The following is a 72,089-nucleotide window of genomic DNA, read 5'->3' on the forward strand; positions in this document are numbered from 1 at the left end:
GAAATAAAGTGAGGCGGAAACCGCCACTTACTGCAAAGCTATTCGTTCTTGTAACGCAAACATGTTATACTTACTTGTGAATGAGTATTACATTCCTCCTATGAATACTAGTTATCTGATAATTCGAGCAGTTGAAATTCGAGAATCGGCCAAAGGTAATTGCGAGTCGTGCCTTGGTGAATAGCTCTAAAATCCTCATAATGAAAAGTAGGTTAACTTAATTAAATTTCCACAAACGAGTCTCAACTCACTCTACAACAATACGGGGTAGGCCTATACCCCCAAGCCGGTAGATCATCTAAAATCTTATGACATCCGCAACCTCATTCTTCGGTGATAAATAGAGGTCTACCATATTTGAGGGGACTGTAAAGTGTATTCAAATTCATTATGAAAGTAAAATGGAAATTCGGAAAAAGCATTAAACACGGAAACACTGACGGTTACGACATCAGAGTAAAATTGCATGAGTGGGCCTCTCAATTTTCACAAAATATTAAGTTTTTAGTTTCATGATTCTTTTGTTTTTAATTGCATATTCAGGTCTTGCTATTTATCTATTTCAACTGCGATCATGTGACAATCTTGTTTATCACATTGTCTCAATTTATCTGACCAGATTGTATTTTCCTGATTTGTATTTTGTTGATAAATGAATGAAATGAGATGAAAATATAAACAATATGAATGTACATTACAAACGAAAAGAAAACAGTGGACACTGAATGACGAGCTGTTTAATAGTAGCTTCTAATGTAAAGAACACACAAAAATAGCTGAGCTTAGTGAAACTTAGTGAAAATTATGAAAAACAAATTGTTTATTCATTCATTATTATTTCTTTAATCATATTTTTCTTTAAAACATTGTGGAAAGTGTACTATTTCATACATAAGCACATACAAATCCAGCAACCCCCAACCGCCCTTATAGAAAAGTAGATATGTTAGACTATTTTGGGAAGAGAAGTATGGATTCATGACATTTGCTCCGGCGACAATTGTTCCAATGAAAAACCTGCACGTTAAGCCAAACATAAAACCTATAACTTCTCAAACTAAATACAACCTAAAATTTATCATTAAATTATTCTGAACCGAAAACTCTATTACAATCCTAACTATAACCCTATGACCTCTGAGATGCTAAGACGGGAGCAATTGTGGCAGGAGAAAATGACGTGTCACCAAAGTATGACCACTTTGGAGTGATAACTCACTCTCTTCCTCTCCTGGAAAAAAATCACATTAGTTTCATATCCATCTCATCGCTTCCGATATTTTCCAAATCAATACAAATAGATCAGGATGAAACTGCCCCTTTCATTATGAAAGGCGCGTAAAGAAGTCGCCTTTTATCTGTAGTCGGCATAGCATCTCAACTCGCAGATATCTAGGACAATTGGGGACGATATATTGACCCAGTTACATTTGTATGAAACCGTCACCTTGATGCAGTCTGACGATTATTTTTATTTGAGAGATTCAAAGCTTTGCATGCATTTACTGCAATAGTTACAATATAAATGGTAAATGGCTTTCACACCCAAACGCTACGGAATGCTAAATCAGAGCTCTGACTTTGAGAAGGGTTAATACACTGTGATTTCGAATGGATTGCTATGTATAGCCCCTTCGTATATATAATAAAGTTGTATACAGGTCATGGACATCAAGCTGACAAATTGATCAGATTCTTAAGAACTTCTCATCATTTCGTAAGATGTATCAGTAAAAGGCATAGTCAATTACGAGAGGCGTTCGACGTGTTATGAAAGTGTTCTGATAGTCCTTGAAAGGAATTCGATAAGAAGTGCAGCAATAATGTTTCAGTGTCTTTATTGCTGACTATTTCCAATGATTTGATTTAAGGGATGACCAGTGCTAGAATAGGGATGTAATTTGATAATGGATCTCAGAAATTGTTTATCAGCATTATTTTCATATCGACCGATCGATACTTTTAAATTCTAGAAATCCTTTCCCATGACCCAGAGGAAGTGGCGGTGCAACGAACGAGGGACTGCTCCTCACTGCGTACATAAAAGTGAGCCAAGAGGAATTGTGGCTCAGTGGTTGAGCACCCCTCCTCATGAACTGGAGGTCGTGGGTTCGATCATCCGGCTTAGTCATACCATAGACTTAAAAAGCTAAAAAAGCTGGAATCAGGTGCTCGACTTTTGAGAACGGAGAAGGGGACGCAGGACCCACTACCCTTGGTAATAAACAGTCATTAAATTCCGGGGCTCGATTCCCGGTATATCAATAATCCATGCCTACCGCTTTCTTTTAAACGTAATTTATATTTCATTCATGAAAATTCTATGGGCATCAACGGTATCAACGTTTGAACGTGTGTGAAGAGTGCATTTAACAAAAAGAGATACAGATCTGCATGTATGTTTCTCAGTAAAGCCAGTCAGACATGTCAGATGGAGCGAAGGACGTTTTCTGCTTTCGGGTATATGTAGAGGGGGGAGGGGTGTACATTAAAATGACAAATCATTTTCATGTATAACGCGTTTAGGTAAATGGTAGTACACAAGCTTACCTGAGGAGGGTGCAGGGGGCAGAGTGCCCGCTGACAAGGTCTTGATGACCTTTACGGGAGGGGGGGGGGGGTCTTGTGTGAATGTTTTTGGCGGTTTTGGTCCTGAAATGATGGTTATCTTCGGCCCTTTTCTTTCTATTTTAGTTAAGATTTTCGCCCCTCATGACGGGATTATCCAGGTACGCCACTGGATATAACGAAGGATATAATAAGCGAGCCAATATTGTTTTCGGTTATGCCGCAGTTACATCGAAAAAAAAACCGACCCCCAGACATATCAGACCTATTACGTTTATTACCACTGACATACTGTCGGTCGGTTTGGAATCGGTTTCGCTGTTGTCACTTTGTATGAGGGTGACAAACCGTTCGAAAAATGTTCCAAACGTAAACAATATGAAAGCATTCAATGCAATCGCAGGCTATAAGACAATAACCTCAAAGGGGAGACAAAATTGATATCATGCTTCTTGTTTCAGGCGTAATGGTGAACTCATTTCTGCAGCGAGTGCAGTCCATTATCATTATAATGAACATATCAGTAAATTAAGAGGGACATTGATGCTTGATTGGAAATTACATTGGCACTGAACTAGCTTGAGCATGATCCTTACACACCATGCCTTTCGATTTTAAGGACGACCATGAACGTATAAAGTGAATTGACATTTAAGGGTTAGAGTAATTCGGTCAAGTTACAAAGTGAGTGTGCTGTCTCTGACGATCATTACATTGTTTATCGATTGTCGAAATGACACTTTTGGTCAAAGCATTATGTTTTTCAGATGTAAAGAGAAGAACACAAAAAATAACAAACACGAATCGGAAATTAAACTACAATTTATATTTTCTACTAATTCAACGCGTTGTCTCTCCCCCTCTAGCCCTTTTTCTCCTTCGATTTTCTCTCTCCTTTTCTCTCTCCTTTTCTCTCTCTCTCTCTCTCTCTCCCTCTCTCTCTCTAACTTACTCTACTTAAGAGGGAAAGTGCGCTATTTAAATCTTAGGTATTATTATTATTATTTTGTTACAATGTATATATGTTCCTCCTAAAAATATGGTGGGTCGAATTTTTCCTCCATGATGACTGTACAAAAATGCACGAACATCATGATTCATGAACAGGCACGCACTTAATTGCTGGCTCTTGTGCAATTTGACTGTATGGAAACAGACGAGGCAATGAACTACTTGAATTCCAGAATATATGAATAAAAATCAGACAATAATCTGCAAATCGAATCGGTTCAAGCATACCAAAAAAAATCACATCAAATTCTAGGATGGTTCTTTAGATGGGTCTCATCGGGCGGGAAAACCTGAAAATCAAATGCAAGCAGACGAACCCGGTGCCCCGTCCTACAGAGTTATGATTGATCCAATCAAACGCAACTGACTGTATGGAAATCAACCAATGTTATTTTTTTTTCACCAAATTCTTTTCACGATGTTATTTTGTAAACAAAGAGAAACACACTGAATATTCAAGAAAACAATGAATGTAGGAATATACATGATATCTCAAGAACATGTTGAACAAAAATGCATTTTAGATGTTGACGTTGCTAGCTTTCCATAGTTGTGTTTGATCGGATCAATCGCAAATCTTTGTAAGACGGGGCCCAGCCATACACTTCGTCCCCATGTACATGTTCGGTCACACTGTCAATGAATTCGACGCCAAGCCAACCGATGGTTTGTCATAGGTAATAGCGTAAGAGATTGCGTCGGTTCTGGAATCGGTTTCGCGGATGTGGCCTAGCATGAATGGCGCATAAGATGCGTTTTCCAAGAAAATTCTTCCCTTTTCCATGAATGAAATCATAGCCTTTAATTATATATACATGTATAGATTAACTCGCTTGTTAGAAACTGATTTTCAACGTTTAATCATTAACCTCGGTATCAAATTTGTTTCCTTCACAATGAAGAATAGACATAAAAAAGAGAGCAAAAGTAATTCATGATGTTTTAGTTTAACGAAGCAAAAATCATGAGAAGTGATACTCATCCATATTTATACAAAATTTGTATTGAACATTGTGATAGAAATAACTGCTTTCATGATGTATTTCATCGCGTGGGAACTTTGGACTTGTTTTCGTCACAAGTCATTTCTGTTCAGTTTTATGATATTCATTGTCGTAGATTGCTTTATTGACGTCTCGATACCGTCGATGATATTATTACAAGTCAAGTACCTGTCCAAGAAATTCAATGCATTTATTACAGAAAGAAGCTCACTGGCGTATAGATGGGGGTTGGGGCATTGGACCCCCAAAAGTTTCAAGAAAAGACAGAAAAAGAAAAGAAAAGAGAGAAAAGGGAAGGAAAGGAAAGGAAAGGAAAGGAAAGGAAAGGAAAGGAAAGGAAAGGAAAACGAGATTATCAATCGAATATTACGTCGAAACCATAAGGACCAACTTGATTGAGCCATATAGTATTAAACAATGCTAATTGCACATGTTCAGGGAGGAATTAATCGTTGTTTCACTTGACAACAGGGAGAAAATTTGAATATTTCATATTTCACATAATAAAATACAAAAGAAATAGTGAGTGAGTGATGTCATCAGTCTCCTCATTTGCATACTGACAAGAATGTGAATATAACTGTTTTGTGAAATTAAGCGAAACTTTAACATTTTTGTTGGGGTGGACTTGTCCTTTAGGGACACATTCATGACATTATTAAACAGCTGAAAGAACTAGGAACTGCTTTTGAAAAATCAATTGTCATTAGAGTTGTTTTTTCCTAGAAATCATTATTTATTGGGGGATAGGGGTTGCATGTGGGGATATATAGTTTGTTATTTTTTGTTTCAGCCGGAAATTTAAGGGGGAAGACATCAACGGCTATTATATAATGAGTAAAGGCAGTAAGTAAAATGGGCGTATATCATTGTAAGCATATTTTTAGTCAAATTGAAGGGGTTGGAAAATACTATAAGAGATAAGAAAAACCTTTCCCTTTTGATAATTTCCACTTAGGTATGGGGAAGGGGAAACGGGAGAGGTGGGTGAGGGGGTCGGAAGCTTCCCTGAAAAAGATGACCGGAAATTGATTGCTAAAGTATAGGTTTCGTTTCTTCCTTCTACCATTGTTGTTTGTTAAAAGAAATTCAAACAAGTTTTTTTCAGGGATTAAGGGAAGTTTAATTTTATAAATATAAAGGTTAGGCCTTCAATACGACTTACATCGGAGATTATCACCCTGGTTAAAGCGCAACAGGCAGCTCGAATGGATTAAATGTTTATACATTGATATTGATAACATGGGATATTAACAGTACAATCCATCGCTCGTCCATCCCAAAAGGTTGCACATTAACAATGTAGGGCTAAGGCTTAATTATAAATGGTAAGATGATTATGATCAGTATTTTTTTAAACATAGACATTTTCATCATTTCATTAGGTCATTGGGACGGAGGGAATAACAGGATGATATTGTTATAATTCAAAGGCAGTATGACTTAAATCATGATCATTATGTTCTAATTGAATTGTTTACTATACGTTTATCTCATTATAACAATGATGATGCATGCGACTGTACTGAGATAGAAAGAGAGTGGGGAGATATAGGTGGAGAGAGAGAAGGTAGATAAATAGGTAGAGAGACAAAACATAAAAACAAAGAAAAATACAGAACAAGAGAGAGGGGGTCTTTAAAAACTCAACCCCAAAACCAAAAGGCAAAGTTTAAAATCCGCGCTTTCGGATTATTTGAAAGTCAATTATGAGTTCGATTTGTTGAATTATGTGTAAATGTTTTTTTTTCATTATTTACTATTTTTCTGCAACAGAGCTTCGGATTCACTTTTGTGAGGATCTTAAAGAGATTAATTAACTTTGTCGAAAGTTTGTCGAAATTTGCTTGTGATTGAATTAAAGTTATATCTCGTGTCCTTTTACGGTGTAATCAACAATACTTGAAATTAAAAAATTGAAGTAGGCCTTATAATAAGATTCACCATACATGGTACCTGAAAGCTCCTAATCTTTATAGGTTTTTAACGGTATGGTGATACTTATTTTATGGAACCGATTATATCTGGATGAAAAGCTGACCACTTGGCGTTTTATGGCCCTGGCGGAACCAGGGGGGCACAACCGGCCCGTGCCCCCACCACCTCCCCTTTGACAGCCATAATCACATTTTTTAATGTAGATATGCCGTTTTAACCACCCCCCCCCCCATTTGAAAGAGAATTTTCCTTTTTTTATTTTTTGCTTGTCAAATTTTTCATCGGGAAATGTTGTCCCCCCCCCCCTTGGAAAATCCTGGATCCCCCTGGCCCTGGCTATTTCCAGATTTTCGTATGACCCAAAGGATTATAATTAAGGTTAATTTGTTTTTCCAAAGAGGGCTCTTCTCTAAAGGGCGTTATTAGAAGAAGAAATGATTATTCAACGTACCAGAAAAAGGGCTTTTTACTTTTTTATAGAATTATAAAAACTGCGGACGACAGCATTTTTCTTAGAAATTCTTCTCATGCGAAGCAAATTAAAGGTTTGCGCTTCCTGCCGTCGTGGTGAAAATAATAAAGAAAATTTCATCAATCTGCTTTAATACTGAAAAACAAATTATAAAAATGCGTCATAATCATTGTCTGCCATCGTTGTCATCAGGCAATCATGACTTGGAAATTCATATTAAATTATTAGTGTTCTCTTTATCTAAACTGTAATAAATTTCTTTAGGTATAGGCCTATATTACCGAACCCGGAGTTTGCTTTGAACTTATACAGTTATATAAGTACACATTTGCCAATATGGGTATTTGACCTTTAAAATGATGATTTCATTGAGCATGTTGAGGACGATCGGTGTTGAAAAAAAGATCTTCATGGTGATCTTAGCATGAAAATTGCCGATGGGTATTCCTGACCATTATTAAGCTGAATTAGCCGGTCATTAATTGTCCTTTTTTCCTCCGTATGACGTTTTATACGTTTTTTAGGTAGTAGAATAGGATTGTATTTGCGTTTCATCACCCATGGATCTAGTAAGTCCATGCATCACCCATCCCGCGGCGATGGCGACCGCTTACTCAGGCATGGATTTCGCCATGTCCGAAGCAGTTCGCTGCAACCGAGCCTCGAGCATGTTGATATGCATGCAGTTTTTGCTGGGCAGCAGAAACTGAGTGATCTGCCTTGAACATGTTGAATAAAGAGATTCGCATGATAAATCAAATGCAATTAAACACATGATTTCCAGTGAAAATTTGAGACAGTTTCTGAAATCGGACTCATTTCTAAAGGCCGCAGTGGCTTTCGCTCAGATATGCCGGCTTTGGGTTTGCGACCTAACCTCTGCGGCGAATTTAATAGGCCGAAAACACTTTCATGCGCATGCGCAGGAAAATAAATGGCAGTTCTGTGCAAGCGCGTAACAATATTTCTGCCACATTACCGTGTCGCAAAATTAGCATCGCAAATCTAGAGCTGCCAACTAAGCATTGACACACCGGCGTGTAAAATTTAGAGCGATTTGATCGTGCTAATGATGATGCCCATTGTGAGTAATTAATAGATGACAATGGCAAAATTACCTTTAGAACTTGGGAGAAAAAAAAAGCGAAATAAACTGACACTTGCGATTACCAAAGAGCTGTCGGTGGTTAAAGCAGAAAATTCAAATTCAAAATTCAAAACTCGAATGAAAATCATAAATGTGGATACACTTGTGAGATGAAATATTTGATGCAATTTTGCCCTTAAGAAGAGCTTGTTATCAATCTTCATCCATTAATGAGTTGAGAGTACTTGACGTTCCGAGGTTAATAAACATAGATTACTGCATCACAATGCATGCAACAAAGAGATTATATGTATAGAGTAACAATAAAGTCCTTACAATCCATTTCAAACAAATAATGCCAAAATATATGCAAGTGACCGGAATTCCCAGATGATTATGTTCTAATTGAATGCACTGTTATGCAATGGTACCACAGAAACATTAATGAATGGGACAATTCAGACAAAAATCTCTTAAAGATAAGATACCACTTCTGAAAATGTCATATTCCATGTCATTTATGTTTTATTCATCTGAACATGATTTTAATTACACTCACAAACAAAAGAACAATTTATCTATTTTCCCCCTATTTTTCTAAAAGCTCCAAGGCGGTCACTTCCATCCTTTAACGGATTTTTAGTAAAGGACTTGCGGTGAATAAACTCTAAAAATCTAATTATGATATTTAGAAGTGCTAGGACATGATTAGCTTGCAGGGAACCAATGGCGTTTGTAAATATAATTATGCAGTTACAATGAAGGCTTATGATAGCAAATGGCAAGCACATTTCAATTCAGTTCGGAGCATGAACATTTAGTCAATCGATGGGGGGGGGGAGACATACGAACGTGACTAATCCGCAACATGCAACAAGTCAGAAAGATGGATATTTCCCGCCTCCCTCTTCGGAACGTCCAAAAATAACAACAACAACAAAATGATAATAATTGTGCAGGAGCCACAGAAAGGGACAGGGGCTGGGGTCCCCTCATCCCCTGTCCCTTTCAGTAAACATGTACAAAATTGTGGGGAAAATACCATCTTTTGTGATTGGCAGCATAACATAGACACCGTGGTCAATAAAGTATAATGTAACAGCGGAAAAGTGACCTAAAAGGGTGTAACATTTCAAAGATCAGAAAAATATTTTCAAATATTGATTAATCATCAGACAAAACATAGTCGATAAAACGGATCAAACAAATATTTGAAAAGAAAAGTGAGACAATGGTTTCTTTTATGAATACAATAGGATATACATGTATATATAGGAAACATTCATATTAATAGTAGTACTTGTATGTGTATCCTACCGATGTTTAACATGCAGAGCAATTATGTCTAAAATAAGAATTGACAAATCTCGTTTCGCAAGGATGCGTTAAACGTTCGGCTAACTGAATTGACACTGTCAATTGTACCATTGAATGAAACTCGTCGACAGATAGTATGATAAAAAACTTCTTGTCTTCTGCTGAAATACTAAACATATCGAGGCGGCGGAAAAGATTATTAACAGTCAATATACCAGTTAATAAACCACATTCCTGAAGTAGTCATGGATGTCTGATGATTCTTTATACAAGGGCGGCACCAGTATAGTTTGAGGGGGAGGGGGCGGGAGGTGGAAAGATGACCTAAATATGATGCCATATATTTTTACTCACTTGAATCATATTGGAATTATAGAGTTAAATACCCGCTCAAGACGTTTCCTTTTTTAGTAGAGATTCTTTCCTTTCTCCCCCCCCCCCTTTCTCCTCGTTTTTCACTACTTGAAAGTGATATGAGGAGGAGCGGTTACCCCTGCCCCCAAGTGACGTTGCGATGTCACATGGATTTCTGCACTTATCAAAAAGCTAACTGAACAAGCTCTGATGCACCTTCTCCATTTATAATAAACATTCAATGGTTTTCACTTCAGCTACGAGAGAGTAGTACGTTAGTACCTGTTGCAAGTCACGTGATCATTGGGTTGACTGTACAGTATATCCACGAATAAAATGTTCGTGGATAAGCACATCGTATGGTAAATGACGTCAAAGGGCAATGTACTGAATCTAATCCAATGAGCACCAACGCACACCTCCTCACCCATTCAACAGAGAAGGGTACCGGGTCGTTGCCGAACGAAGGAAATTTCTTCCGAGGATGGGGGATAAGTGACGTAAACATCAACGTTACAGAATGCATACCTGTACAACCGATGAAATTAAGCGACTAAGATGACCGAGTGGTTTTTTTTTCATACTGTCAGTGTCTATAATTGACTGTTGAACAATTTTGGGTGCCATTTGCGATTAGAAAGTTTGTTTGGACAATTAAGGTCATGACGATCGTGGACCCCCGAAAAAGAAGTGAAAGTGAGAGTAATAACGCAAAGGGTAAGGGGGGTGCTGAAGAGAGACAAAATAAAAAGGAAAATGACCGAGGTGATAGAGAAGAGTACGAAACGTGAAAGAAAAAAAAGGAAACAGATGCAAGGAACTCTATCCCCTCTGTAACTAGACGACCAGTTATTTGGGATTAGTTCAACCGCTTACACCTACCAAGACTAACCAGGGCCCCATAACACAAAGGTTAGCGATTAATCGCTAAATGGAATGGCCTATCAGGATTGCCGTTGCATGCGCATTTTGCCCAGTAGACTGACTAGGGTCAATCAGAATCCGTCCTTGAAATTAGCGATTAATCGCTAACCTACAGGTTTGTGTTACGGGGCCCTGGTTGCCAGAGATATAGTTCAAGGAGTCAGAGTATCAAATCACACCGGGGAAACCGTCTCCAGACCGACCATAGCCAATTTGTCATCTCCAATAGTTGTGACTGCAGCACTAGGTTTGGGGTTGATTTATACAAACTTGGCTTTTCCTCAGCAGATATTTTCGCAGAAGCAATAGTCATAAAATCGGGACATTTACTTATGATTCTATTCCTGCCTCTTTATTCATGTTATTTGCAGCTCACCTTCTTCTACTGCTATTATTCTTCCGTTTTGTATACGTGTCAACGGTTTTCATTCCTCAAATCTCTCTTTCCTTTCTCTTATATTCAGGTGATTGCCATACAGCTTCCAAGATGGCGTCAACCCAGGTTGCCACGGATCTTCTGTCTACGGACTCAATGTGGACAACAGAAGGACCGAACGCGACAGAACCGGAGCAGCCTGTATCGAACCGGTTGACCGGAAGTGACCTTGTGTCCGTGATTATATACTGGACCACAGGGTGCATCGGGGTCATTGGTAACGCTTTAGTCATGATCGTCTTTAGACATCTCAGGTCCAAAAGAAGTCAGGCAAACCTCTTCATCCTCAACCAGTCCCTCGCAGATTTCGTCACTTCGTTGTTCATCATTACGTTTGGAACAACTAGGATCGTACGCCATAGGCTGTCGCACTTCGGAGCGTCTGGGTTCTTCCTCTGTCGATTCTGGTGGTCGCGATTCTTTGTCTTCTCTGGTTTTGCAGTGTCCACTTTCAATCTTACCGCAATGTCCATCGAGCGGTACATAGCAGTGGTACACCCGCTCAAGTACCAAGTGTTCTTCAAGCGACGCAATACCATCATCGTAATCCTGATTGTGTGGATCGTCGGACCAATAATGCAGTGGGTGTTTCCCATCTGGCAGTATGCTAGTGTTGACGGAAGCTGCATATTTCAGTCCTCGTGGAGCAAAGTCCACGGAATCGTCGTCGGTGTGGTTCTTTTCTGTTGGGAGTACTTCTTTCCGTGCCTTATCATGTCATTCGCGTATGTTACGATTCTACGCACCTTACGCATCAAAGAGCGCCAGGTTCATGCCCAGGTCGGTGCTCCTGATCAAGGTGGCGGACCGAAGCAGGACACCAACGGCAAACCCAAAGGCCCCAACAACAAGAACAACGCAACATCCAAGCAAGCTCAAGCCCGACGCAAGAATGTCACCGTGACGCTCTTCATCCTCTTCATCGTTTACTTTGTCTGTTGGAGCCCGAACCAGTTTACGTTCCTGCAATTCAACCTAGGTGGTCCACTCAACTTCGACGGCATCTGGTATCACTTTACAGTCGTGGCCGCCTTCTGTAACACGTGTATCAATCCATTCATTTACGCGTTGAAACACAGGCAGTTCCAGGAAGGGCTGAAGTCGCTGTTCTGCCGCGGAAAGGGTGATCAGAGAGGTAACGGAAGTAGCCAACCTGGTGCAAGTCAAGGTGGCACCGTAGTCGATTGACAAAGAGAGTTTGTGACGGTACGCAACTCGTCACATAATGCTCCGAACGAGGATTTTAGCAGTATCGAAGCCATTGATACAAACATACGCACCAATAGTCCTCCGAGCCTTCCTTCCAGCAATGATATCCACAAACCACCTAGGAATACTTCAATAGTGAAAAACTCAATGATGATTTCCACAGGCCACGTAACGCAAGGATCAATCCTGTCCGATGGAAGTGATCTTGATGAAACTGTTCCAGCTGCTGCCAACGATGACTTTATCAAATCAAATGAAAACACTCAAAGTGAATATGACAATGGTGACTTGGCTGCTGTAAATGGACAAACGGATGTTCAACCAATGAACACACTTCTTGTAGATGCAGATGACGCCAATAGAAAAAGCCACCGGATGGTCAAATGGCTTGATCAGGAAAAGCATTGTTCGAGTGCGAGTTCTCTTTAGAATTGCTACTCAATCGAACTTAAAATAAGTTCATATCTTATACAGATCGCAGTTTTTCCACGCATCATTCTAAGAAGGTAATGGAGAGTTTCTTGGTCTAATGGATACGTCACCATAGCCCTTTTTCTTACCCCCACACCTAAAAAAAACTCAGGATAGTTTTACTAGTGTTTCGTAACGGATAAGCGACCAAATATTCTCTTCTGTCGCCAGTTCTCCCTCTTCATACCACGTAAGCTAAAACAATATTTATACAATCAAGAAGTGTACGCTTAAACTGTGATTTATTATGTCAGTACTGCTATCTTGTCTAAATATCTCTTAACAGTTCGGGAGTTTCAATATAACTGGTTTAAAGTAAGTTCATATCTTATGCAGATCGTAGATGTTGAGATTTGGGAGCAATAACGTTTTTTTTTGCTTGTTACCCTGATTTCTAGTGCTGCCTATGGTAAATAACATACGCACCACCCACTAAATATACGTGGGGTGATTCAGCACTACAGCACCCCCGCTTCTCAGGGGCATGTGTACGAAAGGCTCCGTCCCAAATGGTAAAGTTCCTACATGTCTATCCTCGACAGAATAACATTCCATGACTCTTCGTGGTTTTTTGTAGTGGTAACAAATTTGGTAAAGGTCAAATTGTAAACTTACATTTTCCATTTGTACTTTGCATGCGTTTCAATGGTACTGATATTGTTCATTTGAATATGTAAATATCAATAATAATTTTAAAAGTGGCGATAAGTGTTCTTCTCTATATAAGTGGCTGTACAGTCTTTGTAAAGTATGTTTGGTCACTTTCTTATCACACAAAAACCACCCGTTCACGTGTTCTACATTTCAGATACAGGTTAAGTGTTGTTCACATTTGAATATTGTGTTATTACAAATTGTTGATGAATGATTTACAATGTGTTTTTATAAGAATATGCAGAGGAGCAAATAAGTCTTCTATACTTTATGTACATTATTAAAGCAAATTCAAGGTAAACGGGATTCCTTGCTTGCCGTTAAAGATTTTTTTTTTGGTGGTTATTTTATCGATTTGAGATCAAACGTTGTAAATATTAATTTGCTGTCATTATAGTAGAGGCGACCTCTTGGTAATGGTGGTCAAATAATTTAAAGGGAAATAGGTAGACTTAAATTATATTTCCCTGCCCTGTTGGTCAAATCTTGTCAGTAGCCTAAATTTTACATCTATGGAAAGCAACTTACATGTAATAATAAAAATAATAATAATAATAGCCAATTTCTATGTAGCACTTTTTCCAGAACGGCTCAAAGCACTTTACATCATATTATTACCCCGGTCATTGGATTCATTTCAATCCCACACGAAAAGTGCACAATTTCCACTCCCTGGGGAGCATTCCTTGCATCCATGTACATGATGTATAAGATTTAATTTTTGCCACAATGTATGATATGACCAAACATCAACAGAACCTAATCACTGCAATTGTTTGAGATTAAATACTCACTGCTGAATGCAGTGGAATTCGCCTAAATTACTGCTTGACTCTGCCAACCATAGTTGTTTTTTTAATTAACAGGTATAATTATGGCTTGATATAATTATGATAAAATTTGATTTTCATCAAATGCTGTTGTCCTGAGGTTGCGGAATACTAACTATTTATTTATTCATTTGATTATTTATTCATTTATTTATTTCTGATATTTGTACAGGTTGGCACATATCATCAATTTGGTGATCTTCCATGTTGCCCTGTTAACAAAAAAGAACAACAAATAATATTACTAATAATAATAAAAGGCAAGTAATGAACAAGCTATAATACAGTAATACGTACAGGCACAAAATGTATGCAAACATTACTAAGAAAAAAATATTGGTGTCCTTGGGAATTATGTTCATTTGATAATCTCATCAAATATGACAATAATCTAAGAATCAAATATGTAAATTTGGATTTTGAAGGTAGAACATAAAATAGCATAATAAATTAGAAAAAAAAAGGAAATTACCAAATATCAAAAGTGAAAGAGTGATTACCCATAACCACAAAAATTCATATAAACAGCTTGGTTTCACACCGTGATTTCAAAGTAAGGATACGCAATCACTTTAAACCTACATGTATATAGGAACGAACGAGCATTGTGTTTTATTTGCCTTCATGTATATGAGTACTGTGAAGTAGGCAGTCTTCATGTTTGTTCGTATAATTGAAATCAAATAGAAAAATCAATTGGAATATTGGTTTTACTTTCACTTCCTAAGAATATAGAAATTTAACACCTGTTTACCTATGTTCAACCCTGTTAAAACAATGCCAGTGATTTCGGACATGGTCATTTCTGCAAGAGCTGTATATCAATTGACAAAGAGAAAACTTGGTGATAGTTACTATGACGAATTCCATATTTTTCGATCTTTATTTACAACATCTTCAGGAATTCAAATATGACCAAATCACACTGAATGCATTTGTATCATGTGAAGTACATCAATTAAATAACAAAAAAAAAGGAAAAGATAATAAGAAAGATAATAATTTGAAAATTAGTTGTATCGTCAGACAAAGAAATTTTGTGTTATGTATGTCATTTCCCATGATCATAATCGATAATGAAAATTATCAGATGTAGCTTGAGTAATCATAAATACAACCGTTATTAGTGTTCACCAGAATATTTTGAAAGGATATCATTACCTTTTCAGTCATTGGTAATAAAAGATGCATCCGGATTAATTCTCGTTTCAATCTTGGACAAATGTATAAGAGTTTTGAGCACGTACAATTATTTCTTATATAATGATATCGTGTTTTATTGTCTTGACAAAAAAAAACTAAATATGAAAAGATACTATTTGGCTTAAGATGATCGTATCGATTTATTGTTATCTTTTTCACCACTCTCGAAAATACGGGTCAGAGTGATCCGGAAACCTGGTGACATGCTGCCAAACGCCACTTCGGGAAGTTCGGGTAGAAATACCCGACCCGGAGTAAGGTCCGATGAGAAAGTTTGTGGATCAGATGTGACCCTTTCTGTGTCATATCGGACATTATTTACCTGTCCTTTTTTATCCGCAGCGGACCAGGAACTGTCCCTGTTTTCGGCGTCAATTTGACCCGCGATTTTAAGACTGTAGACATTATTTTAAGACTGTGTTCGGCTGTTTGTCATGATATTGGGAGATATGCTATTAATCAAACTACTGCTTGATGTGATGTATTGCAAACACATCATTACAATTGTAAAAATATAAAAAGCATGATGAGATACTTAATTGATAAAAATATCAAATAAAAAAATTAAAAAGGAGAAAAACGGGAAAGCCGAATTATATCTTTGTCAATGTTGACCAATAAATTAGACCCTAGAGTGTAAAGTGTGTGAATTCCTTATGAATGTATGTTTTCTAAACTTACCTGTGGTTTTAGGAATGTATGAATAATATTGACGTTCTATGAACAAAATAATACAACTGCAATTTTACCGTGTTTTACTTGATTTTTGTCGTTTACTCAATAAGCTGTACTTTTTTTTTTTAGAAAAGGAAAAATAGGTACCTTTGATTAACTGAGATGCCATTTTTGGAGTTTCATAAAGTTGATTATTTTTTGTTCGCACCGTTTTACATTTGATTTTATTTGATTTGATTTATTTATTTACCAACAATATTCACATGTTTACAGTTTATAAAACAAATTGCATAACAGTTACACATGTATAAAAATACAATGGTAAATGGGACCAGAAAATAGCACAAGTGCTAATCGAGCCTGGCCCTACAAATATTACAAAATGCACATTTAAGAAGGAAAAACAAAACAAAACAAAAATCTAAATTACAACATGATGATATTTAATCTAGTTTTAAGTTTAATTCGTATTAGTTTATTTTGATTACACTTAATCCTTTTTATTTCATGTCAATCCGACTCCTTTTCATTTTCTCGGTAAGTCACTGCGAGAGATCATGGTAAATGTATATGCGGTATATTCAAGATTTGCTTATCAACGCGATCAATATTATCATTCCCATGTTAGCAGTGTATGTTAATGTTAATGTCGCGCCAATGCAAGAGCTCACGTTCTTTGTCATTTTGATGTCCCAGTTACACAAATGAAACGGTCGAAGGTTTACCATTGAAATTTTACACTTTTGATTAGCCGGTGTGACTGCAACTTAACTTATGTCAGTTTCTTCTTGCATTAAAAAAAAGGTGAAGTTCACAAAATAAAATATTGGTGAGGGTTTGAGGAAAGTCCATCAGAGATTAAGAAAGGTATTAGAATTTTAAGGTTTTCATTTGTGGCGTCATTATGTTAATATGTAATATAAATTTCATTTTTTAATGATGTATTGTCTTTCTTTCAAGAGCGGGTGTGAAATAATTTGTATGTTGATATCTTTAAGGTACAGTAAAAGTCATTTTCAATTTTATGAGAGCATTCTCTGCAAAAATTGAAAATGACTTTTACTGTACCTTCAATATATCATTTGATTGATTTTTACTCCATGATATAATGGGAATGCTGCTCGCATAAATTATGACGTCACAGATCAAAAACTTATAATTTTAATAACTTTTCTAATCTTTTGATGGATGTTTCTCAACCCTCGCCAATATCTTTATCATTTTTCCTGCAATTTTTACAATTACCTTTTCTTCAGTGTAAACTTCCTCTTTAATGCTTGCAGCCTCGCAAACACTAAAATGTGCGGGATATCTTCACATTAAAAAAAACCATGAAGTTACCGTACAACGAAATCGGCGCCAAATCGACCAATACATTTAGAATTGACAAAGTTTTGTTCGTTCTGGAGTCGATTCCGTCAGTGTAACTGGGGCATATAAGTAAACAATGAGACATTCATCCAAATATGCTCTCCTAAATCATTCACTGTTTATCGAGCAAATGATGTAGTTATAAAACACACATTGTTGGGTACGACCCGGTCACGATCAGGACTGAAATATCATGCAACATGTGCGCAGTCAGTTTTCAAAAGCACCCATAACTCCAACTCGTTTAGGTCTCAATGGCCCGAATTCACAAAGGTGGTTTTGAAAACCCACGGTTGAGTCCATGGTTTATGCAGATTTCCTGTATAAATTACGCTTAATTTAGCGCGTATCGGGCGCGTGTATAAAACATGTCCAATGCTGAAGCGCGCTTTTGTCACAGTGCGCCAAATTGACGCCTTTTACCATGGTTAGACACGCTATTTTATTCATGAGTCCACTGTTTGAAGAGTGGACTCATGAATAAAAACAGCGGACTCATGAATAAAATAGCGTGGATACGTTTAAATTGTTCCTCCTTTGTCCTTATAAATCATGCAATCGGTTGTGTTCGGAGGGAAATATTTGTTTTCTCCTAATGCTCAACTGCGAGCATATTACGTCCATAAATGGTCTTCATTGCGTTCATCACACGCCCACCATCGATGCTCATTCAATATTTAAAGCACATCCTAGTCAGCTGTCTATCCCATTTCATTTCACAACCGGGACGGAATTCATGACATTTGTTTTTAAAACATAAAACAAAAACAAAAGCTATCTCTTGCTATGCCAGAAAATGAGAAATGACACTTTATCTTGAAAACTAGAATATTGATACCGCTTTAAGTAACTCTCTGATCCGGACCAGTCCCGGGCTAAGTCCAAAAATTTTAGGTTTATTAATACCGCGAGCTAAAATAGTCCTCGCCACCCCCGGGCTATTTTGATGCTGCTTTTATCAGCACCAGACCAGCACAAGGCCCGCGTGCCCGGGTTTTTTTAATGGGTGGGTGATCGTAAAGTTAGCACGGCTCTGCTATATTTACTGAACGCAATTTTTATTCTGTGGTGCAGGCTTTGTTTAGCGCGGGCCTGGTGCGGACCCCCCTCCCAAAAATAATAATGATAATAAATAAATGAAATAAAATAAAAATAGACAAATAAAACAAAATAAAAAATAACTAATTACTGAAAAGAATATCTATTATCATGCTAAAATTATTAGGATGTTTATTAAAAGTGGAATTCCAGATGGAAAATATCAGTGGCGTACAAATGGGGAGGGGGGCTTGGGGGCTGCCCCCAAAAAAAAAAAATAAACGAAAAGGAAAGGAAAGATAAAAGGGTAAAATATGATGTAATTTTCTGAATATTATGTAAAAGTATATCACCAAATTGGATTTTGTAATAAAGATGTCAAAGGATATGCTCGCTCGCTTCGCTCGCTTGCAACTTTTTATAAATTTTACGCGATACAACATATCTAGCCCCCTCAAAATTTCTGGCTCATTACGCCACTGGAAATGATGATGGCGGGATGAATGATCATGTAGCATATTACATGAGCACTAATCAGAAAAAATATCCACATCTTATCATATTACATGGATTTTTTTTTCTAAGTGTACGACAATGCTATCGCTCTCTCTTTATTAAGTTTTTTCACTTCCTCTATTTCTTTCCTCTTTTTTCTCCCTTAAAAAAACACTATAGAATTTTCTTTATTTAATTGAATTGAATTGATTTTATTGAGACAAGTAAAAAAAAAAAAGCATGTCTCGGGGAGACAACAAAGGTTAAATAACCCGTACAGGGGTTGCTCCCCGGAAAACCATACAAGAAAGAATAAGAATCATCATAATTGAAATATGTTATGGCGTAAATATTCTTACTTTGAATAAACACCCCATATCAAACAACTGTTACAACAAATTTCCTTCTCCTTCTCTCCGATGATTCACTCAAGGTCTTGCTTCACACTATCTCTCCCCTTGGTGCTTATGGCCGCTAAACTTCATCTTCACCGTACCGCTCTCTGCAAAGATCACCTATAAATTCCAATACATTCCCTTCACTAGGCACGCCGAGCACCAGAACGACGTTATCTCCTTGTCTCTACTGAAATCAGCACCCTTTCTGCTCTCACACTAACTTCACAATCAATACAATTTAATAGGCTTGCGGTCCTCGACCGTGGCCGATCAATATATGCAATTAATATTTTCAACCAATAAAGGAAAAAAATATGATAGATCGCCTCCGACACTGTATAGGCATAGAACGAGCTTCTGACCGGCCGCGCTGGTCATGCTTTTAAATGTCTTTAATGGAGATAGTTACAAGGTCCTCTTTTAATTCGATTAGTGTTATGAATTACTTCTGTGATCTATCGATACGCGTTTCATCGGGCGTGATTCAGTAAGTGCAATTCAAGGCTTCGGGGTTTCGGATACTGGTCATCGAACATTTTATCATTTGAGGTCAAAACTCTTACGTCATAACTTCGTTTATTCAGAGATTTACCAGTTATTTTCAGATTTAATGATCACGGCATCCTGGTAGACGTCCGCTCTTGGAATAGGAATTATCTAATCGTACCTTGACGGCGCGGCGGTACGATCAGATAATTCGTGTTTCTGATTTCGAAACGGAAAAAAGGGAAACCGGAAGGCTCGCTCAATTTTCTGTTTCGTGAACGCAAGTCAGAAAAAAGAAATAAAAATTTCAATTCAATTTTGTATTTTTCAAAGGAAAAAATAAAAATTCAAATATACAAAAACAGTAAAACGGAACCGTAAAAAATGAACCGTTTTTCTGTTTTCACGTTTTTACATATTTCATTCTTGAATCAAAATACTGAAAAAAATGACAGTTTTTCTGTTTTAAATCTCGAAAATAGAATCAATTCTCACTCAATGTTTCGTTTTTGCTTTTTCCGTTTCAAAATCAGAAAAACGAATAATCTATAGCAATACCTTGATTTTCTTTGTCGTCATCAAAATACAACTACATGGTCGCCACTAAAAAAAACCCTGCATGATCTCATCTAGATTGACGAACAAGAAGGCAGCGGATTTCACTCGAATAAAAAAAGAATAGCGTTCACACCGTAGAATGCCCATCCATAATGTATAGGCCCGTGGTTTTACGGGGGTTTACCCCTTAGCTTAGGACTTTAACGCTAATGTACGATGTCAGACATTGTCAGTGCACTGCAAAAACACCGGTGTTAATTTAACACCAGCCCGGAATCTATCCACACCAGAGAAGTATTGAAAGAACACCAGTTTGGACTCAAAACGATGCTGTTTTTATACTAATTGGTGTTGTATAAACACCTATCTGGTGTTAGACCAAAACCAAACAGGTGTTGTTTAACACTTTTATGGTGTGGACATATATAGATACCGGGCTGGTGTTAAATCAACACAGGAGTTTTCGAGTGTTTGCACCGCCACAAAGAACGAATTCTAAAAGAAGTAAATGTATTGAAAATGCCCGTCAAAAAAATATTTGAAATAAATAAATAAATAAATGAATGAATAAATAAATAAATAAATGAATAAATAAATAAATAAATAAATAAATAAATAAATAAATAAATAAATAAATAAATAAATAAATAAATAAATAAATAAATAAATAAATAAATAAATAAATAAATAAATAAATGAATAAATAAATAAATAAATAAATAAATAAATAAATAAATGAATAAATAAATAAATAAAACTACAATGAACAGCTTGGAGGACTTTGTCGAAAAGTGGTGAGCCGGAACGTCAGATCGTCCTGTGTTTCGGAAATAAATTTGTTCTCCAATTTTCGGGGCCCCCCCCCCCCCTTCATCGGAGAAAATGTAAAGTGATTTCGACTAAAAACAATAATAAAATCAAAGCAAGAGCAATATCAGCGTAAATTATAATTCCATTATGCTTTAGTATTGCTGGGGTTAAGATTAAGGAATATTATGCTGAGATTATCGACTTTGGAATCGTGAATTAAAATAATCTTTCGAATTTCGGGTTATTTGTGGGGGTGTATGTGAACGCCACTGGTGACACACATATTTGGAGTTTGTCAATACTAAGATAAGCTTAAAGCTAAGAAAACCCACGTGATAACCACGAGTAACAGCGAGGCGTTTGATTCAAAAGCTTATTTAATATCTCTTTGTAAAGGCCTACCGTCCTATTATAGTATAATCATGTTCTCACAATGTAAAGCATTGGGTTATCACTTTTCCTATTAAAAAGGGAATGCATGAGAGCGCATTATTCAATTAACTTAGGTTGATTATTCGGCAAAGAAAATGTCCAAATTGATTGAATTGAACGAAAAGGTATTGTACAGAATCTATAGCCAACAATAATCTAGTAGGTCCTATTCATTGTATGGCAAAAATATTAATGCTGCAGTCACATTTCCCCTACTGCGGCCGTACGGCAAGTCGAAAACAGCCGTTTTATTTCATTTTTACTCAAACCACCTATATATATATATATATATATATATATATATATATATATATATATATATATATATATATATACGAGTATAGGCTGAGGCCAGAATTGAATCGCATGAATAATTCTATAGAAAGTTTATTTATTGAAGTAGTTATTCCAAATGACAAAAACATTGTAATCGGGGTTATTTACAGACCTCCAAACTATCTTCGTGATGACTTTTTAAACAATTTCAATGAATTATTAAATCACCCCATCATGCTTCATAAAAACTGCTTTTTACTAGGGGATTTTAATGCAGACCTCTTAAAATATGATTCAGATGCATTTATACAAAAATTCATGGATTCATTTCTTACTGCGGGTTTTTTACCAGCAATTACTAAACCTACCAGAATTTCTACTAACTCGGCTAGTCTTATTGATAATGTCTTTACGAATGTACGACATGCGCTGTCATCTGGCATAATTCTCTCCGATCTATCTGACCATTTTCCAATATTCCTCCATTTCCAACTCAATAATGATTTTTCGGCGAACTCGGCTTTTCACATACAACGTGATTTTTCTGAAAACAATATAGAACACTTTATGCAAGAGCTAGAAAACACAGACTGGTCTGGAATCTACACTATAGAAAATGCAAATGATGCCTTTGAATCATTCATGAGCATAACATCTTCTAAGATGGATCATTGTTTTCCTTTAATCCGAAAAAAAAGATCTAACTACAAAAAGATTCCAAGGTCCCCATGGGTCTCCAAGGGTATTTTACGATCCATTAACAGGAAGAATAATCTTTATTTGAAATCAATTGTTAAACCATGTGATAAAAACAAGAAAAAGTACAAAGATTACAAGAACATTCTTACTGGTATACTTAGGAAAAGTAAAAAAAAGTATTTTTTCAATCAGTTTCAATTATTCAAAAATGATATACAAAATACCTGGAAAATAATCAAGAATGTTTTGCATGGTAATTCAAAAAAATATATTGTTTCAAAAATAAATGTTGATGGCGAAATAATAGAAAATCCACTTACTTTAGCCAACACTTTCAATGATTATTTTTCCAGTATCGGTCCAAATCTTGCCAGACTCATTCCAGACTCTACAAAACATTTTACTGATTTTCTCCATGACCCCAACCCACATTCAATATATTTTTCTCCTACAGATGAGGCAGAAATTGCGGATATAATTCATGGCTTAAAAAACAAGCAAAGCTCGGGGCATGATGGCATCAATAACATTTTGTTAAAAAAGAATTGTAATACCATTGTTAAACCCTTGGCATATATCTATAATTTATGTATGTCTACTGGGATTGTTCCTTCATCTCTGAAACTAGCTCGAGTTATACCTGTATTTAAAAAAGGTGACAGTACTGCGTTAGGTAATTATCGACCCATATCACTGCTGACCTGTTTGTCTAAAGTACTTGAAAAATTGATATTTGTTCGTACGACGAAATTCTTTAATTTGCATGATTTATTTTATCCCTTACAATTTGGTTTTCGTGAACATCATAATACTACACATGCATTATTAACAATAGTTGATAAGATTGCCAGCGGAATCGACAAGTTTCAACATACTGTTGGGGTGTTCCTGGACTTCTCCAAGGCTTTTGATACCATTAATCATGACATTTTACTACACAAACTTAATTACTATGGAGTCAGGGGAATAGCCTTGGAGTGGTTCAGGAACTACCTAGACAATAGAAAACAATTTGTCTCTTTCGAAAACTTTAATTCCGAAACAAAACTTGTTACTTGTGGGGTTCCGCAAGGCTCTATTTTGGGTCCCCTACTTTTTCTTATATACATAAATGATTTTTGTAAGTCCTCCAATAATTTATCCTTTATTCTGTTTGCTGACGATTCTAATATTTTTTTCTCCCATAAGGATCCACGCCATTTGCTTGCCACCATTAATCACGAACTAGTACATGTATCTGAATGGATCAAAGCTAATAAACTATCCCTTAATCTCCAAAAAACAAATTATATGCTCTTTAGTAATATCATAGATGAACTTCCAGGTAATATAATTTTCGAAAATACTAATTTACAAAGAGTTGGCAGTACTAAATTTCTTGGGGTAACCATTGATAATAATCTTTCCTGGAAAGAACACGTTGATCACATTTGTAAAATTATTTCGAGAAATATTGGTATTATAAACAAAGTAAAATTTTTCTTTCCCACTCATATACTATTTAATTTGTATTCAACTTTGATCCTGCCTCATTTAAACTACGGTATAACAGCATGGGGGAATTGTGCTGACTGCCTCCTGAACAGAATTTTACTTTTGCAGAAAAAGGCTATTCGTATTATTTGTCATGCAGATTTTCGTTCACACACTGACGAACTTTTCTATAAATATAATATTTTGAAGATTGGTGACTTGTATCGATACAATCTCGGAAAACTCATGTATAGTTTAGATAAAAATGAACTTCCAAATATATTTTATTCCATGTTTACTAAAAATGTCGATATTCATCATTATCCTACTAGGTCCGCCGGGCTCTTTCATCCACCAAGAGCTAGAACCATCCTTTTGAATAAAACATTTATTTTTACAGGTATCAAACTTTGGAACTCTCTTACAGAATCATTACGTAACAAACCAACACATTTAAGTTTCAGTCGAGGGTTAAAGAAAATTCTTATTCTTGGGTATAAACCCCAGAACTCAAACATTTCTGTGTAAGCAGCTACCACATCTTCTTCTTCTTCCCTTCTTATTTTCTTCTTTCTTCTCTTTCCTCCTCCCTCTTATATTTCTTTTGTTCTCTCTCTCTTCCTATCACCTTTAATGTCTAGTTCTGTTGCTTTTCTTATTTTCCTGTTTGTCTATGTTTTGTAGTGTGTTTTGTTTTGTTTCTGTTCCCTTTTTTTGCTGTCTTGTCCTGTTGTGGTTTGCGTGCCTTCTTTGTTTTTGTTTTTGTCTTTGTTTTGTTTTTAGTATTCGTTCTGTCTTTTCCAAGTGATTGTCTGTTCATACACTCCTGAACTCATGGTTTTTTTTTTATACAGCAGGGGTATAATATAATATTTTTTGTCAATTTTAACACAGTACACATAAAAAGCTTGACCCCAGTAGTATTCTTTTTCATTGTATAAACTTTTTTAATTTACGATTTGAATTTCACTGATCAATTACATACTTTAATCAACTATTTATTGCAGGGAACCCATAATAACAAGCTTTGCTTTCCAGTGGGTTCCCTTTTTTCATTTCTGTATATTATATTTTGTGTTTTACTATACATTGTAACTTTTGTTAAAATTTGGAATGAAAAAGAATAAATGCAATCAAAATCAATCAAATATATATATATATATATATATATATATGAAGCTGTTTCAAACAAAATGTTAAAACGGCTGTTTCTAACTCGCCGTACGGCCGCCGTAGGTGAAATGTGACTGCTGAATAGTAACTCAGTTGTTTGATATCCAGGATACCATGTCAAATATATTTTCATCATAATGCAGTTTGAATTTCAATAATAACGTCTGTTTCATCTGTAACTTTAATATCACCATCACCATTGTCATCATCATCACTATGTTTGTCATCATCATCGTCATCATCATCATCATCATCGTCACCACCATCATCACCATCACCATCATCATCATCATCACTATGTTTGTCATCATCATCGTCATCATCATCATCAACATTCTCATCGTCGTCATCATCATCAAGATTATTACCCACATCATCACAATCATCATCATCATCGTTGTCGTCATCAACATCATCATCATCATCCTCATCGTCACCACCATCATCATCATCACCATCCTCATCATCATCACTATGTTTGTCATCATCATCGTCATCATCCTCATCAACATTCTCATCGTCGTCATCATCATCAAGATTATTACCCACATCATCATAATCATCATCGTTGTCGTCATCATCATCATCATCATCATCGTCACCACCATCATCACCATCATCGTCACCATCATCATGGAGTGTGTACGTGTGACTGCGTGCTCGGGTGTGTGGGTGTGTTTCTGTGTGTGTTAGGGAGAGATCACGGGGGTTTGTAGAACGTGAAAATGATAAACGCTACAGTGTCAGGCGTTTGGTATATTAACCTACTTCTGATGGTCTCCGCTGTCACATATTGAAATAAAACCATGCCTATTCCAATTTTTGGGTACAATCACAAATCCATGTCCACTCGGAATTGTTCGATGCCTGATGGAATTAAATACCACTTAGTCGGAGTTTATTTCGCAATACATTGGAGTCAAAAGGCGATGTCTTCTCCACCGCTATGAGTTAGTTTTTCGTACTGCTTAAAGAGCGAGGAAGGTCCGTAAATCTGATTACTGTAAGATCTCCGCCCTGATTTTCTTATTAAAATTTAAGAATCTGAATTGCCATATCGAACAGAAACTTAAAATCGAAAAAAAAAAAAGACATTAACGGAAGGAATCTAAATTAGGAAATAGGACTGCTGCAGCTGCAGGATACATTTTTAAATGGCCATCTCAAAAATCTAAAGACATAATACGACAAGACTTATTGAAAATATCCATATTTGGTTATTGCAAACTAGAAGAAATTTTTCAATCGTAGGAGTGGCGCCAATAAGTAGTTCGATATCGATGAAAGAAAGATCAAGAAGAAGAAGAGAGAGAGAGAGAATTACCGAAACTGTCCTAAAATATGAATAGAGACATTTAATGGAAACCTGATAATAGCTCATTTCCACTGTCGTGCGATAGGTTACGATTGGCCATTCGTAGCTGATCGCGAAAAGTTTTGAGCCATCCCATTTTTTTTACAATCAGTACGTTGGCCACGACCGATGTGATATATTTTGATACGATCACTTCGATTACTCCAAAGGTTTCAATCATGTCGTGTACACTGCAAAAACTCTGGTGTTGATTTAACACCAGCCCTGAATCTATATGTGTCCACACCAGAGAAGTGTTAAACAACACTAGTTTCGTGTTGGTCTAACACCAGATAGGTGTTTGTACAACACCAATTAGTATTAAAACATCATCGGTTTGATTCCAAACTGGTGTTGTTTCAATACTTCTCTGGTGTGGACATATATAGATTCCGGGCTGGTGTTAAATCAACATCGGAGTTTTTGCAGTGTATCGTGTCAATGGGAACTAGACAGTAGCTCTTTTGTTTACAAATTATAATTTCCTCCTAGGAAAGTCTATTTATTTACTCGGTAGTAGCTCGTTCCTATTGTCGTGTGATCCTTTACGATTGGCCTTTCGTAGCTCAAAACATTCAAAACGATCATTGTCACGGTTGACTTTAGTCCGGGAGCAAGGACCTGTGAAAAATGAGTTCGTACAACCCACACCATAGAAAAGGTTTGATACCATAGGTTATGTAGTTAGTATGGACCCTCTAGATCACTGCTAGGTAGGTAGTAGTCTCAAAATGTGGTATCATTCTTTTTCTTTAAAGAGCAATTTAAAATAGCAGAAAATGAAAAAAATCAATAACTTTTAAGGGTAAGGTGAAATGTAACTTGCCATATCTCCGCTTGTATATGTCATTCATATATCAAAATGTTTCAGGGTGACAGCTCTAATGTTACAGCAACATTTAAAAGGGAAATTGAGATATCGAACCTTCAAAATAGGAACAGACTAATGGCCGGTGTCCATTTCCATCTCAAGTAGATATGAAAGAATTAAGACGATATATTAATTTTTGTATTTAAATATGTGGCGCTCTATAAAACTACACTTGGATTAAATATGCGTTATTCATAATAAAATGAAGATTTTAAAACATTTTCAGATATATTCTAATTAGCCTGCGGGCTACTATTTACAATCTTGTAGTGCCGTTAGTTTGGGATCCATCGCTGCTTAAATCTATTAGAATTACTTTTTTACTGGCGATATAATCTGATCCAAACCAAATTCATTACCACTGGCGTAGGACCCCGCCCTCAAAAATTAAAATGATGGGGCCAGACGTGGAGTATGGGGTTAAATATCTAAGGAACTGTGCGCGACCGAACCGATTGAGCAAAAAATACGTTTTTTATACACCAATATGTTTTTTGACAGATTATGACATATTATCCAGAAAATATAATATTTCCTCCTTTACCTTTTCTTTTTTTCTTCTAACTTCATTGTTTAATCGTGAAATTTGTTTAGTGGTCAACGACCCTAAGCCCCCCATTTTTACAGCAGTATTAATTACTGAACATCATAAAATGTAAATATTTCCAAGTCGTTTTCCCCCTCATAGTCTTTGTTTATATCAACCCCCTCCCCTAAGTATGATGATCTCCGCCACCTGAATAACAAGTATCAAAATGATACTGGATGATAGGCCTAGTGATACGACAAACATTTCGAAGTGAAAATATCAGTTTTGTGATAATTTTCAAACGAAGTTAACATTGCAAATTCTGATGATCAAGTTCAATTCTCAGATGAATGTTACTATACTCAGTATTCTATTTATTTGAAATGACTAAAGTAACTGGATGAATTTCGCAGGTTTTTTTTGTATTATATATTTAACTTCATTTCAATTCAATTTGACATCTATTTTATTCCCATTGTCATTTAATCAATTTTCATGTATAACATACACATCAATAATATCATTAATATAGTAGAGAAAACAATGAATGTAAAATACAGTACATAAATTGTACATGGAAGAATGCGTACAAACCCAGAAAGCAGATGCCTTTGTGGGAAATCGGGATACCTTTAAAACCATGAGTAAACAACAATTAAAAAAGAAAGGGCTACGAGAAGGGAAAGGAAGAAAAGAGAGGAGGAAAAAAAAGAGCGTAGAGAGGCGAGCAAGCAAGTATATAAAAAGGGCATGTAGTCCAGTCAATCTAGCCAGAATAGGGGGGTAACCCACCACTAATTGCAACACAAGATATTCCACTGAAATGCTTTCCAGGAAGGTCCCCTAAACAACATACTAAAAGTCCCAAGAAATCCAAGCAGTGGAAATTTATGAAATTTGCATATTATGCAAATTAGCCAAGAAAAATTAGAAAAAGAAGGGAAATAATCCAAAGATTACAAATTAAATGTCCAAAACAATTTAATTTGAATGGTAATACATGATAAATAACTGAATTCAATGTTTTTAATCAAAAGTGCAAAAATTTATACCTCATTTGCATATTATGCAAATAAGCATCCTTAAATGGAAAAAATGTCAAGATATTGTGAATTTTCTCATATAGACTGCTTGAAAACATTTCCTTAATGTTGACATTAATATGCTACTATATCACTAAGCATGAGAATTCATCCCAATGCCTGAAAATTAATTTGCATATTATGCAAATTAGCCATTAAAAAAAATAGAAAATGAGGAAATTAATCCAAAGATTACAAATTAAATGTCCACAGCAAGTAATTTTGAACAAAAGTTCATGATGAATAAATAAGTTCAATGTCTTTATTTAAAAAAGCAAGCACATCTGCCTCATTTGCATATTATGCAAATAAGTATCCTTATATGGAAAATGTAAATAAATTTTGATTTTTATCACATTGACTGCAGTAAAAACATTTCAGTTTTTCAAATTAATATGCTGCTATCACTAAGCATTCAAATCTATCCTAATATGATTTATATTCAAGGAAAAATACTGGAAATACATTCTTCGCTTCCTAAGCGTTAGTCTGACAAGATGATGGGATTGGCAAGAACAAAGCACAGTATTTGAATTGGTGTGTAGTTTGTTAGAGTTGACAACCCTTTCTTATGTGGATGGGAACGACTTAGACTTTCTTGAAATTTCACCGCATAAACATGATAAAGTGAGGCCAGGAAAAGCAAACTTATGACAGGTAAGATCTGATGAGTAGTCTCATTAAGAAGTGCAGCAGAGATTCCGTCTGGCCTAGTAGCTTCATGCAGGTTTTCTTTAACATTTTCTTCAGTAGTCTGGCTACACCTGCTTGACTAAACAATATGTTATCTGGCCATATCTGGGTCAGGACTGGGTCCCAGGACTTCAGCGTCATCATCATCATGATCAGTGGTGAATACTAAGACTAAAAATATTTGCCTTCCTTTAATAATGATATTCCAATGTAGTCATAGCTATAGATATTAAGGGCTTCCAACATGCTAATTGTTACAGCCTGGATCATTGTCAATCCGGTCAACAAATTATGTATTATAGGCTTGTCTACAAACCCTCTTTTGGTCCTCTTTAATGCATTATAGCAATTCTGAGCTTTACCTTACTGATGGTTTTGGAGCTCTAAAATGTGCAAGCCTTCCTAGCCTTTCTCTAAAACTCTTGACATCTTCCGACACAACTTATGTCCATTGTCTCATTGAGGCAACTTGTGTCGGAAGAAGACATGGTTAACGGTGTGTTCCTGTTAAAGTCCTCTTGATTGGCATTCAGTCTACTATGCTCGACTTGTCGGATTTCAGTACAGAGAGTTGTATGATTGTCCAAAGTACATCTGCATGACACTATTAAAGTCAGCATTCCTCCAGAAGAACATCCTTAGTTGTACCATAAAATGTTTATTCCTCTGGACAACCTCACAGTATACCCATGAGTAGCACATTGTGGCAAATAAATCCTGGAAGTGGTACACACTATCTTATCAATGTTGGATGGTATTTGATGGTGATGTTAAGGGTGTTCCATTATGTTGTGTCCTCTTGTTGGAAAGGCAATAATCTGGCTTAGTCCTCCATCAGGTTTGTTCATTGTCTCACTGAGGAATTTCTGTTTACCATAAATATCAGGAAATCAATATTATTATTTGCATACGACTTACTTAGAAACTATAGCTTTAATATTTGGAGATGGTTGCCATAGGAGATCAAAGAGGAAAGAACAGAAAATGGATGCTTCATCATGAAGCAGCAACTGGATTCAGCAAGAACGTCTAATCACGATTCCTGTATCTGAGAAAGATGCCTATAATGCACTTTAAGCCTTCAGCATGAATTTATGAATGGCTTTCATGTCGCTCGTATAGGCAAATGCCCATTGTTACTCTTATTAAGCATGCCCAGAGATCTTGTGATCCAAGCAAGTACTCATATTCACCACCAAGACAAGTGATGATGATGATGATGATGATGGGTTCTTGTAAAGCGCCGGTATCCGCCTCAGCTGGGCGCTCATGGCGCTTGCTCAAAAATAGGAAATATCTCACAAATTTCAATGTCTTCAAACAGTGCTTAGATCATCATTCAGTTCAAGTACTGTCCTAGTAATGCTACAATTGAGTTATTCTTGTCTTGGGATAATGTTGGAGTGGGGAACAGAAAAGTCTTCAGGTAAGACTCAAAAGTTGATTGTGTCTCTGCTCTCCTGATAAATTGGGGAAGGCTATTCCACAGCTTTGGTCCAGAGATGTAGAAGGCTCTGTCACCCCAGGTTGTGTGGCTGAGAGATTCCCTCAGCAATGCTTGAGCTGCGGATCTGAGACTGCGTGTTGGTCTATGCTGAGATAAGAGCTCTGAGATGTAGGGTGGAGATTTAGCGTTAAGCGCTTTGAATACAAGGACCCCAAGTTTATAAGCTAATTGGTGTGCTACAAGGACCAAATATTCGAAGCTAATGGGCTTTTATTTGAACGGGTGTGACATCTTGTGCTGATCACTTGGCAATCCAAGAGTTGCTAGCGTGGACTATACTCGCAAGAAACGCAAAGTCTCTACAAAGTCAAGAAGAGAGCAAGACTTGGATGGAAATAATGAAGCTTCAAGCAGTGGGATCCATGTAGAATGGACTCATCATTGTACAATATGAGTGGGGTAACTGCTCGTGACAAAAGTCAATATCAACCAAGCAAGAAGTGTAGGGAAGGTCATCATGGTTAATACACATAATCTACATGGAATTTTAGAGGAAAGTATCACTTATGTGGTTCCTTGAATATTTATAACATGTCGGATGCTTATTTGCATAATATGTAAATTACACTTCAGATATTAAGCTGATTATTAATGTATTAGCCATTCTTAGTGATCACATCATATTGATCTAGACTGAAATGTTTTCATAACTGTTTTTGTGAGAAAAATCAAAATTTCTGGATTTTTTCCATATAAAGATGCTCATATACATGCAAATGAGGTAGATTTATTTACGATTTTTTTTTCATTTGAAAATAAATAAATTTGTAAAACTTATCATGGGCTTCAGTTAAATTCGTATTGATTTCTGCACTTGATTTCCAATATTTTGATTATTTTCCTTATTTGTAATTTATTATGGCTAATTTGCATAATATGCAAATTTTGTGATTTTCCATATGCTTGTATATTTAAGGACTTTTAATAGGGTGTTTAGGAAACCTTCCTGTAAGGTATTGCCATATTCCAATTTCAATAGATAATCTACTTGCAATTTTTGAGGGATGTATCACCAGTGTGTTTTCTTGAATATTTATAACATGTTAGATACTTTTATTTGCATAATATGCAAATTACACTACAGACACCAAGCTGAATACAAATGTATTCAAAGTCCGTAGTGATTGCAGCATGTAAATTCCAACATTAATGAAATTTTCAAGCAGATAATGAGAGAAAAATCACAATACCTTGACATTTTTCCATATAAGGATGCTTATTTGCATATTATGCAAATGAGGTAGATTTTTTTGCACTTTTGACAAAAAACATTGAACACAGTTATTTATCATGAATTTTCGCTCAAATTGAATTGTTTTGGACACTCAATTTGTAATCTTTGGGCTATTTTCCTTATTTTTCGAACTTTTTATGGCTAATTTGCATAATATGCAAATTTCATAAATTTCCACTGCTTGGATTTCTTGGGACTTTTAGTATGTTGTTTAGGGGACCTTCCTTGAAATCATTGCAGTTGAATATCTTGTGTTGCAATTAGTGGTGGGTCAAACCCTATATTGACTGGACTAATGACCTTATGATGCAAATGACCTAGGAGTAGATTTAACGCATATTTTAGTGATACAGCTTTTTGTTTTTATTGATCTCCTGCAAATTATTAAGGAGACATTTCCTCAAAATATTTTCCTGGCATATTCAAGCCTATTTTTACAGGAACGTGTTAAAAGTTACCTCACCCTTTTTCATACTTGACATGTATTTGGAAATATCGTCTTTGTCATCCCCATTTGAGCATAATGGCATTTTTGCTGTATTGGAAGCAGCTTTTTGCCCCAATGGGGGCTCCAAAATGGCAGATTTTCCCTTTTCCCATAAATAGGCAAAATAGGAATAAGGGGTGTGTAAATTTGGCAGGCCCCTGAGGGGATAGGCTTCGATTTCCTAGCAGTTCTTTATATGCAGCTGATATAGAAAGATGTACTATTTTGTCTCCAAGTAGGTTTAAGACGATATAAGTGGCTTGCTTTACAGCGGAGACAGCTTTTTGCCTCAATGGGGGGCTCCAAAATGGCAGATTTACCCGTAAATAGACCAAATTTGGAAAAAGGGGTGAGTAATTTCGGCAGCCCCTGATGGGGTAGGCTCCAATTCCCTAGCACTTCCTTATATGTAGCTGATTAGAAAATATGTGCTTGTTTGTGTCCATGTAGCTTTAAGACGATTTAAGTGGCTTGCTTTACAGCGGAAGCAGCTGTTTTGCCTCATTAGGGGCTCCAAAATGGCAGAGTTTCCCATAAATATAGGCAACATACGGAACAAGGGTGAGTAATTTTGTCAGCCCCCTGAGGGGGTAGACTCCAATTCTCTAGCACTTCTTTATATGTAGCTGATAGAGAAAGACTACTCTTTTATCTCCATATAGTTCTAAAACGATATATGTCGCTTGCTTTACAGCGGAAACAGCTTTTTGTCTCAATGGGGGCTCCAAAATGACAGATTTTCCCATAAAAAGGCAAAATACAAAAAAGGGGTGGATAACTTCGGCAGGCCCATGAGGGGGTAGGCTTGGAATTCCTAGCACTTCTTTGTATGCAGCTGATAGAGAAAGAAGTACTATTTTGTCTCCAACTAGTTATGAGACGATTTAAGTGGCTTGCTTTACAGCGGAAACAGGTTTTTGCCTGATTGGGGGCTCTAAAATGGCAGATTTTCCCATAAATAGGCAAAATACGGAAAAGGGGTGTGCAACTTTGGCAGCCCTCTGTGTGGCAGAGGCTTCGATGTCCCAGCACTTCTTTATATGTAGCTGATAGAAAAAAGTCTACTTTTTTGTCCCAAGTGATTTCATGACAATAAAAGTGGCTTTACTACATAGCAGAAATGTTCTTTTTGCCTCAATGGGGCCTCAAAATGGCAGATTTTTACATTAATAGACAAAATACTTATAATGGCTGGGTGACTTTGGCAGCCCCTCTGAGCGAGAAGGTTGCCAGCACTTCTTTATTTATAACAGATAGATAAAAGGTTACTCCTTGGTCTTAAAGTGGTTTCAAATGAAGAAAAGAGGGTTTACTGCATAGTAGAAATGCTATCTGCCCCAATAGGGACTTCAAAATGGCAAATTTTCCAAGATATAGACAAACTTCGGAAAAAGGATGGGGTGACTTTGGCAGCCCCCCCCCCCCCTGCGGGGAGGCCTTTCGGCCAATGAACCCTATAAAAGTATTTACAATTTAAAGAAATTAGACAAAACGAGTTTGAAGAAAGAAAATGGAATAAGGTTCGGATCAGATTATAACCCCAGTGAACAAGAAATGCTAATTGATTCATGCAGCGTTGGATCTCAAACTAACGGGACTACAAAATTGTGAATAATAGCCCATATTATGGTAGTTAAAACATATCTGAAATGTTAAAAAATATTGCCAATATCTTCATTTTGTTATGAATAATGCATATTTAGTCCCACTGTAGTTATATAGAGCGCCTCATGTTTAACAACACAAAATCACTTAATCGTATCAATTTTTTCATATCTACTTGAGATGGAAGTGGATATTGGCCATTAGTGCATGTATTCCTATTTTGAAGGTTTGATATCTAAATTTCATTTTTAAATGTTACTGTAACGTTAGAGCCGTCACCCAGCAACATGTTGATACATGAATGACGTATTCATGACATATAAAAGCGGAGAAATGGCAATTTACATTTCACCTTACCCTATTGATTTTTTCAATTTTTTTGCTATTTTACATCGCTCTTTAATTTCGTCTGTAGAAAAAAAGTGATACCACAATTTGAGACTACTACCTACCTAGCAGTAATCTGAAGGGTCCATACTACCTATGGTATCAAACCTTTTCTGTGGTGTGTGTTGTACGAACTCCTTAAATAGGGCTCCTATGAGATTTTGCTCCCGGACTACTTCAAGATCTGATAAGATCTGACACGATCATTGCGATTGCTTCCTGCTTTAGATCACGGTTTCAATCGTGGGGCGAATCATGACAGAGGGAACTAGGCATACAATAAGATATTTTTATGCTCAGATTTCTCGACTTGTCTGCAAGCACACACTAAACTTTACACAACGATGATGAAGACTAGATGAAGACGTGTGTGTCACGTGCACGACCACAGTACACTGCAAAAACTCCGGTGTTGATTTAACACCAGCTCGGAATCTATATATGTCCACATATTAGACCGAAACCAACCTGGTGTAGTTTAACACTTCTCTGGTGTGGACATATATAGATTCCGGATTGGTGTTAAATCAACACCGGTGTTTTTGCAGTGTACATGAGTGAATCTAGTCTCACTATTTCAGACTCTACATTATGCCCTATGCGAAAGTCTGCTGACTAACTTTCGACCGAGTGAGAACAATTAGAACTGATTAAGGTTAACAGATAGTACCTATAGTTCCTAATTTCACGATTCATATCACGAGTGAAACGGTGATCTCAATCGTGTAATAATCGTAGTGATCGTACCAGATCGTACAAGATCGTATCATATTCGTCGTGGCAAACGTACTGATCGCAGAAAAAATTGAAAGGTTCACATCGGTCCCGTAACACAAAGGTTAGCGATTAATCGTACGCTTTTTTTTGTTTTAAGGATGTTTTTATTGTATTCTCTCAAATCAAAAATCACATTCCATAAACAAGTTTTTACAAATTATTTGAAACACGATTATAAATTATATATTAAACCAAATCCCATATAATCATACAAATTATACATCAAACTTCAAAGATACTGGAAATTAATACTGATGCGTTTCATCAATAACAAAATGAAATATTAACAAGATGTATTAAATGACAAGAGAGGAAAAAAAAACAATGATAAACAATGATTTTTACGATCGATTGTGTATTGTAGTCAATGGAATCAATCGTAGAAAAGTGTTTCTACGATCACTGCTAAGCTTTGTGTTACGGGCCCCAGTTCTCGAGAGCAGTTACGGAAGGCTAATCGTAGCTTTCGTAACGGATCGCACGACAGTGGGATCGAGGCAGAGGGATTAACATTGATCGCATGACAGAGGGAACGATGTATTGTTCGGTTACACTTTGTAATTCCGAAGGTTCTTTATTCCGAAGGTTCGTAATTCCGAAACACGTAAATTGCCTATACCTCGATGTTCGTTAATCCGAAAACGTAAAAGGGTTCGTTAATCCGAAGATTTGTGGCGTTATTCCGAAGGTTCGATAATCCGAAAACGAAATAAAGTTCGTTGTTCCGAAAGTTTTTTAATCCGAAAACAAAATAAGGTTCGTTGTTCCGAAGGTTCATTAGTCCGAAAACGAAATAAGGTTCGTTAATCATTTCGTTTTCGGACTAACGAACCTTCGGAATTTCGAACCTCATTTCGTTATCGGATTAACGAAACTTCGGAATTACGAACCTCACTTCGTTTTCGGACTAACGAACCTTCGGAAATACGAACCTTCTGAATAACGAACCTTCGGAATATCCGAACCTTCGGAATAATGAAGCTTCGGAATTACGGTTGTATGCGGTATTGTTCTGCAGGATCCATGTCAGCTTGGAGCAGACCTGACTGCTGACACGACATTTGCTCTGGCGACATTTTCTCTGGCCTTTTATCTCAGAGGACATAGGGTCAGTGTTTTGATTGAAATAGAGTTTTGGATCAGAACGGTGTAAATATAAGGATGAATGTTTATTAAAATTTGGAGTTAGCTTTTATGTTTGGCTTAACGTGCAGATTTTCCATCGGAACAATTGTCGCCGGAGAAAATGTCATGGAACCGACGTGAATGTAGGCTTTGATATGAAATTCATTGGTTATCATTGATCTGACATTAAAAGAATCTGAGCTGCAAGACACCTTTTGTCACCCGTAACTGCGATAAATTGTTTTAAAAAAAATGAAGCCCTGGAATAATTGCACCCAAATTATCATAAGCGCTTAAAACAGTGAAAACATAGTGACCAGAAACTCCAAACATATTTCATTCCACATACTACATGTGCTACAATTATTCCAATCGGGAGATGAATTAGATCATGTGATATTTCAGTCATAGAGACTTGAAAATGTCTATACAGAGGAATCGCATATTTGTTCTTCCTGGGTTTTCTGTTTTTTTTATCCAAATAACAATATTGAATGCAACAAACATCAAAGTTTTGAATATTTTAGAATAATCCTCGTAATGTTAACTTACATTATCACTTCATCTTTTTGAAATATTCCCATCAATCATTTGGGATAGGTGCCCAAGAAAAAAAAAATCGCATATTGACAAGGTCTGACGTAACGGAAACACTAATGAGCATAGGATTTGAAATAATTTTGGCTAATTTTAGACTTGCAAATGTCAGTCATAAGAAGACATGCTTCTTCACTATACTACTGCCATTTATGTGCGCGATAATAATGGTTTTGATGTATTTTTTAATTGTTATTTCGACCTTAAAGGAGAATGAAACTCTTGGAGCAAGTTAGCTTTTGTGAAAGCAGAAAAATCAAAGAATAAGATCAACAACAGTTTGAGTAAAATAGGACTAGCAATAGAAGAGTTATGAGCATTTGAATGTCGAGATCACTAATGCTATGGAGATCCTCCCATTGGCAATGCGACCAAGATCTATGATGTCACAGATGAACAACTCTCCCCTTTTGGACACTGAAAATATACCCCAAAACATCTCTTTTTGCTCATTCTAATCATATGACAAACGATTCATCAATGATATAATGTTGTGAAACCTCTGTACTTGTCCTCTCATAAAGAGAACACCTCACCTTGTGATAGACTCTATAAAAGTGAGAATATAAGTGAAATAAGTACTAAAGTAATGAGGGAGTTGTACGTGTGTGACATCACAGATCTTGGTCGCATTGCCAATGGGAGGATCTACATGGCACTAGTGATCTCAATATTCAAATGCTCATAACTTTCTTATTATTCATTCAATCTTCCTCAAACTTTCAACAATATGTTTCTTTGATTTTTCTCTTTGATATGGATTCAGCTGGTTTCAAGGGTTTCATTCTCCTTTAATATTATATGGTTTCTTTTGACCTGGTTGAAGGCTCATTGTGACGCATTTTGAAAGGATTGTTTCATGCGCGCATTTGATAGAATCATATGGTATTTTTACACCATTAAAAGCATAATGAGACATGTATCTGGATTTCAAAAACTTCAGTTCATTTTAACTTTTCAAAGTAATGTCGGTTCCCATTTTTTTCTCAACGATTCGCTGTATCTTTTTAATTGTTATTTCGACCTTGATATGGTTTCTTTTAATCTGTTTGAAGGCCTAACGTGACGCATTTTGAGAGGATTGTTTGATGATTTTTTTCATGGTATTTTTACATCATTAAAGCATAATGAGGCATTTACTTTGAATTTATAATTTTCAGTTCATTTTATTTTTTCGAACTAATGTCGGTTCTTATCTTTTTTCCTTTCTCAAATCCCCTAACAAACAGAAAACCCATACATGTTTAATAAAGATAAACAATTGAAGGATACATGTAATAAAATATATTAAAGTTATAAGCTTGAAATTGTGATTGTTTCATGCGCGCATTTGACAATGTTTGAGAGAATTAGATGGTATTTTTTCATCATTAAAGCATAATGAGGCATTTACTTTGAATTTATAATTTTCAGTTCATTTTATTTTTTCGAACTTATGTCGGTTCTTTTTTTTTTCCTTTCTCAAATCCCCCTAACAAACAGAAATCCCATACAAGTTTAATAAAGATAGACAATTGAAGGATACCTGTAATACAAAATATTGAAGTTATAAGCTTGCAATTATGATGGGTCAGCATGAAACTGATTTAAGTCCATGCAGGTTAAAAAATCAGGATCAAAATCGCCCAATAAAACAAAAAGTAATACCATTCTTCAGGATCGTTCCACCATTAAAATTACCTAGATGGAAAAACAATGCTCTCAAAATGTAATGTTCTTTCTATAGAAATTCATTTCGCTCAAACAAATAAAGGCGGAATGAAGAAATGTATTCAAATGCTCAGGGCCCTGGGAACGATACTTAATAATGGGTGCTGGTTTTGAAGAAAAAATTGACAAGCATAGAAAAAAAATGAAATAATTGTGATTTTGGTCAGGAAAAAAATACACCCCAAATATTCTCATTACAAAATTAAGGTGAATTTGATTAACTTTCTACTTTTTAGCATACCTACCCGATTTCCAGGGGCGCTGCCTGTGGTGGTAACAGCACCCTCCCCACACACACACACACACAAATCTCGGGGTTTCTTCAGCACCCCCGGCTTCCAGTGCCATGCACAGGCTTACACAATATATTTTGCATTGATTAAAGTCATTGCCTTGCGTGCGCTGGTGATCTGCAGCTGGCTCATCTCTCTCAACTCATCGACGTCACACTTGCACGTTTACACGTATTCCTAAAGCCTCTGCGGGAGGGCGCTATGAAATTATGATGTCACATGCATAATGTCTCTCCAAAGCTCATTATTTATATTTTCTTAGCGATAGTACACCAACATTTGTTAAATTAAATGGGCTACCCTGGTGAAAGTATGAATGTATCAATAGACCGCAATGAAATGTGGCAAAGCAGGTTTACTCTTAATAGCCAATTAGCTGAAATGGTTTCAGTTTCAGAAGCTTATAACAACTCGGTGAAAACTCATTATTTTCTGAAACATTCCCCCGATTGTCAACTGTAAAGAGATCGATCAATTAGTGATAATTAGATGAATCAAACATCATCATATTTCTATTTGTCCCTTTTCGTATTTTTCTGCAGGTGTGACATTTCTTTTTTTTTAGAACATTTTGATGGAAATTGGCATCTGCCAGTGCAAGACGTTTGAAAAAAAAACCGAACTGATTTATGATTTTGTGCAGAGAGTTACTGCCAGTTGACGGCTTTCATTCGATATAAATTCCTTGTTGTATTATACCCACCCCCCCCCCAGAATTTTGTTACTGACAAATGGGAAAACGAGAAGAGCATATGTTGAAATGAAACTTTTAAATGAAGACTAAACAATGTTTTCTGAATAGATACTACATGATTACATTCTCCAATGCCATGTACTTAATGGGGTGATGTATTAAAATATTTATTAATTGATCTTTGTATACATTATATTTTTCATAGTTTTTGTTATTTATGTAGATACTGAATCAATTATCTTTATTTTTATTTTAATTCACTTTTTACTTGGTTAAGTCAATACTTATGATATGGACTTAGAAAAGGGTCTCTAAAAGCTCTGTTTATATCGGTCTTCTCTCCTCTTCATTTCATACTTCCATTGTATTTTGCAAAGTGATTGTTGTTAATCTAATATTAAAGTGTATTATCATTGTAAATACTGAAATATTTACAGAGAAAAATTGAAATGAATTGTAAAATATATTAATTCTTCAAAAGAATATTACTGCAAATCTACAGAAAGATTAACACATTTTTACTTCTTTTCTATTTCACCTGGAAAAAGAACGGTCTTTTCGCCGACGAAATTTGTATGAAAAGACGCATGTGATAGCTAATGTGGCACGGGAGATAACTTATTTAAATCATGGATCTATGAGAGTTGGACATCCATCGGTTAGTTGATGAATTTACGAACGTGTTATCTGTCATTGACATCTGGGAAGCGTTTCATGAAAGGACTTGTCGGACGTTTTATCCGACAAGTCCTGTTTTATCCGACAGTTGCTATAGTAACAGTGCTTCTCAACCAATCAGAATCCAGGAAAGTTGTCAGATCTGACAACTTGTCGGACGAAAATATTGATGAAACGCCCCCCTGAATAAAACAAACTCTTCATATTTATCTATTGTGATCCTATCGTGATCACCTTCAATTAGGACTGTCATGAGTTAACAGCGAGACGTTCCGTGATTAGGCATTGATAATTGCATAAATCGTACGCGCAGAACATATTAAATCACTTATAAGTATTTTTTTTTGCATCTGCTAATCTTAATTCCATGGGTTTTATTTGGGGGAAGTGTATGCAAATTTCAAGATAGAGGCTGAATTGTGATTGATTGGTTATAATCCCATTTTTTTTAAGGTTTCCTCATAATATTCCAGAGAACAAATAGCTTATACAGTAGAGGACGTGTCTCTCCCGTTGTTAGTAAGGTCATTATGTGTGTGCAGAAGTGTGCAAATCAATAACTCAAAACCTGGAACTTGTTGGTTGAAAGGTAATTCTGATAAAGGACATCAGCCAATATGGCCAACAAACTCAAACGTCTTGGAAAAAAGTTCCTTTGTTAGTGATTAGACACGCTTTGGTAGTGGCTTTATTGCGAAAAAAACCACATGTATATATAATGTATGTTCTCGTTTAGATGGACTCTAATCTGGATACGGCGACTGTGATTGCATCACAAGAGGACTCGCGTCAATGGTCCATTTCCTATAGGTTCATGTTCAAATAAAATACTAAAATAAGGTGAATACATTTTATCATATATTGAACAACACCAATGCAGAAGAAACCATGCGGAAATAGGACGAAGGACAATGTTGACGCGCAATGCACAGACACACACGTATACACACACCCCCTGCCACGCACGCGCCCGAACTCACACATGCACCTACACAAACGAACCTCTTTGAGCCTCACCTTCTCACATGGCCTCACCTACAGACACACCCAACCACTCATCCCCACCCACACTCTCAACACCCACCCACATAACGCCGACACATACTCCCTCACACACGCGCGCGCAGAATACCCTCTCGCATGGCCTTCGAGACACCAACCTACGTTGAAATGGCTCACACGTCGAAATACAAAACGCGTAAACAAACGATTCTGCGATACAGTTTTCAATACGTAGATAATTTTATTTACAAAAAAAGTAAATGAAAGACTTGAAAGGAAGACATTTTGTTTAAATTCCTACCAAACTCATCCACTACATAAGCAAGAATATCCCTTTATCCACACCGATCCACATCTTAATCTACTGGCAATAATATAATATGTATACATAATTAAATTATTTTATCAAATGACATCTGCTAGGAAAAAAGTCCTATTATTTGCATGCAGCCACGAAAATATTATGTGATGCGGATCGTTACAATCCTTCACAAACCTTTAAACAAATGTCCATTGTCATGTTTATGATTTTTTTTAAATCATTTTACAAAACAATTAAAGCATACATTTTCTTCCAAAAATGTGATATATACATATAAGTGTGTGATTTAGCACCGTCTGAAGGATTACTTTGGTGTCCTTAAAACTGTATCTGAAACAGACATTTCGCATCAATCTCCATCAACACCGCTATCTTAACAAAGACAAGATTACACGAATATTAAAAACAATATTATACAAATAATGCATGCAGCCGAGTGCGTTAGTGGAAATGCAGAGCACGCGAGGTTTCTTCAGATAGGTGCCGCACTGTGCACGAGCCGCTGGCGGCGAGTGCCCAGTGTGCACCATCTGAAGAAACCGAGCTTTCTCTGCATTTACTTTTACGCACGACAGAGCAAGTGCATTATTTGTTTTATAAAATAGCAACACAAAAACAAATTCTTGAAAAGTTACAGTACAGTTTTGTTGGACTTCTCCCGGGACTTCTACCGCACTGGTTTGCTTGAGCGTGCAATATAAATTATCGTTGCGCACCTTTTGCACTGCCGTGCAGTGCACCAAAAAAGTTGGATGTCATGCGACGCGTATTGGCCAATCGCGATGCTTGAAATAATACACCTATTTTATAAATCACAATAACCACAGAAGGAATGAAACAGGAGCAGGCGCAGATTGAGATTTCTTGTCACTTTAGAGAGACGAGACGACCCGCTCTTTAATAGGCTGCTCTACAAATTCGAAAATTCGCGGGAGGGGGCACTTTCCCCTTCCCCAATCATCGCACATGAATTGTAGTATATTTACACAATAGCATACTATCGTACAGAAATATTCACAAGAAATGCATGAATCTTACATATATCCAAATAGCAAATATCAGTCAGGTTAGGAAGGACTTTGCATGGATAAGAATCACGTATACCATGTATACATCACTTCAAATTACATCATTCATGAAATAATCATAACAATTGCCACTGACATTACGATGAAAATATTGACAATAAAAGACATTTGTATTGTAAGGAGGGATCTTGAAGTAAATTGTTCCTATTACGTAAGATACTCCCCGGCACAAACAATAGATTCAAAATATATATGTACATAATATATATAAAATAACATCGAGGACGTATCATTGCGTCACAGTATTAAAACAAATATATAACATTAATATTTTGTTAAAATCCTCTCCTCCAAAAGTAATGTATATGAACCAATGAAACATTAAAATATATAGATAGCCTCCCGTGATTTTTATAACGGTGAAATACTTTCATAATCATTTTAGTAAGAAAATACATTAAATGTACTTAAACATGTCCTGTTTATTAAAATGCATGTCTGTTTTCATTTAGTTATATAGTTACGGATGTACTTTGTTACTTTTGTTGATGATTGAATGAAAATCGTACTGCCAAGACTAGTTAAAAAGGTGATACGAATATTACATACAAAATCTTTAAAAAGGTCGGCACATGATCAGTGAACTGGAAATATTGTTTAGATATTCCAAATCCAAGGCCTTCATCAAATAACCTGCATGAAAATAAAAACATTCTCTAGAAAGAATTCAATCGATGGAAATAGATATAAAACAATTTAAGAATTTTACATTTCGTAGATAATCTTTTAGATTCATCAGATTATGGGGAGAAGGAGAGCTGCTTTTAAATAATAATTGTGTATATTATACTAGGAGATGCTCTCAGAATTGAGAGTACTGAAATTACAAAAATAATGAAAGGAAAGAAAAGAAAAGAAAATCGGATTAGCAATACGGAGCAATGTCAGAAACATCTCTAAAAAAGATCGTATAAAGAAACATCGTATAAAGTAACATTGCATACATCTTTAAAAAACATTGAACAACCTGACATAATACAGCGCGTCCCCAAAAATGTCCCTCTGATATGCGGCAAAATTACTTCTAAAAATAAAAATTATTCTCAATGAAATGTATGGAAATAGGAAGCTCATATCATGTTCTAACTTCTATAAAAATTTCATTGGTCTCGCTTCAGTGGTTTTGAATACACAGCCTATTATGTGGTGCTTATCAGCCCATTCCAAGTTTGCATGCATGCAGCACTGCTTTGGGTTCTGCACTTTCTCGCATATCAACCCCCTTTGACCATTCTGACCAAGGAGATATCACCTCTATCTCCTTGTTCTGACCAAGGAATTGCCTGATCTGACCAGGGAAATCTCCATGATCTAACCAGGCTCATCAAATCACAACATTGAGCATGTTCAGAAGGGCAAAAACAGTATTTGACAGTTCATTGCATGTTTGATAACTGGAGATACACAATGATTTCTTTGGTAAAGTTCCTTTTCGCAAAGGGTGATTAACTTGTGGATTCCACCTTTTTTCAGTTTATTTTACTCATCCATCATTCACATTTTCTTTCAAGTTTGTGCACTGATTCCCCTTATCAATCATCAAACAAACTTAATTTTTTATGTTTCTTGTCCTTCTGAACATGCTCAAGTTTATGTTTGGATGAGCCTGGATATGATTGGGGAAATGTCCCTGCTCAGATCCTGGATGTAAAAATGGGGGTTAACATGCCATAGACAATGAAGAAATGCTTCAATGCTGCAAACTTGGAATGGGCTAAAATGCACCACTGTTACGTAACAGAGTGTGTATCAAAACCGCTGAAGCGCGACTAATGAAATTTTCTTAGAAGTTAGATCATGAAATGAGCTTTCTACTCATGAACATTTATTTGAGAATCCTACCACATTTTAGAATTAATTCAGTCCTATGTCAGAGGGACATTTTTGGGGGACGCGCTGTATAACACAGAACTTTAGAGAAGCGACGTAATATTGTAAATGATCGTCTTTAAAGGAAGTGTCATTAAGAGAAATGTCGACTGATGAAATATTGATAAAAAACAGCATATCAAACTATCATCGTATAAACAATTATCGTTTATATGGATTATCTGACCCCCCCCCCCCCCGCCGCATATAGCACATCTTATAAAGGGGATAAGGGCGTAAAAAAACATTTATTTAAGTAACGTTGATCAAAGAAACATTAACTTAAATCAAGAAAATGGATCACAGTCTGGATATGGAAAGTGATGCTGGTCAGAATAAAAATAATGTATAAAGACACACTATAATTAATGCCGAAGGGTGTGTTGAGTTATTACATTTATTTTGTAATTTGTTCACAAATCACCTCAGGATGATGGTGGTAGATGGATATTAATATATAAAAACAACAATAATGTTTGCATAATTTTCATACCTTATAAACTGTATTATTTATCGACGAGCTAGAAGATAATCGTAAAGCTATCACCCAGGCGTCGCAATGCCACCCCCCCAAAAAAAAATAATAAAAAAAGAAACATTCCTCAGAAAATATGATTCCTTTATAATCGGAGAAACATCGGCTTAGTCGTAGGGTCATCTCTAAACGTCGTATTATCACCGCGACACCGCTTATAGATTTACCCGGCTTCGCAGCAGATCCGTAAGCGGTGGTATATAGGCTTTGTCACACGAAACCCGGTCTTGGTAACGGGATCCCAAACCGTATCCAGTTTGCTAACCAGACGTAGTGAATAATGTAATATGGTGAGATCCGCCTCTCTGTAATACTCTATTACCGAAAGATGAACAACAATATTTCCATCCTCTTTACAATCCATGCTGCTCCAGGATCGGGGACTGGATAATATTCGGTGTGCTGACTGGGACAGTGAGGCATGCAACGAGATTGTTCAAGGGCCTAGCAACGATTCGTATTGTATTCGTAACATTTCCGTTTATAATTATTTAGGGACCGTGTGGCGAATGACTGAAGGATGAAATTGGTGATGGTCGGTTGAATCGACAAACCCTTCGGTTCTTCTGGTATCGACTTCCCAATGTATAAAAAAAAAACGTCGGCCGAACCCTGTTAAGCCATACAGGTGGACCGATGAACCTTTTACGAGGCATACATGTCCGCTGGTTTATCAGACATAGCAACAAATTGGTAGTTATACGAGGACCCATCAGAAACATGCCGTCTCAAACGCCGTTTCTGTCGCCTATTCTTTCTGTACAAAAACGAAGAAAATAAAGAGAGGATGAAAACTCACGATTTTTTTTTTATTAAGTAAAACACATTGAACACAGTTTCATATATACGAAAGCATTTAAAACAAATAAAAAAAGAGAAGAAAAGTGCATGCTACTTCCTCCAATGTACACGTTATATATGAGACTTAACAAGTTTCAACGTACAGCGCATGTATAGCGAAAATATATTGAAAGGTACGTTAACAGGAAACGATATTACTTGAAACTCAAAATTTCAGGTGGAAATATTAAGGCATAATATAGATTCCCAAAACGCTGGTTGCCCGAATCGCGTTCAACTAGTCGTTTATACGGTATGGTACAAAGATTTAAACAAGCAAACAAACAGTTGGTGCATGCTCATTCCCTTGACGACATGCGATGGTTTAAGCAAATCTAGCGTTAGTTATGCAAATATTTTGTCACTGAAGTTATCCAAAGTTGTTTGGGGGTAAAATCTTGTTCAAATGCAAACGAAAAATGAAAGAAACAAATAAAATTCATGATGAAAATGGGGATAATTAGCCCCATTAAAATCAATATATTGTTTGCCTGGTTATAAAATTAACCAGGCCAATAATATATTGATTTTAATGGGGCTTATTATGTATTCATGATGTCATATCTAAGGCACCCATGGACCGATTCCCTCCAAATTTGAGTTGTAGAGGTATTTCATCATGGTCAACCGGAATATGGTATCAAAAACTGTAAAATACCCAAAACGTCACACTTCGGTACTCTATATAATTTCACCTGTCTCAATCCCTATCACAACAAAAATAAAACAATATCATGCGTTCTAAATTATCTATAAACGTAAACGAAAATAAGAGAAGGGTTTATAATACTCATTCTTGGCCAAATCAGCAAAAATGAAATATAAACGTGAGGTCATAGCAGGCTTGCGTGCATGTTATTTTGATTCGTGATTATTGGTTAGTTTTGCATAACAAACTGTGAATTACACACCCACACCGAATTAATGAAGAGAAGACATGGGAAAGCGACGAACACGTTTCGATCTCTTGCGACTGTTAAGAAGGTAAAATACAGAGCAAAAGTCATGAAATATACAAGGTGATATTCGTTACTTAAAGGTGCACCATCCCCGGATTTAGAGGGCGGTGTTGGACATACGTACGCATGAATATGTTGGCCGTACGGCGCGGTGCCAGCACGGAACGCAAATGAATTTATTTCCGTGGGTGCCAGCTGTCATTTTACACCAACGTTGTACGACGCGTAAGACGCGTACGCATATGCCACGTTCCGAATGCCCAAACTCTGACAGTTCTAAGTTCGCGTACGCTTCGCCCTCTCTCTACGATTTGTTTTTATCTTACCAAAAAAGGGGGTCTTTGAGCAATCATCTTACCAATTCAGTGATTGGATACCACAAAGCTGCGAACAATTACCATATCCTGAAATTTGCAGCACATTTCATGCTTAGGAACAGATTTTACATCATACATACAGACAGAAAAACATCACACATACATTACTTTGAAGGGCACAATACCAGAAGAGAAAGTTCTTGTAAAATCGCAAACTCTGTCATCATGTAAAACACACATTGCCACATCATAACTTATTTACAGTTATCTATCCTACAGTCATCCATTGGAGTAGTTAAAGACCCATTTGGTGGAATATCATGAAGCTGAACCCAGACTTTAAAGCATTATTAGGCTTACGTCAATGAATAAGACAACCAAGGATGAACGTGAATATGAACGTGAGCCAAGCACTGATAATATTGCACTCATTCGCTTATCTATAGGGACTCGGACCTTTATATAGGCCCTATAGATTTCACGTTCGCTACTGGACGGCGACGTGTGGGTGCCACATTTGAAGCGGTGCACATGCGCAACGACGAGTAGCAGAATACTCGAACGTTGTTGGTTTACCCTTATTTTGCTTTTCAAAAACTGCGACGATCGACAGTTTGTTGAAATGAAACACGACTTTCACAACAAAATTCTTCTTAAACACTTTGTTTATCGACGTGACGAGATATATTATCTTGCCAAGTCGACTTATTTAAGGTTTTCTGTCTACATATCAACATTGTGGGATACCTTATCTTGCCGAGTCAACTTAAAAATAGTTGGATGTCGTCATGGCGAGATATGTCAAAGTGTCAAATAAAACAACAAAGGTAACTCGCCAAGATATTAGTTTCTAATAGTTGACTTGGAAAATAACGTATCTCTTCACGGCGACATTTTAACAAGGCTATTACGTCAATATGGCAAGATTATCTCACCAAGTTGACATAACAATGATTTTGTTTCGACATGGCAAGATAAAATATTTCACCATCTTGTCAAGTAAATTGCACTTTGAAGCTTCCGAATGGGTGGGTGATATTATTGTGTATATCGTCATCTGCAGAGTCGACGCAGAGGATTTAATGACGTTATTTTAAAGGTAAGAATAACGCATGCGTCAAGTCTTCTAGCTCATCGACTGCGTCAATAGAGAAAACCTCTGTACCGTATTAGACCATAAATATTATAAATATATATATATACATATATATGAAATAAACAAGCAAAATCATTATCTAATCAACCAATAAAATTAGCAACGTTGATTTTAAACTCACGTGATTTGAATGACGAAGACAACGATCACCCAGATAAAAGAAGCTATATCAAAGAGGATCCACATGATGAGATAATGTGTAGGAGTCTAGATAAAGGAAATGAGAAAGAGGACTGGTTACAACATGCAGTCACGTAGTACAGGTAGTGCGTTTACATCCATGGAAATATAAAGCGTCGACTTCTGACATTCTGAGCCTCGCAATATACTCCTATAGGAGTGTACAATGAAATAAAACTGTATTATTACTATGATTATAATTATCATTATTATCATTATTATTATTATCATTACTATCATTACTATCATTATTATCATTATTATCATTATTATCATTATTATTATTATTATAATTACTATCATTATTATCATAATTATCATTATTATCATTATTATCATTATTATCATTATTATCATTATTATCATTATTATCATTATTATTATTATAATTACTATCATTACTATCATTATTATCATTATTATCACCATTGTTATTATTATTACCATTATCATCATTATTATTATTATTATTATTATTATTATTATTATTATTATCATTATTATTATTAAAGTTTATACAACACTGTTTACTATTATGAACCTTACAGTAGTTGTGTAACAATATTGACAAAAACATGCTTAATTCATTTAAAATTGAATATCAAAAATTAAACTTTGTTGTTTAAGACTTTAAACACTTGTTTAAACTATGTAGACAACTACTGTAAGGTTCATATAGCAAACGGCGTTGTATAGACAAAATTAAACAGAGTTTTAAATGTGTACTACTTCTTTTTCTACGTTCAAAAAATAAAATGATATAGTCAGTACTTTGGGAGCCTATCAGAGCTTTGGGTGCAGATTTTCAGCACTTGAATGCTTTTGATCGATATTTAAGCAAAAAAAGCCAGCGATTATTGAAGTGCTGGTTTAGCACCCACAGCACAGCCCATATACATGATATAAGAGCTTCTAAAGTGCTTAATTTGACACTTTATTTTCAATAGTGTACTGCTACCACTCCCATTATCTCTTAACAATTTAGCAATAATCATACATTGTAAATACAATACCATGATAAAATTACACCACTTTATGCATGTTAATATTTGACGGTTCATTTTTTTTCTTGCTACGCCATTCTTAACTCGGAATAATATATTACTTTTTGACAAGTGAATACTGTGACCAAAACTGCAAAATAATTAGTCAATAAAGCGGTCTTTTCGACGAATAAAAATGAGTCATACACACGATTATTTTATATTCACAAACAGACAATGTAGGCCTACTCGTTTTGTTCAATCATCAATTCTTAAATAAAATAAAAAGTATTATGTTATGCATAAAGGGCACGCTGGAAGAGCAGTCTTATGATTTAAGTGATTACCCTTGGTAAATAAAACATTTTTATTATCATTATTATTATTTTTATTTTCATTATTATCATCATCGTCATCATCATCGTCATCATCATCATCATCACTATTAGCATTATTATAATTATTAATTGTTATTATTATTATCATTATTATTATTATTAAATTTCAAACTGATTAACATCATTACAATTATTTTCATGACTCGAAAATTTTCTTATTTCCAGATTGAACGATTAGTTAACCCTGAATAGGAAATATGATGTCAACATGCCATTTTTCTCCCTTACAAATCAATCAAAATATAACAAGACAAATTACAATAATAAATCACCTCTATTACTAATTTTGATTTATCAAATAAGACCACATTCTCGACTAATTATTATTTTTTCGGTGTATGCATAAGAGCAAAACGTTCCACATACAGACGATCACCGTAGTACTATACCGTAAAATTGTATACGGCACAATGCGTTCACAGTATACAGAATGATGTACGAGGAAGGCTCTCAAGGCGCCCTTTTAAAAGATGTAGACAATTAAAAGGAAGTCTGGTTTTTATTATACATTATGAAAAAAAACCGTTTATGGTATGTATATCGGCCAACATCGACAGTTTTCTCTTGGAGACTCAGAGAACTACAGGCATAACCTTGACGTAATTCTTTCAAGAAATGACACAATATGAATTCATTTTATGGGGAAATTAAATGACACAGTGTGAACTCATTTTGAGGGGAAGACCATGGTTCTTTTGTTGAAAATGATTATTTTCTACTTCTTCGAATGGCAATTATGGTACTGGTAATTGTTTCCTAGATATTACGTAAGAGAGATAACAACGTTAATACGTTTTAGCACAAAGGGTAATGAGAAAACTGATTGATACGATTGTTCGGAGTATTTTTATATGAATGCGCACTTGTGGCAACTTGAATATAACATGTTTACTGCTAAATTACTTTATTTTCGTAATCCCCAAAGACTGTGCACATGGTCCACCTATTTCCAGTAAGCAGTGTATTGATATGCGTTTAATATTTTGAGATTTTTAACTGCGGGGTAAAACAAACAAAACAGTGGAAATTAGTATTCCTACGTAGCCTTTTAAGTTTGTTTTTTTATACATCAAATGCGGGCAAAATTAGCGAATAAATTTTGTTTAAGAAAGCCTTGATCCTTGAAGTAAGACAGCTAGCTATTTTGATGAGGAGAAACCTAGCACTGGTTATAAAATAACCTAGTGGCTCAGTGGTAAAGCGCCCGCCTCGTGAACGGGAGGTCGTGGGTTCGATCCCGGACCAAGTCATACCAAAGACTTCAGATACCAAAATAATCAACAGGCCTAAACTTTAAACATAGAATTCTGTTTCTGTTTATGGTAACTCCCGTAGAAACTCGACAGGACAGCATTTTGCTGGTAAACGCCAAGCTGGTATATAACCAATTACCTAACATTTTACGTCTGTTAATCAGTCATACTTTTTTTCAAAAAGCAAAGAATCAATAGGCCTATACTATGGCGAATCGGTGTTGTGATTATTATAAAAAATTGACCTAATATCAATACTATTCATACAAAAAAAGGAAATGCGAACAACATGCTCGATGTGATCAAGCACTGGAGATTAAAAATGGAAATCTTTCGCAAGACCATTTCATTCCATTTTGCATGTATACCCGTTGGGGGGAGGTTTGTTTTGTATTTCAAAAAAAAAACGACCTTAATTATAAGGTTGATCGTGTTAAGCTTTTTCTTTCTTCAACCTTCATGTTTGATCATATCATCACCTCAGGGGGCTGTTTCACAAAGTATTCGTAAAATTACGAGCTACTTGGTTCTCTTATATGAATTGCATCAATGAAAGTTGAAATATTACAGAAATTGCTAAATATTCTTTCTTTTTTTTGTAATTTCCAGAGGTCATCATGCAAAGTAATAATACAATTTTTTACAAATTAAACGAATTGACGGAAAATGTATCAAAATAATTTCACAATGCAGTATAAACACAAGTACTTTGCTTGAAAACATGAACAATGGGATCACACAATGGCGCTCCATAGTCATGTCGTTTGGAAAAAATAGTTGCAATTGATCATATCAATTAAAACTATGGTAGGCCGGCAACTCCAATATCTAAAATGAGTATATCCATTCAAAGTGCTTTCTACATGATATATATAGTCAAGTATGTATCATTGTCTTGACACCGTCAGCTCCTCTAGTTCGCGAAGGGTCCTAGTGTCAATTTCATATAAGAAGAATCATGACACTGACGGCCTTCCATATAGTTGAGGCTGACCAATCACAACTCTTTGTAAGACGGGGTCCTCGCACGTTTTCGACGCCTTTGCTCTTAATCTTGATTCATAGAGCAAACTGTTCATCCCCTATTAAATCCACGACTGCGCTTATTAAGATCAGGAAATTATATCACAGTTTCTCTTTGGAGCACTTAACGAGGTGAAATTGGATCATAATCGATAAAAAATTACAAAGCCTACACAATGACCTCGATACATGGATATTGCTATTTGCCAAGAAACGTCCAGTTTGGTACACAAAGGCTATTAACACTGCCATATTAGCTCAAATTAATATTAATATTGTAGAGCCTGGTTTTGCAAAGCTGATCTTCTCATATTGAATAAGACCAAAAAAATAGGAAATCATTCGAGTATATTATTCGTTTTTCGGTAAAAGATTTATTCTTTTCAAAATGAAACATGACATAATTTGATTTATTCAAACAAATTCATTACTGCAGTAACTTTATTGTGTATTAAACTGCCGATTTCTCTTATTTTAAAAATCATAAAGAACCACTTCGATCTCATGTGTGTTTAAATGCTTAGAATAAGCTTAAAATCATTTTTCGATCTTTCTTTGGAATCAAACGACTGAATTATATATAAGCAAGCGAATTTGGAATATTGGAAACCCAGTAGGAAATATGATTTCATGACCTCCTTGTCTCATCATCATCATCACCACCGCCACCACCACCATTTTGTTATTCTTTTTCTTCTTCTTCTTCTTCTTCATCCTCTTTTTCTTCTTCTTCTTCTTCTTCTTCTTCTTCTTCTTCTTCTTCTTCTTCTTCTTCTTCTTCTTCTTCTTCTTCTTCTTCTTCTTCTTCTTCTTCTTCTTCTTCTTCTTCTTCTTCTTCTTCTTCTTCTTCTTCTTCTTCTTCTTCTTCTTCTTCTTCTTCTTCTTCTTCTTCTTCTTCTTCTTCTTCTTCTTCTTCTTCTTCTTCTTCTTTCTCTTCTTCTTTATCTTCTTCTTCCCCTTTTTCTTCTTCTTCTTTTTTATTTTATTTTTCGTCTTTTTTTATTTTTCTTATACTGCTTTATGTATCAATACAAATTAAATCATTGTTATTCCCCAGGGAGTGGAAATTGTGCACTTTTCGTGCGGGATTGAAATTAATCCAATGACCGGGGTAATAATATGCTGTAACGCGCTTTGACCCTTCTGGGAAAAGCGCTTTACAAAAATTGGCTATTATTATTATTCTTTATCTAAATAATTATCATCATTAAACAACTATTATGAAAAAATTATAATGATATTGATGATGATGATGACGATGCATACAACAAAAAAGAGAATGATGACTATCTAAAATGGTTTTTTAAACGAAATAATATCAGACTGATGGTCTGAGATCTTCAGAAATAAATCAATTCACTTTTTATTTACCACTTATATAGCCATACCTCTTCAAAACAAATCACATATCTTTATACTCCATTCAAATAAAAGTTTTTGTTAATACCATTCTCTTTCATCTGGCAATGTTAACAGCCCGCAGTCCTTTATAAACAGCGGACGTCAGAGAGAAAGACCAATCCTTGACTTTATTCCACCAAATTATTCGATGAGACAACTTGATAAATTTTAACTCTTCCTTCGATACTTTGTTAGCAACCCGTGATTGAGGAAATTGGATTCTAATTGGGCGAAGATGAAAGGCCGCGGAAAACATAAACATAGCTACCAAACAATGATTCCATAGACATCAGCTGTTATGTTTCCATGGATACGGACGCGGGTTCATGGTTAGCCGCCATTTTCTTTTTGACTATTGTTTGCGTAACATCTCAATCTTTCATTTTTGTAATAAACAACACAGACCTAACTCCTGTCTAGGGTGGACAATGATTCGAAACATTTCAAAATGTATCTTTCATTTTGTATGATGTGTTTTCAATCTGCCATCGGGAAATATATAAATGGTATACAGAGCTGAAATAATTGTTCGACTTATAAATATTTGTGATCTGCGATGGTGATCAAGAACAGCTACATCTCTCCTTGTTACGATTGAAAAAAATGGGCATGCAGACCAGTGGCGAAATATTTTGGAGCGACATGAAGTTTTGGATAACACAATTTATGAAAATGTGGGAAATAGAAATTCAGCGAGCAAAAAACATTGAATTTTCAGATATTTAGATTAATATGTTATGAAAGGTTTGTCCCGTTTCAGGGAAAAAAAGGGCGTTACGACAACCAATACAGGAACAAAGAGTAGAGCTCAAAAGTTAGTAAACGACACCAGAAATTGAAGATATTTTGAGTGTTCAAGTTCTGCCATGTTTTTTATATTTAATTGTGAAGTTATGAAATATTACATACAATACAATAAAGTTTGTTTTTTTCTAGTCTCACCGAAGTAGTGTTGTAGTCTACATTCAGCACTCAGCATCAAGGAATGTATTGGGTGGGGCTCACTAAGTTTTGAGCACAACTGTATGTACCTATTTATATTTTAACTATTATTATTCCTCAATCAATTCATCAAAGGCGAGCGACTGCGCCTCACCCCTCCCCCTAAAAAAATCCTACCTAAAAGTAAGTCAGAGGGAAATAGTTTCTCTATAAAGTTCAGAATCGCCATTTGTTCATGCAACCTTGTTGCAACAAACTGTAAGCAATTTGTAAGCGATCCAGATCACTCATGAAGATCGCCTTGCGAAATAAAAGAACAGGAAATATATGAATTCTTAATAGGCCTATGGCAATCTATCAAAATCAAAACGACAACTTCGCGTGAAGGCCAATCTTGCAAGCAACCCACTTTTTATCATTACAATCGTCAAGTTTATTGTCTTATTGTGTTTGAAGATAACACGAGGAATCTGTTTCATAAAAGGATTGGTAAAAACAGGTGTAATGCACAATACATATGGAACACAGAGGTTACAACCCCCCTTGTGTTTTTAATAAAGTCATGGTTACAAAAACGTTGACGATATTACCCAACAAATGCAGGCTCTCAGGTGTTTTGTAACCGTTCATATTTATATCCCATCCTCTACGGAATTATCAGACTATTATACAAAAAAAAAAACCGCATTACTAAAGTCTAAGCACTAGCGTACCTACGGGGGGGGGCAGAGGGGGCAGTCTGCCCCCCTGACGAGCCACAACCCATGTAAAGGACGTATCCCTTCCCCCCTGACGAGCTTGAAATACCTTTTTTGCCCCCCACCCCCTGACGAGCTTGAAGACCTTTATTGCCCCCCCCCCCCCTGACGAGCTTGAAGACCATTTTTTTTGCTTGTCAATTTTTTTTCTGGTACGAAATCCTTTATTTGTGATCGAAGACTTTTTTTTTTTGCTTGTCAATTTTTTGGCGGACGATTTTGCCCCCCCCCCCCTGTGGAAAATCCTAGGTACGCCACTGAGCCTAAGCCTTAAAGCCTATCCCCAAAGGTGCATTTGTATTTATTTTGTGAGTATTTCCCTCTCATGTATTTATTTTTTTCTCATGTGATTATCTGTATTCATACTTTGTTATTTTGTTATTTGTTGTGTTATCTATTTGTTGAGGGCCCACATTGTACAAGCATTGCTTTTTAGTGGGTCCCCCCACTTCCATCTTTATTTAATTTCTATTGAAAAATAGTATACATATTTAAAACCTACAATGTGTTGCCCAAATTGTCTAAGTGTTTTTTCACAACATATGTATCATTATTTTTTTTTTTGCAACGGATACAAATATTTATGTTTATATATGGTATACAATTTGTTTTTGTTTGATGGAATTGAAATAAATAAATTTGAATTTGAATTTGAATTCGTTACTATTCTAATTCATGACTAGATTACTAGTATATGAATGTGACTGTCCTAAAATTGGTTCGAAGAGAAAGGTATAAAAGTTTTAAAAAATAATTCTTGCAAGCTTAATGTTACCAAATACATCAAATTTTTTTGTGATCGGGTGCACGATCAAAATAAAATATCTGCGTATTTTTTTTTTTGGGGGGGGGGGGTTGATCCAATAAGCATATACAAGTATACCTGATTTCTTTTAATTGTTTTATTCGAGGGATCTGTTTTCATAAAAGGATTGGTTAAAATCAGGTGGTAATACACAATACATATGGAACTTTATTAAAAAGTATACATGTCAAGACGAATTAACAGCTCACAACTGTAGTCTGTTTAGAGACCACTGCACGGTTCAACTATTTTTATGTTACGAGACATTACCACTACCTCCTCACGAAATAAATAAGGTGAAATGATTGCCCCTTGATTTCTTCCACAGCATTTTAAATCAATGTATTATCATATATAGTAATCAGAAGGAGCTGCACTCGACATAAATAAAAGGATTTGATTGCGATTTGAACTGATTATTTAATTTCTTGATTGTAAAATGGCTCTCGATTAACGAACCAATAGCTGTTTTTTCAGAGAGGCCGTGCATGATCAAACAAAAGAATATAACTTGTACAAATAAAAAAAACATGTACGACATCGAAGGGAAAAGAGGGTTTAAAATTCAAAGAATTTTCAACATCATACTTAAAGGGTTTATATAACTATGTAGTCTCAAGTAAACAAAACTTTACCGATTTCAATCTGCGACATGTCTTTCTCTTAAAAAGTTTCTTGGAAAATGGGCTCGCACTTGACCAATTAATATTTTTCTTTGAATTAAATGTCAAGTCATATATGACCAAGCACTTGATAAACTACCAAGAATTTACTTACATTAGAGGGGAGATAGCCTTGACCGAGGGATATAATCTCATTTCACCTGTTATAATCAGATTTTCGGCCAAATTGTCACTTAGTTAATCATATCGTTAATGGAATCAATGAAAATAAAGATCAGAGTCAAGGCGAGCAAAAGAAGTACATGGTTTATGATATATAGGGAAGGTGTTTATGATACGAAGTTTCATAACCGTGACATTTTATCATCTATTTCAAACCCCTTATAACCCCGGTACTTGTAACTGGAAATAAAATGGTCACATAATTGAACAAAACCTACACAGAATTATAAAGATACAAATGAATTAATTATATATGTCAAACAATTTTCAGAAAATGAATTACAGAGTAATGGGCAAATGAAAATCAGATCATTAGTGGAAAAATGGCCATCCGTCTATAGAGTGGTCCAACATGTTTTTGCCTGTTAGGTACATGTACACCAGGAAAAGCACGTGGCAATGAAATGAATATAATTTCAAGCAAGTCTGAACTATTTCATTTAAACTTTGTTGTTTTCAATAAGTATTTTGACGATTAATTAACACTTTAGTATTGTTTTCAACCATTTCCTATCAAAATTGTATTTCTAGACTAGAACTCAAACTATTTTGCTTTAACCAAGATCGTTGCCATCAGAAATCTCTCCGACCTATACTTTCACTCACTCTCACTCTCACTCTCATTTTTTTTTGGGGGGGGAGAGCATTACAAAATATATATTCTTTTTTTTTTAATGACAGTGCCATTAAAAACCAATCACCAACAACAGCAACATTGTTGATTAGAATTTCGCCCCAAACTGCGGGAATATTGCCCCATGGTCAAGATCAGTTGATCAATTTTTGTGTAAACAAAGTGCTTGTTCTAAAACAAATTAAATTTCAATTAATACTATCTGACAACCCACACGTAGCGCGCTCTTTGTTATCAACTTGCGTGATGTGCCAAATGCGGACATTTTGCTGACCAACTATACGGGCAGAAGTGCTGCTCAACTGTCCGTCATAATTTTCATACCAACGGTTGCGGTCACATTGATTTATATTATTGACTTGTACATTTATTCTCATACTTAATGTTTTTGACCTGTACAATTATTTGTATACTTTATATAATTGACCTGTGTTTTATTTGTATACTTTATACTCCTGATATACTTTATATACTTAATTTCAAATGTCAATAGAAGAAAAATAAAGGTTTACTTGAATTGACATATGGCAAAGTTTGTATTTAAATTAATTATTTCCTTAATTTTCAAGGGGACCTTCGATCTACAAGCTCTGCTGTTTCAATTTCATGTTGGCAGGACTTAAGTGTGCAAATTGATTAAAATTTTATACCGATTGATTGACAGTATTTTTTCCCATTCATCATTAAAAACAAGGTACTTTTTTTTTTGAAAAATAGTGATTATGAATGGATGAGGGGGCAACTACAAAAGCAAAGCATCATTAGTGCTGCCACCGTTACAAAACTAGGAAAAGAATAAGTGACATTGTATTATTGTGACATAATACGTTGTGAAATAATAAATTGGGCTATCATTGTAAATACAAAGAAACACTTTTTTGTGCTAAAATAATGATATATCCCTACCAGGGTCCCGTAACACGAAGGATAGCAATTAATTGTACGCTTGTTTTTTTTACGATTGATTGTACATTGCAGCCAATGGAATCAATCGGAGGAAAATGTTCTACGATCATTGCTAAGCTTTGTGTTACGGGCCCTTAGGTCTACTTAGCCAACTTAGCAACTGAGAACAAGATCCAGTCGTGCGTACTTTTACGGACAGTTTTATGAAATACCTCCCATGATGATATAACCATAGAGCTATGATATAACATTCATGTGCAAGATAATACATGTCTCGAAGGGTTCATCATCTCTTTATGTCTACGAGTGTCCTTCGTCAGCTAAGACACAGATGGTACTCATTGGATAACCATCCTAATGGCTCGGAGGCGTAGAATGCGATCGAGGGCAAACTTCCCCGCTCATTTCGCGCTTCATGCTTAATTTAAAAGAGGACACAAGTGCCTACTTATCCTTCGGCTCAGGGGCGGATCCAGGATTTCAGGAAAGGGGGGGGGGGCAAATTCTCCCGAGGAAAAATTTGACAAGCAAAAAAAAAGGTTTCAATTTTAAAAATAAAGGGGATTTCGTCCACGAAAAAAATTGACAAGCAAAAAAAAAAAAGAAAAAAAAAGAAAGGTCTTCACTTTCAAAAGGGGGCACACTTCTGTTTTAACGGCATATTTACATTTCATTTTACATTACAAATTTTAATTGCGCCTCTCAAAGGGGGGGGGCACGTGCCGGTTGTGCCCCCCCCCCCTGGATCCGCCAGTGCTTCGGCTAATCATTAATGTTATAAAAAAAAGGAGAAGAAAATGAGCAAGGAATTGGCGAATATATTTGAAAAATCAAAATGTGCTATTATCATATCGTCGTAGATACAGATGTGGTTAAAGATAAGGATAAAAGTGAGTTCTGAAATTGACTTAAAGCAGATCCATCCCAATGAAGGAATTGAAGACAAGTACATCACTTAAAATCTCATCAAATCGAATGTAAAATAAGAGTGTTGTGACGTTTTTTTCATAGTTTTGCTTATTTTCGCATTCACATTTTTTAAAAATCTGTACGTCCTGGGGTGTTTCATCAAAATGGGTGATTTCAAGTTCAGTGCTGACCTTTTGGTGTTGGTGTTAGGTCAATTTTTACACGAATATAACACCAAACATGGAATTATGATGGTCCCGAAAAGTCACTCACTAGTTGGTTGAGATGCCAATTATGTGATCTGGATCAGTTTTAACCCTATCTAGGCCGGGGGGGGGGGCCTCGGAGGCCCCCCCCCCCCTCAATGAGTCGCGCGATATTTTTGCAACGCAAAATTTTTTAAACGCTCTGCTCGCTGACTTTTTACTTTCAAGTCTTGCACAACTTTTGAGACCAATTATGCGTCACCCGGGTACGCGGTTCCGAAATTACGCAACGTTATGTAAGTGCATGTCAGACCAAAAATTGCTCAAAAACGTGATTTCGTGTACAAAGTCAATGTAAATTGTGTTTTCAACCAAAAATCATGAATGTATGATTTGTTTTAGTTTTGCTGGTCTAAATGTATGTACTTTATGCTGTTTATGATCTTAGAAGAGTCCCCAAAGAATTTCATTGAAAAAACAATGCAAAACAAAGGGTCCAAAAAACAAAGAAATACATAAGAAATTGCAAATAACAATATAATACATAAGAAATTGATCTGATATCACAATTTTTTTTTCATGTAAACTTGCTAAGAACACCACAAAGAGTTTCTATGCCAAAAATTAGAACATTTGGATCTTTATTTATGGAGTTAGAGGAAAAAGTATGATTTCGCATACTAATTACGCATAAATTAGCATAATTACTTAATAACAATTCGCATGAAATAAATTACTATGCAATTTTGGAGATTATATCCCAGACAACCTGCGTGCCAATTTTGGGCGCGATCGCGAGGTCGATGGCCGATATCTCAAGGGGGGGGGGGGGCTGGAGGCCCACCCCCCCCCCCCCCCGGCCATATGAACTCCCAAAATACCCCGGCCTAGATAGGGTTAAAACTCTGAATAAGTTTTGGAGCTAGGGGAAGCGATCCAAATTTCAACACCGACATCAACACCAAGGGCAACACCGGACTTGAAATCACCCAATGTGTCATCTGATGCATATTATTTGCTTTCTATTTAGGGTAGCGAGAATCTGACAACTCTCCTTATTTCTGATTGGCTGAGACCCACAGGTGTCTGACTGTTACCATGGACACTGTCGGATGAAACAGATTTTGTGGAATAAAACGCCCGACAAGTCATTTCAATGGTCTGTAATATCAAAACGAGGGAGCCGACAAAAGTTGTATGCATTATATATCAATGTCAATTCTGCTTATCAGATATTATTTTTTTACAGATTATTTGGTGATGAAAGGAGATCTACACCGAAACAATCATGATTTTACATGCAGATAATACCTTGAAATACTTTATTCTAGATGATGATTTTGCTGGCTTGCCATAGTTGCGATTTATTGTACCAATGACAAATCCTTGTGAGAACTGGTCCAGGCATGGATAATAATAGCTGGATTTATAAAGCGCTTTTTGCCTGAGGATACAAAGGGCTGCTGTTATTACCCCGGCTTTAGCTCGAGCTACCATCACCGGCGCTCAGTGCATTCAAGGAAACAATCATGCCGGGTACCCATTCACCTCACCTGGGTCGAGTGCAGCACAGTGTGGATAAATTTCTTGCTGAAGGAAAACACGCCATGGCTAGGATTCCACCCACGACCCTTTGTTTGAAAGGCGAGAGTCAGAACCACTAGACCACGACGTGCCCACAAAGTGATTATAGGCCAACAGGTCAATATGTATTATGCAATAATCATGCTTTAATAGTATCCATATCACAACCATAATAAGCCAAGGTGGCCAACAAAATAAGAAAGAATGTCACCGCACAGTACAAATTTTAAAAAGTGATAATTATCTCGTCTCGCGAATTTCGAGATTTTCGGACCTATTCAGGGTAGCGAGAGTCAATGCATCTCTCAATAAATCCATGAAGTATTAAAAATATCATCAATCAGTGTAACTTACCAACTGCCAAACAAGAGAATTATTCCCGCTCAGCGTGTGAACTGATGACGTAGTCACGGAACTTGCGCCTGCGCACCAGTAATATTGAAAAAGCCACGCCTCGTTCACCGTCCACACGTTCGTAGACACATTATTTTCAAGGGCGGACCTGCAATACAGTAATTGATTTATTTGATTTATTAATTGGTTGGAATTTAATCAATTTATTCAATTTACTCAATCAATCAAGCAATCAAAACATAATTATTGATATTGGCGTTTGTTATTGTTACGTTATTGAATGATTATTAATTATGTTTGGAGTAGAATGAGGACTGATACCTTTTCATGGTTACAATAAATCGAATAGAGCACGATCTTTGTTAAAGCTTATTGGAAATGTGTGATAATTTCGATTGCAAATAAACATACGGATTATGGTTTTTTTATGATGGCGTGATGTAAGACCATCCATTCGTGTAATGTCTACATTTAATAACAACAAAACAATTCTCGGCAAAAATAAAATGTCCCCAGTCATCACAGACCAGCCATTCACCCACCCCCCCCCCCCCCCCCGTCTTGACCCCTAATGTTTTTTTTATTATCTATCATCTATCTATCTATCTATCTATCTATCTATCTATCTATCTATCTATCTATCTATCTATCTATCTATCTATCTATCTATCTATATCTTGCCCCCCCCCCCCCACCCCTAATCAAAATTAAATGATACCGCCCCTTATGACGTCCATTACTAACATATTTTCAATGGTGATAACTTGATCGACTTGTTAAAAATGATGACTTTCTAATATAGTACCTTAGAAAATAATTCTATATATAAATGTTGCGCATTATCATTATTAAAGATACCATCATGATTTGACAAAGAAGGACTACAGCATATCCGACAGAGAAGTGGCATTATGGCATAATTTGCTGTGAAGTAAAAGTCATTGAAGTGGCCAATTCGAAATTCACGCATGTTTTGTTGCAGATCGTGCATGGAATAAAAAAAATGGAAAACAAAACAAAAAAGAAACCCCGTGAATGGCTTTCTTTTTTTTTAATCAACGAAATGATGGAAGAGGGAGAGAGATATGATACAGGGTTAGAATCACGTAACGTTTTCTCGGTAACCATAGTGACATAATGATGTGTACGCTTTGGGGTTTCTTTTATCAAATCGGTTTTTATGACATTCCAATAATGGAAGTACGTTAGTCTTTTTAATTGTGTATCCTTGTACATGATTGATGTAGATAAGTGGAGTTGTACATTCAAAGATGCAACAAAGAAAAGTGATATCATGTGAGATGAAAGTAAAGGTAAACATTTCAAAAAAGAGAAGTAGATAGACAATTATTGAGAGAGAGAGGGGGGGGATGGGTCATAAGCAGGGGCGAATCCAGGATTTTCCAAAAGGGGGCACATTTTCCCGATGAAAATTAGACAAGCAAAAAAAAAAAAGGTTTTCACCTAAAATTAAAAGTCACTTCGTCCGCGGAAAATTTGACAAGCCAAAAAAAAGGGAGGTTTCATCTAAAATTGAAGGTAATTTCGTCCGCAGAAAATTGGACAATAAAAAAACAATTAAATTAATAATAATTATTTTTTAAAGATCGAAAAGGGCCTCACTTTCAAAAGGAGGGAGACACACTTGAGTAAAAACGATGTATTCACATTACAAATTTATATTATGGCTCTAAAGGGGGGGGGGCACGAGCCGGCTGTGCCCCCTCCCCCTGGATCCGCCACTGGTTATAAGCATAAGAGAGAGAAAGGAGGGAGAGGAAAGAGGGTAAGAGATAGGCAAAAGAGAAAGAGAGAACAAGGGATAAATGGAGATATATAAACAAAAATAGAGTAGAGCTGTGGCGTACAGATGGGGAGCCTTGGGAAGCTTGCCCCTTCAAAAAAAAAATCATGATAAAAAAAAGAGAAAAGGAAAGAGAGAAGGGTGAAATACATTATTTTCTGAACATAATGTCAAAATCAATCGCAAAGTTTGAACTTTGTAATAAAAATGTCAAATTTTTTGCTCGCTCGCTTTGTCCGGACTTTTTTTTAAATAAATAATACCCAAAAGGCCATAAATGCCCCCTAATTTGGGGGCGCATTGTGGGAGAGAGGGAGTTGATAAGAGGGTAATAGAAACTTAAAACAGAAAAAGAAACATGATAGAACGAGTACACTCGATATTTATTGTGAATACACTAATGAATATCCTTACCTTACTGATTCAAATGCGATATCATTGTAGACATTCTGGATGGTCCGATTATCATAGAGTTGGATGAAAAATACATAGTGAGGGCCATCGGGTGATTCCCAGTAAGTCTGTAGGATAACAATTATAATAATGATGATAATCAAAATAAACATTAAGAACTCAACGTAACGAAAGTTTGGAGTAAATTGTGGAGCGTTGTGGCCCAGTGGATTAGTCTTCTGACTTTGACACAGAGGGCCGTGGGTTCGAATCCCAGCCATGGCGTAATTTCCTTCAGCAAGAAATTTATCCACATTGTGCTGCACTCAACCCAGGTGAGATGAATGGGTACCCGGCAGGATTAATTCCTAGAATGCATGAGCGCTGAAAGGCAGCTCGAGCTAACGCCGCGGCTAACATCGCGCCTCGGAATAGAATATTTATAGATAGATGGCGCTATATAAATGCCTATTATTATTATCTATTATTAAATAGATGGTTTTGATTATTACCAGTGGTCCAGTAATACGTAGGATGGTAAAAATATATATATATAAAATGATAATAATCAAAATATACATTAAGAACATTACGAAAGTCTGGAGTAAGACGATGATTATGATCTTTACCAGTGGGGCATTGAGCCAGAAGATTTGAGAGGCACACATTTAATGGCACATGTGGGGAAACTGCGGCCTATATATAAATCTAGTTTTCATTACATATATACGTTTCGACAAAATATTGACTAAATCATAATATTTTAATCCTTTTTCCTTTGATCCTTCTTTGCTTTTTTCTTTTTCGTTGATTTTTTTGGGGGAGGGAGTTGGTCAAGCCCCTCCCCCATCTGTACACCAGTAATCATCGCAAGGTGATGAATAGATGAATAATATATACCAAAAATTGATTTCTAAAAGTTCTTAGACCATATTTATTTATTTATTTATTTATTTATTTATTAGAAAATATTTATTCAGGATAAAAAGATCAGCTAAATTGCTGTTTTACATCAATGTCCTGATTTAACAGGGATAAAAAACATATAAAGTTACAATAGTATCATGATGCAAAATACATATAAATATTTAAACTTAGCTACTAAAATATGATAAAAAAATACTGTAAAAAATTATGTTAAGACATTGAAAAAATTAGATTACATAGCTACTGAAATATGATAACAAAATACTGTAAATAATTATATTATGACATTAAAAAAATGAAATTCAGTTCGAACTAGTTAAGTAATCACGGCAAGATAATCTGATAACACCACCCCAACCTTTCACAATGATGCTTCATATGATAAGTATTAGAGGAGAATGAAACCCTTAGAATAAAATAGCCCGTGTGAAATCAGAAAAATCAAAGAACCATAGGCCCGAATGAAAGGGGGAACGAACGACAGAATGAAACAACGAAATGAGCAGGAACAAAGGGAGAAAGTAAAGGAGGGAGATATGAATAAGATATGATGAAATCCAAGTAATTTGGTTCGGTTTTGACTATTTGCGACAACAACCTGTACAATTATTATTATTATAATTGCGAATTTTGTAAAAAATTAAGGGGAAAAATCCTAACAATAATGGAATTCACTGATTGATGAATGAATCAAACAATGTCTTAATTTTGGGGTCAATTAGATTTTCAATTCGCAAACAACATTTTGTCTTGTTTCCGTGCATTGTGCGCAATGTCAATCGGAAATGAGAACATTTAAATGACAATTCAGCTTAATGATTATTGCGTTGCGATCTTATTTATAAATGAAACTGAAACATGAAAATAGAGGGCAATTTCGTCCTTTGGGGGTCCATTAGATTTTCGATTCGCAAACAACATTCTGTCTTGTCTCCGTGCATTGTGCACAATGTCAATCGGAAATGAGAACATTTTATGATAATTCAGCAACATGATTATTGCGTTGCTATCTTATTTATATAATGAAATATGATATTAGAGGGCAATTTCGTTAACTGCAAGCCGATACATTTTTGTTGCATATTTTCCTCATTAATGAATTAGCTAATTTCAACTTAAAGAACACTCACGGACATTAGTGCCTCCTCACAATGGCGGATCCACGGGGGGGGGGGGTGGGGTATTAGGGATAAACCCCACCCCTTGGGCTTCCAAATAAAAAAAAGTAATTACCTTCATTTTGGAGACAACCCCAAATACCTTCATGTTACAGTGAACGCGAAACCCCCTTTTTTTGCTTGTAAAAAAAATACATCGGCGCCAAATTGACTTTCATGTGGTAGTTAAGCCTTTTTTTTTGCTTGTCAAATCATTCGGTCAAACCCCCTCCTTGGAAAAAAAAAGCTAGATCCGCCCCTGCCTCATAATATAAAAGGACGCGTATACATTCAATCTTGATTTTTTAAATCAAGGGTCAGAATCAAAATTTAAAAATCACAAAACTTTGATCGCATATTCCCAACCGTAAATATATTGCTTGAACAAGCATGGGACCTGTCATGCACTCTTTGGGGTCTTTATATGATAAGAATTTGTTGTATTCAAAATTGTATATATATGTACGTATACAAAGCTTTGATAAGAATTGGGTGAAATTGAATAAATTTGTGAAATTAATAGGTCGAAGAACACACTCTATATTCCAAGGATTCAAAATAATTCCAAAGCGGCTGTGAATTGTGACCAGCCGATTACTGAATTTATTTTGAATCATGGAAGTATTTATTTCTAAATCTGAAAAGATTTGAATTCAACATTGTTAGAAACTTTATCTTGGCAAGTCGACATGATATCTTTATTATAATGTTGACACGGTGAGAAAATGTGTCTCGACAACGTGACTTATAAAAAGTCATATGCCGACATGGCGAGATACGTTATCTTGCCAAGTCGACTTATAAAAAAAATATTGTCGACATAACAAGATATATTAGTCTATTACGATATCGTAATTCCTAATGACGACATCAAGCTTTTTATAAGTTGACTTGGCAAGACATCTACCTCACCGTATAAACAAAAAATTGCCAAAAGTCAATTTCGACTTCGCGAGATGACATATCTCGCCACGTCGATATAAGGCTATTAAATCGACTATAGACAATATCACGTATTTCACCTTGTCGACATACAGTAATAAGAATATTATGTCGACATTGTAAGATGAAATATCTCTCTACCTCGTCAATTTGAAGGCACCTATTCCCATAGGCGGCGGAAGCGGGGGGACGGGGGTCCTGTCCCCCCTAAATTTGAGGTGGGGGGGGGGGGGTGGACCCCCCTAAAATTTCTGTTGATAACCTTTTTTTTGCTTGTCTATTTTGTTTCCTGCGTCCCCCCTAAATTCAGGTGGACCCCCTAAAATATTTGGCTTCCGCCGCCAATGCCTATTCCTTAAAGCTTCCGTAGATTTAGAATGAAAAAAAATCTTACGAATTCACTTGGATCGAGCCCGATCTCCGTTGTTATGACATCGATCGTTGTGTTGAGCCAGGACGTTGCGTACGGATGCTCGCTAGGGGGCGGTCGTAGATCGAAGAGGAGAGATTTCTTGCGGGCGAGAACAAGCTCAAACATTTCAACCATTGATAGGATTCCTTGCTGGCTAAATTCTTCCTTCTCCTCGTCAGATATGAACCATGCAGTCAAGAAAGGTTTTTTCTATTGATAAAAAGAAAACAAAATCGGATTAAAAAATTATTTCTAACTTCAAACACGCATTGTTAAAATAATTCAGAGATATTATATTTTGTCTTTCAAGTTTCAGGAAAAAAACAAATTGTTATTCAAAAGTCAAAAGACGCAATTTTTTTAAAGCGATAACAAAGTTTGTCCTCCAAGACCTAAAACTAATTTTTTTTTTTAAATAGAAATACACATTGATGCTAAAAAAATCAAACTTTGACTTTCAAGACTTAAATCAGATAAATATTTTGTTATTCATAAACCAAAAGACGCATTACTTAAAAGGGATACTAAACTTCTTCTACTTAATATTCGTATTCTCCTTTTCTTTTGTCTTTTCCTTTTCTCTCTTCTTCTTCTGATTATTCTCTGTTTTTTCTGAAATTAGAGCTGAAAAAATAACAGATCTTGTTATAAAAGTAAAAGAAATTTTCTTTTATTTTGTATTTTAAGATTATTTTAAAGATGTTTACCCTAGCAAACCATGACCCCGCGTCTAGCTCCCTTAGTTCATCAATGGTAAACATGTCCGCGGGCTGGCGGTAATTCTCGGGGAAAGCATCGATGGCATTGGTGGTTCGTGTAAGGATCTCGTCGTGGAAAACATATGGGACACCATCAAAACTGTTCGGCAAAAAAGAAAAAAAAACTGTTAAGCCAATAACCCGAAAAACATCGTGATGTAAGATGAATATTGAAATCAAAACAAGTACGAGGTGAGTTGACATTAATGATGTATTTAAAAATACATCAGTCATGTAAAAGAATCAATAACAAGTTGCATAAATATGGTCAACAAACACTTATGAAATTTAGAAAATGGGAAAAAAATATATAGTTGTGTAAACGAGTAACAAAGCTTTGCTCCAAGAATACATAAACATGAAAGAGCTATATAAAAAACTTAATGTTAAGAAACGGATCAACTGTGATTCATTTTAAAGGACAAGTCCACCCCAACAAAAAGTTGATTTGAATAAAAAGAGAAAAATCCAACAAGCACAACACTGAAAATTTCATCAAAATCGGATGTAAAATAAGAAAGTTATGACATTTTAAAATTATATGTACATCCTAGCGGGTATGCAAATGAGAAGACTATGACGTCATCCACTCACTATTTCTTTTGTATTTTATTACATGAAATATGAAATATTCTAATTTTGTCTCATTGTCAAGATATATAACGATTAATTCCTCCCTGAACAGATGGAATTAGCATTGTTTAATACTATATGGTTCAGTCAAGTTGGTCCTTATTGTCAAATCTATAAATAAATGAAATATTGTATAATTCAAACAATAAAAAACAAAACAAATAGTGAGTGATGGACATCATCGACTGACTCGCCTAGTTGTGCATATCACTGTTTTGTGAAAAATAAGCGAAACTTTAAAATGTCATAACTTTCTTATTTTACATCCGATTTTGATGAAATTTTCAGCACTATGCTTGTTTGATTTTTCTCTATTTATTCAAGTCAGCATTTTCCTGGGGTGGACTTGACCTTTAAGGAGAGATTTTTTTTCTGTGAAAATAATATTTTAATTCGGTGTAATACACTCTATTGATGAATAGTAAGGTGCTAACATCATCAGCTAATGCAATACTGCAATTTCAACGTCATGATATTTAATCATATTTCCTTTAACTATCTGGCAGAACGATTTTGACTCTTCTTGCATGCCAACGTTATTACAAAATTGATCGATAATATTCACAAATCATTAGTTTTGGGCTCGATCGCTTTTCTCGCTCGAAAATATCCAAAATAGTGTACCATATTTAAAACACAACCCGCCGTTAAAATATTTGCTTCACTGCGCCACGGCTCGATCCAATATCTCGATACCACACCCCTCGTTTATGGCAAATTTATAGGAAAATCAGTCAATTCGGCGATTGTTCATATCGCCCTCATTTTTTCTTTGGTTATTTTGTAAAAATCAATATTTCAAGCTTTTCATTTCTTTATTTTCATTTTCGATTGTCTGCACACCCATGAACGCCACCCCCGGCGATAGGCTACATGATGAATACGATGAAAATAATCAGTATAATACTACGATGATTATATTAATAAAAGTATTCCTCTTTAACATTAATGGCACGTTGCTATTATTTGTAATGATCTTAACCCTTTGATATTTTATAGTTTTAGACATACATTTATAACGGATTTTCATTGTTTCACTCGATTTTCTATATTGCTATAATTAATTCATTGCTATCATTTCAGTGTTTTTCATCAGTGAATAAATTATACAATTAGTAGTTTTATAATCATTAATTCTTCCCTTTTGATATCTTAAATATTTCAGTTCGATTCATATTATAATTTAAGTAAAAATATTTTTTTATTTATATTACCAAGCATTGTTATCTTTGACTTAGATTTTGACTTTATTTTCATGTATGATATGATAATTTATGTTGTTCTTTATGTTTTCATCAGGTCATTAATGAAAAACAGTTTTATACTGATCTTTTGTACCTGAATAAATATGTTCATATAAATAAATAATAAGTCGATCATGTTACCTTATTCTGACATCTGTTTTAATCCCATATGCATCGTAGTCATCTAACGCAATCATGAAGGAAATATTTGTGTTTTCAGGGGCAATCTAGAGTGGAAAAATAAAAAAAGAAAGAAAATTCATGCGGTAGAAATATAAGTCCCTTTTAAGTTGCTGAATTCTTAGATCCAAAGTAGGTTAACTATGACATTATTTTGATGTCTTTTCTATAACTACTACATAAATTTTATAATTGATTACTGGATCATTTCCCATTTTTTAACACCGTTATTTCACCACAGGTGTATGATTGTTCCTCCTCTCTTTTTTTTCAAATCAAATTTGCAAACAAGAATCATTTCAATGGATTTGTCATACTTCGCAATTATGAAGGGAAATCAGGCCAACAAACTTCATTCTTCTGATGTTGGAAACATTGAATAATGTTAGTTTGGTGTAACAAACATACAAATTTCCACCAATCTCAAAGGAACAAAATAATTTTCATGAAATAAACATTATGTGTAATTCAAATTTGGAAACGTATAGACATGGTATTTTATACAATGACGTATGCATTCCTCTTCTGCGCATTATTGAGGGGGCCTTCGGTTGTCACCATGCCGCTACGCAATGGTAAAACGTGATTGGACATCAAGAATCATGACATCACTGCTGGTTAGCCAATCAGAAGGCACCCTTGACACTTACAAACAACAAAAAGCGATACGCAACTTACCTCTTCCGCGCCTCTGTGAGCAAAGAGGAGTGGCTTGGGCGGGTTGTCTTCATGATGTTGCGTCATAATGCAAGGTGATTCGATGAAAATCGGCGTAATGTATAGACCAATCAGGACCAAGAAATACCAAAATGAGGCGTCACGAAACGGGATTCCAGCTGAAAGAAAACACAAAATAATGATGATATTTAACATTTAGCGCTTAATAAAATGTTACTAACCGCTGCATACTAATACCCCGGCTTTAGCATAGCTTCCTACGTGGTACACAATTACTACGCCTGGGTGGGGAGTGGCACTTTGAGATTAACGCTCCGTTGAAATGTCAATTAGTTGATGAGTACGGCATATTCATTCGTTACAAAATGAAATTTGTTTATTTTATGAAAATATTTTTATAAAAATGTGAATTTCACCATCCTTTAATATCTTGACTACATTTCCTCGTAATATGCATCTCTAACCTTAACACTGGCGTATAGAGGAGGGGATAGGGGCTTTAGGGACATTGCCCCCCCCCCCCCCGAAAAAAAAATGTGACTCATTACGTCACTATAATCATTAACAAATATACTAGAATGGCAAATTTGTGCTTGACCAATGGAATCGCACAATTTCAGTAGCTTGTAACAGTAGATTAAACTTGGCACTGATGCGAAGTTTGTATTCTTTGTAAATATTGTGATTTTTTAAATGATTTATTTCAA

General features: G+C 35.7%; 2 protein-coding genes and 1 long non-coding RNA gene across 3 annotated transcripts in view; 1 reads left to right on the forward strand and 2 right to left on the reverse strand.

Annotated features, from left to right (window-relative positions):
• The first annotated feature begins 11,144 nt into the window (after positions 1 to 11,144).
• LOC129278593 (galanin receptor type 1-like) lies at positions 11,145 to 16,221 on the forward strand. The gene has a single exon (XM_054914735.2). It carries the CDS (start codon positions 11,163 to 11,165, stop codon positions 12,297 to 12,299), a length of 1,137 nt encoding a protein of 378 aa, XP_054770710.2. The 5' UTR covers positions 11,145 to 11,162; the 3' UTR covers positions 12,300 to 16,221.
• A 25,982-nt stretch (positions 16,222 to 42,203) lies between these two features.
• On the reverse strand, positions 42,204 to 49,281 carry LOC135156992 (uncharacterized). The gene is made up of 3 exons (XR_010296069.1): positions 49,195 to 49,281; positions 45,378 to 46,558; positions 42,204 to 44,399 (listed from the first exon to the last, which is right to left on the reverse strand). It is a non-coding gene; the product is annotated as an uncharacterized LOC135156992 (long non-coding RNA).
• A 12,940-nt stretch (positions 49,282 to 62,221) lies between these two features.
• Positions 62,222 to 72,089, reverse strand: part of LOC129279391 (glycerophosphodiester phosphodiesterase domain-containing protein 5-like) — a 17,504-nt gene continuing 7,636 nt past the window's right edge. The window contains exons 7-12 of the mRNA XM_064111199.1: positions 71,383 to 71,540; positions 70,666 to 70,751; positions 68,597 to 68,747; positions 67,872 to 68,099; positions 64,473 to 64,579; positions 62,222 to 62,402 (exon numbers count right to left, since the gene is read on the reverse strand). Coding sequence (XP_063967269.1) covers positions 62,237 to 62,402; positions 64,473 to 64,579; positions 67,872 to 68,099; positions 68,597 to 68,747; positions 70,666 to 70,751; positions 71,383 to 71,540 — 896 coding nt within the window. The 3' untranslated portion in view covers positions 62,222 to 62,236. The remainder of the gene's footprint in view (positions 62,403 to 64,472; positions 64,580 to 67,871; positions 68,100 to 68,596; positions 68,748 to 70,665; positions 70,752 to 71,382; positions 71,541 to 72,089) is intronic.

The sequence above is a fragment of the Lytechinus pictus genome, chromosome 16 (assembly GCF_037042905.1).
Source record: "Lytechinus pictus isolate F3 Inbred chromosome 16, Lp3.0, whole genome shotgun sequence".
Classification (NCBI taxonomy): Eukaryota; Metazoa; Echinodermata; class Echinoidea; order Temnopleuroida; family Toxopneustidae; genus Lytechinus; species Lytechinus pictus.

Bases quoted from the DNA above. Each gene is read 5' to 3' on its own strand.
- LOC129278593 (XM_054914735.2), top strand. From the start codon at position 11,163: ATGGCGTCAACCCAGGTTGCCACGGATCTTCTGTCTACGGACTCAATG.